The following is a 72,089-nucleotide window of genomic DNA, read 5'->3' on the forward strand; positions in this document are numbered from 1 at the left end:
TTTTACTTGAATAAAAACTGCAATCATCATTTCTTCCTTTTCTTTTGAGGGACTGGGGATTGAACCCAGAGGTGCTCTACCACTGAGCCTACATTCCCAGCCCTTTTTATTTTTTTGAGACAGGTTGCCCAGGCTGATCTTGAACTTGCAATCCTCCTGCCTCAGCAGCCCAAGTAGCTGGGATTACAGGAATGTGTCACCATAGCTGACTGCAAATATGATTTCTTAAAATGAAACTAATCAATCATCCGAGCAAAGGCTTCCAATGCTTGTAGAACAAGCCTTACCTTATTGTTATCATTTTTCCCCAGTGTTGGAGAGCAAACCCAGGGCCTCATATACCCTAGGCAAGCACTCCACCACGGAGCTATATTCCTAGCCCTAACACCTTATTTTAAAAATATATTCTAAACTGAACAGAATATCCACCAACATTGCACTTACTTAGGAGCTCAGAAATAGAAACCACCTGCAAGCAGCTGATCTAGACTTATTTATTTCACATCATTGTGGTCACTTTTACAGCTGTTTGGACTCAATTTTCAATCACGTTACTGTTCACAGAATTCACAGAATTCATTAACAAACTAGTATTTTACATCCAAGGGTTTTCAGTAGCACAGCAAAATAGAAAAGAGGCTCACATGTCGCTTGTGGGTGGAACTCGGGTCTGATTATTTAGATAGATGTTTAGAACATTATTGCTTTATTAGTCCTATTTTTGGAAATAATAAAATTATATCTAGGAAACCCACCCTACCAGGTGCTCTTCCTTCTGCGACTCTTCTGGGTTCACTCCCTGCATACCTGACTTGCGGGTGCCCAACAAACCACCCATGTGTTTTTCTGCTGCTCAGGCAGTTCTGAGGGCCGGCCACGCTGGAGCTGTGGCTCTCTGCACGTGCCATTTTCCTCCCTGATCTTGTGGCTCATGGGCACATTCACAGATGGGCCTCTGTGCAACACCTTATCTTAGACCTAAACAAGAGGGTTTGGTGAATGAGGACTAATTCTCCTACAGAAGCCACTGACCATGCAGGAAAATATATCTGAAGCAACAAGTCTCCCAGTGTGAGGAACCTCCTAAAGAAAACGTCCTGGATGACGACGGTCCCAGATGGCCTCTTGGAACCTGAAGACCTCTCAGGAGACTTCATGGCTGGGTGTTCTGATTTTGTTCCATGTTAGTTTCCATTTGGGGAAAAAGATCTTGGAGGGTTTCCTTGTGGCCCCTGAAGCTCTGTGGAACCAAGGATACTGGGGAAAGGGGACTGGATTCCTCAGGGACACTGGCGCTCCGACCGCATTTGGGGCAGGTTCCCTGAGAGTGGTGGCCGCGTCAGGTTCTGGGGACAGGAGTGGATGCCGAGTGCCGGGTGCAGGCTGCAGGCCAGGGCTTCAGTCCAGCTTCTTGTTGTTGTCTGCGTTATGCACAGAAGTGAAAAAGTCGATGATGAGCTTGGCCGTCTTCCTGGGTCTCTCCATCACCACCGAGTGCCCGCAGTTCTCTAGAAGCTCCACCTGGCAGTTGGCGATCGACTTGGCCAACATGTCTGCCCCAGACACATCGAGGACCTGCAGGAGAGGGAGGGAGAGAGACGGGACACTCTGTGAAGACCATTCCCACGGAGACCTGGCAGGGGTCAGGTTGTTGGGGCGAACGGGAGGACCAAGTCACTTCAGGGTGCCATTGATGGAGCCCTGGTGGAAGTGACCAGCCTGTCTCCTGTTGGATTCTGCAATCTGGTATCAAGAATTAGCTCACGGCCAGTGATACTTTGGTGGAAGGGACACAGTCCCTTCTGGGAGGAGGTTATGGTCTGGTGGGGAGGCAGACAGGTCAAGAGACAAATGCTGAATGATGTGACAGGAGCTCTGCTAGGGGAGGATCCTGGAGGCTGGCAGCCCTGGGGAGGAGCTGAGAAGACCTTATTCTTCCTGAATCCTGGGAGAGCCGGGGGTGGGGGCACGGGTTCTTCACGGAATGAGGAGGAGGGCGAGAAGTCATGGAAAGCACAGGGTCAGCCAGGAGCAAGGTGGCAAGATAAAGCATGCAGAAAGTAGGGAGGGGCAGAAGGAAGGCCACCACTCGAGGCACGTGGGGAAGCAGGGCAAAATCCCCACGTGAGTTCTGGTTTGGGCACTGTTACGCTGGTTGGGAGCCAGGGGCTGGGTCAAGGGGAGTGACTTAAGCAGCCAGCCTTTCAGCTGGAGTAGGGCAGCCCCAACTGTAGGAAGAGGTGAGTGCTCATTACCACGAGCAGGGGGTCCCTCTTTGGAAGAAGCTTCAGGGATCTCCAGGGCTGTGTGACCCAGACCCTGAGGTTGATGAATAAGAGGGAGTGCTTTTCCAGCATGAAAGCCAGCACTTTCCCAGGGCTCTCATTTTCCTCCCGTTACCTTTATGCCAATCTGGTGATCTCCCTCCCAGCGTCCTTACTTGGAGGATCTGCGTTCACTGCCCCTCTCTTAATGGCCTTCACCTGCAACTCATCCCAGACAAGAGGGCCCCTCCTCTCCAACCTTCATGGCAAAAGCAAAGAGGCCACCCAATTTGAGCACTCTTTTCTTTCTCTGTTACTGGGGATTGAACTCAGGGGCACTCTTAACCACCGCAGCCAGCCACATCCCCAGCCCTTTTTTATATTTTATTTAGAGACAGGGTCTCACTGAATTTGCGGAGGGCCTCACTAAGTTGCCAAGACTGGCTTTGAACTTGCGATCCTCCTGCCTCAGCCTCCTGAGCCACTGGGATTAGAGGTGTGCTCCACTATGCCCGGCTACTCTAGCATATTTTTGTTTTCGAGCTTTAGTCTCATCCACCCAGATTATTAAATGAAGTTTTTTGGTTTTTTGTATCAGGGACTGAACTCAGGGGCACTCGACCACTGATCCACATCCTCACTCCTTTTAATGTTTTATTTAGAGGCAGGGTCTCATTGAGTTGCTGAAGGCCTCACTAAGTTGCCAAGGCTGGCTTTGAACTCATGATCCTCCTGCCTCAGCCTCCTGAGTTGTCAGGATTACAGGCAGAAGCCACCACCGTGCCTGGAAATGAAGGTTTTCTACCCACCCAGAAGCAAGGTGGACAGAATGCCTCAGCCAGGGAAGGGAGCACTTCAGAGCACCCAGGGAAAGGATGAGGGAATACAGAGCCCAGGGAGAGGGGAGCAGCCAGCAGAGCTTGGACATATCTGCTGTGGTCACTATTTGGGCAGGAGTGAAGCTCAGTGATATGGAAAAATACTGAGAGGGAATGCAGATGGAGTCAACTGGTGAGAAGACAGGAACTTGCATCCTGCAGAGAAACCAGAAACCACAACTCAAGGGCAAAATCCCCACGTGAGTTCTGGTTTGGGCACTGTTACGCTGGTTGGCATTACAAAACCAGCATTCTCCACTGCCACCCATGTGAAATTGCTCAATGGGCCCTGATGAAATATGCACAATTGCGGAATCAGAGCAGCAATTTCTCGAACAGATTATTCATATAAATGACAAGGAAAAAAAAATCTTGCCTCCATTCTATCCTAGGCCAGGGACAGAACGAGGTGAGCCAAATGAGGTATTCACCAGGGGCATAAAATTTAAATGGGCATCAGAATACTCAGCAATCAAGATGAAAAATATTTTAATGCAGTATTTTATAAAATAAACACAAATGCAAAAAATGCATGATGAACAAAGTATCAAAATTATAAATATGAGCTGGGGGTGGTGGCACATACCTGTAATCCCAGTGGCTCAGGAGGTTAAGGCAGGAGAATTCTGAGTTCAAAGTGAGCCTCAGCAACTTAGCAAGGCCCTGAATAACTCAACGAGACCCTGTCTCTAAATAAAATATAAAAAAGGGAGAAGGATGTAGCTCAGTGGTTAAGCACCACTGGGTTCAATTTCTGGTAAACACCTCCTCCCCTAAAATTACAATTATAGATAAGATCCAACTCTGGAACTTGCATGATACATCTCCGTCATCTCACCCATGTTCTAACCCTGTCATGCATTACAGTGGCCGGTAGATCATAAGCTGCCAGAGAGCAGGGTCCTATCTTGGTCTCTCCTGTATCTCCAGGGCCTATATAGAATCAGATACATAGTAGGTGCTTAATAAATACCTGTTAACTGACTTGAGACGTGTTGGCAGTTAGCTGATGGGTTTGTCCCTCTGCTAGTTCATTCACTCACTTTCTTGCTTGCTCACTCACTGTGTACTCTGGGTCTCCTGCCTACCAGGCACGTGCCAGCAGGGAAAAGAGACATAAAGAGTAATTCCCTTGTCTCTCTCCACAAGGCCTTCCTACTCTGGTGGACTGAATAGGGAGGAGAAGTGCTTAAATTAATGTATAGAAACCATCTCAGGAAGGGCTGCCAGGTTCACTTGTACAGGTTGTCTACTGCCCAAATCCAGGAGTCCCCCTTCGCATAGATGGCAGTGCACCCAGCTTCCCCTCTGGTTGGGCAGTAGAGCTGCAGGTGATAGGGGTCCAAAGAAGAGAGAGGCTGAATTCAGCCTGATGGGGATGTGTGCTATGACACCAACTATTGATGACAGAGTAGAAAAAGAGCCAGAGAGCAAAAAGTCATGAAATAAAGGATCCCTGTCACCTCTGCTGTTTGGTCTCGGTCCTGGGATGGTCCATGAAACGCAAGGGACTTGATCATATTATTTGTGGCAGACCCATAGAATGCTGGGCTCTTTCCCTGGAGCAAAATGGATTTCAGAGTCTGGGAGAAAATTCTGGACCATGAGTGGAGGCAAAGGACATGTGTAATAAATCACGTGTTCTTAGATAACTGGAGAAAGACCACTGCAACACACATTAGCTCATGAGAGCCTCACGAAAACCCCAGCAGTGGAAGAGACACCCTTGATTTGGAGGGGCTGGGTGACCTGCTCAAGGTCACAGGCTAAGGAAGAGCAAAGGCAGGGCTGGAATGGAGACTTGCTGCCCCCAAGGCCAGAGCTCTGGATTCTGTAGGACCACGGGGCACAGCCTCTCCCTGCTGGCCCCCTGAGAGCCCCATCCACCTTTGAGATTCTCACAATGAAGAAAGGCCTTCATTGTTCTGGTTTTGGTCTCTGATCAAGTGACTCCCTTCTGGCTGAGTCTGGATCCCGCTTCTCTAATGAGGCACAAAGCTTCTTTCAGTCCCTTGGCTGCGGCAGAAAGGAGACCCTCCTCCTTTCTCTGTCCCTGTGCTGTGCATCCTTGGCCGCACCTGGCTGCCCTGAGACACCATCCATCCCCTGCCTTCTCGCACGCACCGTGAGCATACAGCTGACTTCTCCTTCCAGTGTTTTCTGCCTGGGCCATCTGTGCACTCGTGGGCCTCTGGGACTGCAGCCTGATTCCTCTCTTTTTTTTCATAGCCCTGACCGGGCTCACAACCATGGTTTTCACGTCAGAGCCTAATGTGGGTTGGATATGTCCCCAAAAGTTCATGGGTTGGAAAGTTTATCCTGTGTCCTCGTTAACAAATTAGTATCACTGCCATGGAGTAAGTTCAGTGTCATGTGAATAATTTTGTTATAGAGGTGACTTAGGTCCACGTGCAGTGTCACACACCTGAGATTCTAGCTACTTGGGAGTCGAAGGCAGGAAGATTGCAAGTTTGAGGCCAGCATGGGCAACTTAGTGAGAGACTCTGTCTCAAAATCAAATAATAGGGCTGGGGATGTGGCTCAGGCGGTAGCGCGCTTGCCTGGCATGCGTGTGGCCCGGGTTCGATCCTCAGCACCACATACAAAGATGTTGTGTCCACCGAAAACTAAAAAATAAATATTAAAAAAATTTAAAAAAATCAAATAATAAATAAAAGTGAGCTGTGTCTAGTATGCGTGCTCTGTTCTACCATGTGATCCCTCTACCATGTTATGAAGCAGCAAGAAGACCCTCCCCAGACACTGAGCAGATGCTGATACCCTGCTTGTGGACTTCCCAGCCTCCAGAATTGAGCCAAATAGACTTTCAGTCTTTATAAACTACTTGGTCTTGGGCAGTTTATTACAGCATCAGAAAACTGACTATAACTTCAATATCCTTTCTTATAATATTCAATAGCACACTGTTGAGCAGATAATATCCCTCTGTCTGCATTGTAGACCTTCTAAAGGCTTCATTTCTCATTGCCTCCTCTTGCTTTGCACATTTTGAAGAACTTTCAGTAAGACATGATTTCTAAATAGCAGTTAGAAAAGGAGCTTCTGGGAGTGTCAATCAGAATCTCTTTGCAGAGCCTGTTAATCAGTTGATTGTGCCCCTCACAAACCTATTGAAGCCCTAACTTCTAGTACCTCAGAATGTGACCCTATTTGGAAACAGAGATATTACAGATGTAATTAATTAAAATGAAGTATATGGGTACAGGGTGGCCCTAATTCAATAGGACTGGTGGGTTTTTGTTTTGTTTTATATCAAGGATTGAACTCAGGGGTGCTTAATCACTGAGCCACATCCCCAGCCCTTTTTTATATTTGATATAGAGACAGGGTCTCACTGAGTTGCTTGGGGGCTCATTAAGTTGCTGAGGCTGGCTTTGAACTCACCATCCTCCTGTCTCAGCCTCCCAAGCCACTGGGTTTACAGGCATGCATGCCCAGCTATTGGTGTTCTTATAAAAAGGGGAAATTTGGACAGAGAGCCAGCCAGCCACACAGACAGAATCCCATGTGAAGATGCAGGTAGAAATGAGGAGAGTGTATGTATAAACCAAGGAATGCCAAAGAGGCCAGAAAGCAGCAGAAGCTAGGGGAACGGCACAAAAAGATTCTCCTTCTGGGCCCACAGAAAGAACCAACATGTTGACACCCTGATCTTGGACTTCTAACCTCTAGAACTGTGAGACAATAAGCTTCTGCTGTTTAAGTCGCTGAGGCTATGGTACTTTGCCCTACCAAACCGACAGAACCACCTACTAAAATTTATTCCCATATTCTCCCCCCACCTTTTTTTGCAGTAGTGGGGATTGGACTCTGGGACTGTAGAGCTCCACCCCCAGCCCAGCCCTTTTTCACTTTATATTTCAAGTCAGGATCTCGCTAAGTTGCTCAGGCTGGGCTCCAACTCCTAGGTTCAAGGGATTCCCTGCTTCAGCCTCCCAAGTGGCTGGGACTAGAGGTGATGAGAGTGAAGAGCGGGGAGGGGGCGAGGGGGTAAGGACATTAGAAAGAATCAGACATTATTATCCTATGTGCATATATAACTATAAGACCAGTGGGATTCTACATCACGTACAACCAGAAGAATGAGGAATTATACTCCATTATATATGACGTATTGAAGTGCATTCTACTGTCATGTATAACTAATTAAAACAGATTTCAAAGATTTTTAAAAAGAGAATGATTTACAGAAAATAGGTAGAGGTTTAATAAGATTTGTTATTAATAATATAAGTATGATATATAAAAAAAGAAATTTTAAATTGCCTTTCATTTTAAAAATCAAATGTCGCTACTCCCGAATCAGAGAACTATGCCCCTTGGCACATGGCATGGCTATCCGCCGCCTCTCCTGATAGCAGAAAATTGCTTTTCCTCAAGGCAAGTCTTCTGCGGGGCCCTATGACATACCTGGTCCTGTTTCCCCCAGATGATCTGTGTCGGGACCTTGATCTTGTCCATGTTCTGATGAAGGGAATATCTGGACTTTTCATTGATGATTTCCAAAAACACTTGTCAAGAACAAAAGGAAAACGGAGTTAAGTGTGAGCCTGGTTACAAACAAACCAAAGGCTGAATGTTCTCTCTGATACGCAGATACTGACTCACAAAAGATGGGCTCTGTGTGTGTGTGTGTGTGGGGGTGTCACCGTATTGGACAGGGTGGAGTGCGGGTGGGGAGGATGGGAATGGGAAAGACAGGAGAATGAATCAGACATGACTTTCCTATGTTCATATATGGATATACAACCAGTGAAACTCCACATCACGTACCACAAGAATGGGACGTTATATTCTATGTGAGTATAATATGTCAAAATACACTCTACTGTTGTGTATAACTAAAAAGACTAAATAAAAAACAATTTAAAAAAAATTGTGTGCCAGGTAGTGCCTGGGCACACTGCAGTACAGACAAGAGATCATCCAGTCCAGGATACCACCTCCTCTCCTCAGGGGTCCAGGAAACGTTCAAAGTTGCAGAGGTTTAAGAAATGAAAGGCAGCCAGTCATGAAGCGTGACTTCCAATACGTTCCAAGCTGAAAGCTGGGGCTACTTACACTTTCTGTAGAAGTTGTTATGAGGGATTCGGACATCAACAAGGCCTTGCAGGATCTGAGGATAAAGAGCCCAAAGTTAGATGGCAAGAAAAGACTCAGAGCCAGGGGTGGTGGCACACAACTGTAATCTCAGCTACTAGGGAGGCTGAGGCAGGAGGATCACAAGTTTAAGGCCATCCTGGGCAACTGAGCGAGACTGTGTCTCAAAATAAAATTAAAATGGGCCTGGGGTTGTGGCTCAGCGGTAGTGCACCCACCTAGCACGGGCAAGGCTCTGGGTTCAATCCTCAGCTCCACATAAAAATAAATAAATAAAATACAGGTATTGTGTCCAACTACAACTAAAAAATAAATATTAAAAAATAAACAAATTAAATTAAATTAAATTAAAAGTGCTGGGGATGCAGCTCCATGGTTGTGTGCTTGCCCAGCACGCACCCTGGGCTCAGTCCCTAGCACTATAAAAGGGGAAGAAAAGCTTCACTACAAAAGGGGAAGAAAATCTAGCAATTTACTGCATTGCCAAAGGCAGGTCCTACAAATTCTCATGATGATACAATGCAGTGGGGAGTGGGATCTTAAAAGGCTTTTCTTTTAAATTAGGGAGGAACTTGGGTAATACTGTGAAGCCCAAGGTCTCCTGCAGGATAGAAAACACAGCTAACATGGCCTGACGGCTGCTTTATCTTGAGAAATTCTCTGCTTAGCTCATGATGCAATGAGGATGAATATAATATCAAGGAATTATTTAGTGATATCCAAATATAAAACAGTTTTTTTAAAATTGAAACATTGGGGATAAAGGGCTTATTAACAATGAAGAAATAATCTATTGAGAAAATTCTGGAGAGGGTCTCATACTGCTCTGTTCATCATTTAGCATCATCTTTGCCCTCCTTGCTGAGGACTGGTAAAGGTGGCAGCAAATGTGGACAGGCCAAATCACCTGTACCTGGCCTGCTGACCCAAAGAAGTGGCCATGGCCAGGTTGGGCACAGTGGCACATGCCTGAAATCCCAGGGGCTCAGGAGGCTGAGGCAGGGGGATCTCGAGTTCAAAACCAGCCTCAGCAACTTAGCAAGGCGCTAAGCAACTCAGGGAGACCCTGTCTCTAAATAAAACATAAAAAAGGACTGGGATGTGGCTCAGTGGTTAAGGGCCCCTGGGTCCAATCCCTGGGAATAATAATAATAATAATAATAATAATAATAATAATAATAATTAGCAGCTATAGCCAGAAGGAACACAGTCCTCCACTTCCTCTGCCTCAGGAGTCATAGGTAGAGTACAGGGTTCACACGAGCAGCTGCTACTCCTCTCATGTATCATGTATTTGGGAACACAGCTAGTCCCTCAAATGTATTCTCTCCAGAGTCCTGTGCACTGACTGAAGCTGGAAAGACCCACTCATGGCTGCTTTGACTAAACCGACCCCTTGGAGCGTGACTAGAATCTGAATGGTTTTTAGAAGTAAAAAGGCCGAGGTGAGACCAATGAAAATTTTTTGCACAATACCGTGCTTGGCATCAGACATTTTCTTTGTTCTGCTATTCATCTTGCACTCCTGCCTCTAACCATCCTGCATCCATCCATCCTTCACCTCTTCTTGCTTGATGGATGAATCCATCCATCCTGCTTCCCTAAATCATATATTCCTGCGTCTATCCCATCCTGGATTCACTAATCCATCCATCTTCCATTCCTGCAGTATCCGCACATCCTGCCACCCATCCAGCCAACGGTTCAGCCACTAATTCATCTATGCGTGCACCTTCAGAGATCATGCACGTATAGATCATGCATGAGCTATGTATCCATCATTCCTATATCCTCCCACCCACGCGTTCTCCATCCCTACATCGTCAAGGCATCCTATGGAAGCATCAGTCAATCCTCTCTATACCCAGGACCTACCTCATGCAAGCACTGTGCTAAGATCTAGGGACAGAACAACCAATTAAGACAAAGTCCCTGATCTTAAGAGCTTAGAGTATATGACACAGACAAGTGAATACAATCACAAGAAGGCACAGTGAGCCGTGTTGGGTATTTCTGCTCTCCTGGGAAGGAAAGATTTTGGAAGTGCCATCATTTATTTTGTCTTAAAATTTTCCCATGGGGCTGGGGATGTGGCTCAAGCGGTAGCGCGCTCGCCTGCCATGCGTGCGGCCCAGGTTCGATCCTCAGCACCACATACCAACAAAGATGTTGTGTCCGCCGAGAACTAAAAAATAAATATTAAAAATTCTCTCTCTCTCTCTCTCTCTCTCTCTCTCTCTCTCTCTCTCCCTCTCCCCCTCTCCTCTCTAAAAAAAAAAAAAAAAAAATTTTCCCATGCCTGACAACTCATAATAGATTTCTTTTTTTAATTGAGAATCTGATTTAGACCCCATTTCCCTTTCCAACGTTATCACAACCCATTCTTTCTCAGCTCCAGCCATCTGCTCTCCTTCCCTGGCCCTGAACTTGTATGCCTTTTCCAATACTGCACAAGGGGTCTCCTCACAGAGGATCATTAGAGCTATCCCTGTCCCTCTGTTTTTAATCAATCCCCCATCTTCATTTCCTTTCTAAAACTCATTTCAATTTGTAATTTTTTGTTTACTTGTAGATGAAGAGATGGAGCAGGGAAGCTGGCGTTCACCACCACAGCCCCACGTAGAGGGCAAGAGTGTCATGCTGAGACCACCTTACCTGCTGGGGCACCTTGAAGCGGACATAGGAGCAGAGCTGGAGCATTTCACTCATCTCTTCTGGGGTAGACGGGATCAAGGGAATCTTCTGCATGGCGGCCGAGTCCTGCAGTTCTTTGAGTCGTTGTACAAACTGATTATCAGTTGAATACTGCAAACCTGTGGGATTTAAACCCAAACAGCTGGACAATACATCTATCTTCTTTTGTTTCAGTAGCAGAGATTGATCCCAGGGGTGCAATACTACAATACTACTGAGTTACATAAACAGCCCCAGTCCTTTTTTTTTTTTTTATTTCTTAATTTTGAGACAAAGTTTTGCTAAGTTGCTTTTTTAAGGCTGGCCTTGAACTTGCAATCCTCTTCCCTCTGCCTCCTAAATTGCTGGGATTACAGGTATGTGCTACAGCGTCCAGCTCATCCAACCCCCATTTTATGTAGGCAACTTTCAATAGCAGCCAAAAGCTAATACATTTCCAGTTTCTTTCACCAGTAGATTTCTTTTCTTTTCTTTTGCTACAAGGATTGAACCCAGGGGCCCCTAACTACTGAGCCACATCCCCAGTTCTTTTTATATTTTATCTAGAGAAGGGTCTCGCTGTGTTGCTTAGGGCCTCACTAAATTGCTGAGGCTGGCTTTGAACATGCTATTATCCTGCCTCAGCCTCCCAAGATTTCTTTTTAACTGGCACTGTCATGTGTGCTCAAAGTCAAAACCATGCGCTGAGCAACAAAGGAAAAAAAAAATCCTTCAAGGTATTTTAAGGCTGGTTATTCACACAAGTCCATGCATCAGGAACACCTGGACGCTCCCCCCCCACCCAAATGCAGGAGACTCAACCTCTTGAAGCAGAATCTTCATTTTAACACTTACATATGACAGAATATGAGAACAAGCCTAGAAGCACCTGGCCTATGCCCTTTGCACACCTGTATCGTTTAGAGGCTATCTGAGGCACCACAGGTTAGAAGGAAAACTCAGGGCTGGAGTGACGGACTGTTCCTTCTTCCCTTGTCCTGGACCCCCTTGGTCCTCTCCCAGAGCATAGGGAGTGTATGAATCTTCTCTTGAGCTGTCCCTGGGTTGGGGCAGAACATAGGCCTTCTGCCCCCAGAAAAGCATTAGGGCACAGCTGAGACTGATTCCCTTTGAGGTTGCCCATTTTTTCCTATAATCCTGAAGCATGACACGAGAGAGTCCACAGTGGCTGGCATTACACAGAAGGGCAACACTTAATCCAGGCATGGTGGCACACGCCTGTGATCCCAGTGGCTCAGGAGGCTGAGGCAGGAGGATCACGAGTTCAAAGCCAGCCTCAGCAAAAGCGAGTGCTAAGCCACTCAGTAAGACCCTGTCTCCCCTGTCTCTAAATAAAATAAAAAATAGGGCTGGGGATGTGGCTCAGTGGTCGAGTGCCCCTGGATTCAATCCCTGTACCAAAAAAAAAAAAAAAAAAAAAAAAAAAGATAATCTTAAAAGATGGTCAGAGATTCACCCCACCCTGGTCCAGTCTCTCACAGGGAAGTTCGGCCTCATGACTCACCAGCAGGGCACACGAGACACAGGCTGCAGACATCCGATGGGTAGTAGGCCGCGTACACTCCAGCCACGTGGCCGCCCATGGAGGTGCCTATCAGGTGGAAGGGTTTTTTGTTCAGCTTAAGGCATTCCACAAACTAGGAAGGGAAACGAGAAGGAGGTGGTTACACAGCTGAGACGATGACAAAGGTAATTCCAGTGCAGAGGTCCCCGTCCAACAGAACATGGCTATGGACAGCTGAGAATGGCTACTGATAAGAGAAGGTCTGACACTCTCCTAGATCCTTTATCGAGACAAGCCTGGTGCCTGGATGGACTTCTCTTTAACCAGGGCAAGTGACCATCTAGGTATAAATCTTCAAGTATACCCCTAATTAATAAGCCAGTAAGCTTTTCCATACAGGTCAAGAGAGTAAATATTTTCTGTGTCGTGGGACATACAGTCGGTTGTTTCTAGTCTTCAGCTCTGCAGCTACACCACAAAAGCAGTCAGAGACAATCCCTAAGCAAAGGAGCTTGGCTGTGTTCCAGTTTAACTTTGTTTACAAAAACTGTGGTCCTAGGCCAGGAGTGGTGGCACACCCCTGTCATCCCAGTGGCTTGGGAGTTTGAGGCAGGAGGAATGCAAGTAAAATCCAGCCTCAGCAACTTAGTGAGGCCCTAAGCAACCTAGTAAGACCATGTCTCTAAATAAAATATAAACAGGGCTGAGGATATTCAGCAGTGGTTGAGTGCCTGAGTTCAATTCCCAGCCAAAAAAAAAAAAAAAAAAAAAAATTGCAGCCCTAACTTAAAACCTGTCCTTTCCAACCAACCATCCACCTATTGTCTAAAAACATATTTTGTACAAGGAACTAGGGTCAGGTGCCAGGATAGAGCAAAGAGCCAAAGAGATAAGGTTCCTGATCTTATTAAAAAAAAAAAAAAAAGTTTAGGGGCTCAGGATGTAGCTCAGTGGCACACAGCTTGCCTAGCATGCATAAGGCCTTGGGTTTGATCCCCAGCACTGCAGATAATAATAATAAGAACAACTACAACACATGGTTTAATAGAGGTGGCATACATTATTAAGTCAATATCCTCATCTGGAGAAAAATACTTAATGTTAACCTGAAACTTATGAGCTACACAATCCTGAAATGGCTCATGAGCCCCTATGACCTTGAGAGCTCAGGGGAAGAGAGCTAGAGACAGATGATAGGCAGAGGTGCTACTGCTGTTATCATGCAGCTGGTGAGCAGAAAAATAGACCTCCAAACAGGGAAATAGAATTGAAGAATTCTTGACTCCTTTTGCCAAGAGCTGAGAAAATGCTCAGAATGTACTTCTTCACAGACACAGTCCACTTAGAGGAGAAGAGCATGTAATTAGCCCAAGCCCTCCACAGCTGATCATGAACCTCATCCACCTGCCATTTGGTTTGCGATCACTTTCAGACAGAATGTTCTAGATACTGGTCAGGAGTCAGTGTGAAATTCTCTTTCCTTCTCCTAAGGGTCGGGCATGGGATGATGTGCAAGACCCAGTCTTGGAAATTTGGGGGGCGCCTCCTGCTTACCTGATGTATCCTCTTGACTTGCCCATCTATGGACAGGTCATCCAGGGAGGAGCGAGTGGTACCCTCGTGTCCTGGCATGTCCACGCAGACCAAGTGCAGGTTCTTTGGCAGGAACTAAGGATACAGAGACCCAGAGAATCAGTGTGTGGTGTGCAAAAGGTGACTGCTCACATTGCTGGGAGGTCCCTCTGTCTTGCCAAGACCTGGACAGCCTTTCTTGGGCCTGTTTTACCCGACTACTATGAATAAGCATGGTCAGTAGCCTCACAGGGAGCAGAGGCCTCCAAGGACTAAGACATAGATGGAAAGGGGCTCAGGGGAGGAGTGGGAAGAGGAGACAGAGCTCAGGCCAGCAGGCTCTCTCCCGCTCTTCCTTGACACTGCTGAGCACAGCCATCTTCCTCCTTTCCTTTTTCTTCCACAGTTCACTCTAGCTGTACAGCCACCGAAGGAAACAGGAAGGATGATCCTCCCAGAGTCCTGCCCATCTTCAGAGCCAAGAAGAGAAATGTTTTCCCAAAAATTATGTCTCGTCACCCTGATGCTGGTTTCAATTTTTTTTTTCTTGGCATTAAGGTCTAATACTTTTTTTTTGGTACTGGGAATTGAACTCAGGAGCACTCAATCACTGAGCCCCATCCCCAGCCCTATTTTGTATTTTATTTAGAGACAGGGTCTCACTGAGTTGCCTAGTGCCTCACTAAGTTGCTGAGGCTGGCTTTGAACTCATGATCCTCCGGCCTCAGCCTCCCAAGCCACAAGGATTACAGATGTGCATCACCGCGCCCAGCTAAGATCTAATTCTTGCGACTATCGTTACCCTAAACCACCTCTTCCATGCAGAGAAGACACCACTTTTAAACAGGAAACTGAGAAACATCAGTTATCAGCAATAAACATCCAGTCACATAGAAGATGTTTATCTGAGGTGGGGACAGGAAGTGGGGCTGTCTTCATGGTGGTGTTTGGAACTAGAAGGTACCATTGACCAAGACACTAGAAGCTATGTGAGCCTTTTCTTCTCAGTCCAAATAATACCTGCGGGGGGGTGGGAGCCTGGGATGCCGCTGCCCTCCCATGACTTCTGCAAGCTCCAGCCTTCACTACCTGTTCACTCTTACCAAATACAGCATGCACCACACCACATACACCTGGGCAAAAAGTGAGCTGGAAAACTATTCCAGGAAGCTGCCAGATCAAGAACATTTCTCTGGCAAGAAAAAAAAAAAAAAAAAAAAAAGCAGAAGTAGAAGAAGTGGGGGAGGGGAGGAAGGAGCAAAACCAGCATGACTGCCGGCAGGGGGAGAGAAAGGAATCCTGGAGTATAAAATAATAAATGGCTGGGCACAGTGGTGCACCCCTATAATCCCAGCGGCTCAGGAGGCTGAGGCAGGAGGATCCGCGAGTTCAAAGCCAGCCTCAGCAAAAGCGAGGCCCTAAGCAACTCAGTGAGACCCTGTCTCTAAATAAAATACAAAATAGGGCTGGGGATGGGGCTCAGTGGTCAAGGGTCCCAGAGTTCAATCCCTAGTGCCCATTAAAAAAAACAAAGGCATAAATGGTTTTTAAAATCCCAGCCTGGGTTAGAAACCTTCCCTAAACAAATATTCACAAGGTTAAAAGCTTTCTAAAGTTTCACAAATAATATTCAACTCAATCAACTTCTTCTGACAAAAGAGTTTGAAGACGGCACTGTGTTGACTTTGAGACTGAACTTGAACTGCGCGGTCTTGGGTTCCCTTTGCTTTCCATCATTGCCCATGATGTCACATGCAAGTGGAAACCTTTTCTGTCTGAGAGAGAAGGCTTTGGAACTGCACCTTGACCACACTGAGCCACATGTCCTTGTGCGCAGAGAATCCGTGGAGCATGAGGATGGACGGCTTGTGCCCCGGTCTGCCCCGGAAGGAGTAACAGAACTGATAGTCTTCATGGTGCACGTAGCGGACCTGCATGCCCAACGTCCTCCGCCAGTACCTAAGGGGAGATAAAGGTAGCATGCTCTGGTAAGTGGCTTCAGGAGGGGGACCGGTCCTCCCTAGATGTCCTGCTTAGTGGTGGGACAAACTTCTCCCAGGTCTTACTGTCTGGGAGACCACCCAGGACTTCAACCTCAATGAGCACTAAGAAGGGAAAAGAGGTGTTTTCTTAAGAAACAGGTCACATTTAATAAACCTCTTGCTAAAATACATTTCTGGAGACTCCAGAGGGCTAACTTCTTTCCTGGGAACCGTGTGCACCCCGTCCTCTGGCTCTGATTCTCACAACATATGGCGGGGGGCTGAAGCTCGGCTTCTGATGGTTACATAAGACTTGGAAGTGGTGCAGTTTGGCCCCATATCAATTTCAATATGAAATTACCATAGAAACAAACTGAACTCTGTACGTGAAGAAGCTCTCCAAGATCAAAAATAATTAATTCAATCAGAGATTCACTTTGTGATATACTTTGCACTAAAAAAGAAGCAAAGTCCTATAAAAGCAAATAACCTTAACCCACTGGTCTTAACATTTGTGTAAAAATAAGGGGAAAGGGAAATAAGGATTTAGAGTCTTATTTACTTGTATCTGCACACAAAAGTGTGGGAACACTAAAAAGGCATCGTTAAGACAAGTAGCTAGAGCGGAGGTAGAGAATGAGGTGAGAAGTAAGTGGAACAGAACAGAGGTGGGAGGGAGACTTTTGTGTTCTTTTTGGTATTTTTCAATGAGTGCATTGCCTACACAAAAGATTAAAAATGCAAGAAAGTTGGCTAGCTTAAAAGCTCTCCTTATCAGGAAGCGAGCATATTTCAAAATTCTAAATCATGGCACCATAATGTGAACTTTTTCATTCATTCATATCCTGGCTCATTCATTTACTAACTATACAATTTTTTTTCTTTTTCTTTTCTTTTCTTTTTTTTTTTTTTGTACCAGGGATCGAACTCAAGGGTGCTTAACCATTGAGGCACATCCTGAGCCTTTTTTTATTTCGAGACAGAGTCTAAGTTGCCTGCAGTCTCACTAAATTGAACCTGTGATCCTCCTTCCTCAACATCCTAAACTGCTGGGATTACAGGCATGTACCACCACACCTGGCTTTAACTGTATGATTTTGAACCTCAATTTCTTCATCAACAACATGGGGAAATGTTGCATTCTGCCAAGGATATAGGAAAGGTTAAAAGAGAAAATTCACTGGTTACAGAAGTGCACGCCTGTAATCCTAGGGGCTTGGGACACAGAGGCAGGAGGATCCCAAGTTCAAAGTTAGCCTCAGCAACTTAGCAAGATTCTGTCCTAAAATAAAAAATAAAAAGGGCTGGGAATGTGGCTCAGTGATTAAGAACCCCCGAGTTCAATCCCTGGTACCAAAAAAAAAAAAAAAAAAAAAAATCCCAATAAGATACACCTTTTGTAGCTCAGTGGTAGAGCACCTTCCTAGCATGTGCAAGGCCTTGGGTTTGATCCTTAGCACCACCAAAACAAAACAGTCCTCATGCCCTTTGACTTAGTGATTGTACTTCCAGAAATGAGAGAGAGATTTTTTTAATATTTATTTTTTTTAGTTTTCGGTGGACACAACATCTTTGTTGGTATGTGGTGCTGAGGATCGAACCCGGGCCGCACGCATGCCAGGAGACCGCGCTACCGCTTGAGCCACATCCCCAGCCCCCATAAATAATTTTTTAACATGTTCAAACAGTGTTATTAAAATTAGAAAAGGAATGGGCTGGGGTTGTGGCTCATGGTAGAGCCCTTGCATGTGTGAGGCACTGGGTTTGATTCTCAGCACCACATATAAATAAAAAAAATAAAGGTCCATTGACAACTAAAAAAAATGTAAAAAAAAAAATTAGAAAAAGAAGTTGGACATGGTGGCACAGGAGACTAAGGTAGGAGGATTGCAAGTCGGAGGCCAGCCTCAGCAACTTAGTGAAGACCCTCTGCAACTTAGTGAGACCCTGTATTAAAAGAAAAAAAAAAAATACAAAAAGTCTAGGGATGTTGCTCAGTGGTTAAAGTGCTCTTGGGTTCAATCTCTAGCATGAAAAAATAAATAAATAAAATAAAGACAGTGGGGAGGGGAAAGGAAACAAAAAAGAAAATAAATAAAATCAGAATGTTAATCAATGTTAATCTTAGTGTCCATTAATAGAAAATGTATTACCTAAATCACTAAATAGCTACACAATGTAGTGTTTTTGTTATTTAAAGAGGTTTAAAGAATATTCAATAATATGGAAAAATATCTATGACATTATTTCAAGTAAAAAGCAGGACCCACTGGGCACAACTAGCTCAGGAGGCTGAGGCAGGACGATCAGGAGTTCAAAGACAGCTTGAGCAACTGTGAGGCACTAAACAACTCAGTGAGACCCTGTCTCTAAATAAAATGCAAAATAGGTCTAGAGATGTGGCTCAGTGGTCGAGTGCCCCTGAGTTCAATCCCCAGTACCAAAAACAAAAAACAAAAAAAACAGGACCCAATTTTTTATACTATGGATTCTGATTCTGATTCTGCTAAAACATTTTGAATTATACGCTGATAAGGTGGGGGGAGAGAGGCAGAAAGAACAACAGAGGAATTAAAGAAAATGATTCGAGGGATTATGGGTTCTTTTGTATTTTCTTGGTTACTTTTTAATAGTCTTCAAATTCTCTAGAACTCTCAAACAGATCAAGGAGGATCTGGGAAGCCCTTCTGGACTAGGCGAGGCCTGAGCAAGCTACTGGATATTCAACAAGCATTTGCTGAAGACTTTGGGAAAGGTGTAAAACCCAGAGGCCAGGGCGCGGCCAGCTAGGCCGACTGAACCCAGGGTGGAGAGAGCCAGGGCTGGCAAGTGAGGACCCCGTCACCAGGTGGAGCTCCCTGGAACTGGAAAACCTGACCTATGGCTCCAGAAACGGGGAGCAGAAGGAACAAATATTTTCATTAACTTAAAATGACACCCTCGATGAAAGAACGGCCAAAGGATTCTAAGCGGTTAGGCCAGCCAAAAAATGATGCAATGGCCCAGAAGGAAAACCCCGTGGCCCAGTTTCTTTGGTTGAATGATAAGAGTAAATTCTGACTCACAAAGTTGGAGATTAGACTTAGCTGCCACTTTACAGAACAGAAACAACCAGAAGAATTAAGTTGGGATGAATAAATGTCTCAAGATCAAGTTCTTTTCCAGATTTAGTAAAGAAGCCAAACTGCTCCTATTTCAGGGACAGAAGTCATTGAAGACTCTATTGATCTAAATCAAGAAGCCCAAGCTGGGCACCAAACTGCTCCTATTTCAGGGACAGAAGTCATTGAAGACTCTATTGATCTAAATCAAGAAGCCCAAGCTGGGCACGGTGGCACACACCTGTCATCCCAGCATTTCAGGAGGCTGAGACAGGAGGATCACGAGTTCAAAGCCAGCCTCAGCAACTTAGCCAGGCCCTAAGTGACTGAGTTGCTTAGGGCCTGGCTAAATTGCTGAGGCTGGCCTTGAACTTGCAATCTTCCTGCTTCAGCCTCCCAAGCCTCTGGGATTACAGGCATGTACCACCATGCCCAGCCATTTGTTTCCATCTTTTGACTATTTTAAAGATTGCTGTTATGAACATTAGCGTATGAATATTGTTTGAGTCCTTACTTTCAGTGCTTTGTGGTATATACCTATGGAGTGGAATTGCTAGATTGTATGTTAATTCTGTTTTCTGTTCTGAGGAAACACTAAACTTATTCACAGTCACTATGCCATTTTACAGTCACACCAGCAATGCATAAAGGTTACAATTTCTGCATATCTTCACACGTTTATTTTTTAAATGTCATGTATATTTTTCCACAATAAAAAGAAAGAAACTCATACTCAATAGCACTTGTTTGGGCTGGCCTTGAATTTACCACCCTCCTGCCTCTGGCTTCTGAGTCGCTGGGATTACCGACGTGCACACGTGCACCAACACAACCAGCTTGCGCCCCTCTACTTTTAAGGGTTAATGTCATTAGATCAGGCCCATGTGGACATCGCCCTGTTTCAAAATCAGCTATATACAACATAACTGTATATAACATAACCACCATGGGAATGGTATGTCATCAGAATCACAGATCCTGGGGGATTAGGGAGGGACATCTTTGAGAAACCAATTTAGTAATTCTGCCAACTAAAGGGGTCAAGATTAAGCTTTGTTTTCCCTGGATATCTAGTTAACACAGTCCACTTACCCCATTGCTACCTTTGTCATACATCAAGAGATAGGGCTGGAGCTGGGCATCCAGGCCTGTAATCTCAGGCCTGTAATCCCATGGTGGCTCAGGAGGCTGAGGCAAGAGGATCACAAGTTCAAAGCCAGCCTCAGCAACTTAGTGAGACCCTAAGCAACTCAGCGAGACCCTGTCTCTAAATAAAATATGAAATACGCTCTTTTAAGGTCTTCAGGGAATAGTCCGAGAAGGGCAATAGCTGGGTCAAATGGTGGTTCCATTCCCAGCTTTCCCAGGAATCTCCATACTGCTTTCCAAATTGGCTGCACCAGTTTGCAGTCCCACCAGCAATGTACAAGAGTACCCTTTTCCCCACATCCTCGCCAGCACTTGTTGCTGTTTGACTTCATAATGGCTGCCAATCTTACTGGAGTGAGATGGTATCTTAGGGTGGTTTTGATTTGCATTTCTCTGACTGCTAGAGATGGTGAGCATTTGTTCATGTACTTGTTGATTGATTGTATGTCCTCCTCTGAGAAGTGTCTGTTCAGGTCCTTGTTGCTGGCCTAAGGGAATTACAACTGATTTGGGGTTACTTATCTTGTATTCATCCAAATTTACCTATTAATTCCAATAAATTGTCTACAGATTTTTTTAGACTTTTTATGCATACCAGCCTGCCACCTGCAAACAGTGTCAGTTTTATTTCTTCATTTCTGACCCTTATCCATTCTTCTCTCTTGTATGTATACAAGCAAATTATTTGCTAAGATTTCTTATCTGTATTGCACTAACAAGTTTCTTTGGAAAAGCAAAAAATTTAGAAAAGAATCTCAAGTCTTTTTCACCCTGGGAAGCCCTGATATTTTCATTATGCAATGAAAGTCAGAACAGCCTCTGACGGAGCAGAAGCTGCTCATCCACCGTAGCTACAGAACCCCCAGTTGTGCTTCTCTGTCAACTCACGGCAAAGCATCTGGCACCTTCTGCAGGAGCAACTACGGTTCATGGTTCCTGACACTATGTAAATGAGGTGGCCTTGCACCAGGGACAATTTAATCCAAAGAGAGCTGATCTTAAAACTGACTTGTGGACTACCAGGGACACCTCTCTCTGTACTCCAAGATCCCAGAGGGAGTCAGGAGCTCATGCTGAGATGAGCTCACCAAGCCCTTGTACTGGGACAGGCAACAGGGCAGGGTAGGGGAGTGGGGGTGTGTGTTCGGGGTGTGGAGCTACCACTGCTGCCTGATGTTCCTGTTTGTCTGGCAATCTTGAAACTTCACCTGACTCACCCAGGTCTGCCAGTTTATTATGGGAGGTTGAGCAGAGGAAGGCCTTTGGGGTAGCTGTGATTGAGGGATTTAAGGGTAAAGTTGTTCATTCTCTGTCACCCACTGCATAAATGTCACCTGTCGTGAGTTTCTTTGGTGGAAACAGGCTGTGCTTTTTGGTACAGCAGTGGAAGCCACTCACAGGACTTCTGACAGCTCTCTGCCATGGCATCCTGGGAGCTATTACTGTCATCATAATCTCCATGTCACAATGCCATCTGGCATGATCTGAAAGGTTTTCCAGGATTTTTTTCCCATCCTTTTCAACCCAGCTGGGCCTTCTCGGCCTGTGTGTTTGAGTACACAAGATAAGAGCATTGTGTTTGTCTCTGGGCCACTGCTCTGAGCTGGGTGACCAGAACGGGCAGGCTTTAAGATCACATGCATTGAGCCAGGTACATGCCTATAATACCAGTGACTTGGGAGGCTAAGGCAGGAGGATTGCGAGTTTGAGGCCAGTCTGACTCAAAATAAAACATAAAAAGGGCTGAAGATGCAGCTTAGTGGTGGATTGCCCCTGGGCTCAATAAAAATAACTTTTGCTATGCAGTATGATTCATTTTTTTTTTTTTTTGAGAGAGAGAGAGAGAGAGAGAGAGAGAGAGAGAGAGAGAGAGAGAATTTTAATATTTATTTGTTAGTTTTCGGCGGACACAACATCTTTGTTTGTATGTGGTGCTAAGGATCGAACCCGGGCTGCACGCATGCCACGCATGCTTGAGCCACATCCCCAGCCCTGCAGTATGATTCATAATAGACAAAACATGGCAACATCCAAAGTGTCCATCAACAACAGTTGGATGGATAATAAAATGTGGTAGAATCATATTGTCTTAGGCTGTTTTCTGTTTTTATAACAAAATACCTGTCATTGGATAATTTTTAAAAGTAAGAGGTTTGTGTTTTTTTTTTTTTGTGTGTGTGTGTGTTTCATGATTCTGGAGGTTGGCAAGTCCAAGAATATGGTGCTGACCTCTGCTCAGCTGCTGGTGAGGGCTTTGTCTGCCTCAACTTAGCAAAAAGCAGAAAGGCAAATGGGCATGTGCAGAAAAGACAAAACATGCGGATCTGCCTTGATTTACAACAACCCACTGTCATGCAATAGCTGATCCAGCTCTGCTAGAACTGCACTAATCCCTCTTAATGACCTAATCACCTCTTAAAGGCTCCACTGCCTCTCAGTGCTGTTATGGTGGGAATCAAACCTCAACATGAATTGTGGAAGACAGAAACCACTGCACAGACATTATTCAGCTATAACAGGAATGAACAAACCTTAAAAATACATGCTAAGTGAAAGAAAGAAAGGCCATATAGTGTATGTCCATAACAGGCAAATCCCAAAGAGACAAAAATTAGTGATTGCCAGGAGATGGGGAAAGAAAGCAACTGAGCGTGACTGCTCACCAGAGTGGGGGTTCCTTTGGGGAGGTGGGAGAGTTCTAGAATTAGATAGTGGCAACCACTGTACAACAACAAAACCACTGAACTATTTACTTCAACATGGTGAATTTTATATTATGCCAATTTGAATTCAACATAAAGATGAAATATTTCCCATGAGTTTATTTTTCCTCTTTAAAAATCAAAATTACTCTGACAGCCTTCTCCTTGAGAGCCTGGGGAGCCTGGGAGTTGAGAGACCAAGGCAGGATGGAGACTGGCCTCCCGAGGTGGGTGGAATTAGCCTTTTATAATCACACCTCTGTGTGCAGCCATATCCATGGTTACAATCTACATCAGTGAGCTGTATTCTCAGCTCCAATTAGATTTAACAAAAAAATGGCATTTGTGTGTGGAAGCCCATGGTGCCTTGGAAGGGCCATGAGATGGGGGCACATCCCTGGCCTCCCCATCTGGGGACCACCCAGAATTCCTGCTACCAGTGCTGTAAGGGCACTGCCACTTAAGTAGCTAAAGGCTTTTGCCCATGCAGAAGAGGATCCTAGATGATCTTCTGAAGAGGTCACCACTCCTCACTCATCCTAAAAGACAGTGAAACAGTAAAAGTTGAAAAGCTGCCTTCTGTTCAATTAGCTTCTTTTCCAGGATCAGAGCCTGGTGGCAGGCGGAAAATTCCACACTCAAACCAAGGGGAGCCAGAAAGAAGGGCCAGTCAACAGCAGGTCTTCTGTGTATAGGAGTTACCAAAGCTCCTCCACCTTCCTCAAGTCCCAGTTAAACCCCAGTGGGCTTACCCGGCACAGAGGAACCGGTGTCCATTTTACCATGGGGGCAAGAGGAGTGGGTTTATTTGATAAATGGACAGGAAGAAAAGAATCATGAGCAGGTTGCTTCCTTTTCAAGTGCTAACCTGATTCCCCCCAAGGACAAAGGCTCTGTGCAGGGCAGCCCCACCTTTCTGGCCTCTTATTCCAGGTACCAAGGAGAAAAGAGGCTCAGAGCCTTTGGCCCACAACAGTATCAGGGCTAGAACTTAACAAGGTTCTCTAATGTCACTGTGTTTATTTTTTTTATACTAACTTTCCACTTATGGTACTTAGGGCAAAGCTTGCAATTTACAGTGGTGATATATATATCACTTTTTTGTTTTGGACCAGGGATTGAACCCAGGAGTACTCTACCACTGAGCTATGTCCTCAGTCCTTTTTCTTTTCTTCTCTTTTTTTTGGTACAGGGGATGGAACCCAGGGGTGCTTAGTCACTGAGCCACATCCCCAGCCCTTTTTATGTTTTCCTTGGAGACAAGGTCTTGCTAAGTTGCTGATTCTGGCCTTGAACTTTGTGATCCTCCTGCCTCAGCCTCCCGAGGCACGGGGATTACAGACTTGTGCCACCATGTCTGGCACATCACTTTTTAAATGAATAAATTTGAGGTTAAAAAAAAAAAAAGATGACTTACTCTAAAGAAAATACAAAAGAAAAGAACAGGTGGTATGCAGATACAGCAAGAAACAAGGTGGAACAAAAATGACAGACATTTTTGAAACTTCTTTCTTTTTTCTGTCACTTTATAATTTAGAGCAACTCTAAGGCATTCTGCCCTACACATGCTTCTCACTGTCACTGGTCCTGGAGTTTCTAATACTGTTTTTTTTTTTTTTTTTTTTAAGTACCAGGGATTGAACTGACTGAGCCACATCGCCAGGACTTTTTTCTTTTTTCTTTTCTTTTAATTTAGAGACAGGGTCTCATTGAGTTGCTTAATGCCTCACTAAAAGTTACTGAGGCTGGCTTTGAACTCACGATCCTTCTGTCTCAGCCTCCCAAGTTGCTGGGATTACAGGCATGCACCACCGCGCCTGGCTGTAGTTCACTTTTCAGTGACATCGCTGCTCCTGCCAGGACACTGCTAGGTCAGAATCCAGAGATGAGAAAACACCAAAGGAGCCCCACAGACATGCACAGTCCTTGCTCATAGCCAGCCAGGGGCTCTGGGATTGTGATGACCTCAAGAGCAAAGTGTTACCAGAAATCTGCAAGAATTTAACCTGATGAAAAGCAACTAGCAACTCTTCCCAACTCTCCCAGAATTCAGGAGGGTGCATGTCTTTCAACTTTTCTTCATGCTTGAAATATTCCAGGATCAGATGGTAAACAATGGGACAGGCAGAGGAGATAACATCATGGTACTCTTGAGAATATCAAGTACATAATCAACTTACCAATAATAGATTCTTATCAGTGCTGAAGGCCACAGGAGAAAGGAGGCTACAAATGCCAAGATGGGGATGGCCAGCGTCCCGCCCGCGATCACAAACATGTTCACCACGTCCAGGTCCATCCTGTTCTTCAAGGTCAGCCAACACCTGCAGCGGCTGGAGAGAGCAATGGTTTTGAAACCTTCTTCGGAGAAGAAAAATGAAAGATCCACAAGAAAGGAACAGATCAGGAGGAAGCAAAGCAGACAAATGCTTCAAACAGACAAGATAACCAAAGGTAACGAGGAATCCTTCAGAGGGTCTTATGTATATTTTTTCTTTTTTTAGGTGCTGGGGATTGAACCCAGGGCTTTGTGCATGCAAGGCAAGCACTCTACCAACTGTAGATCCCCAGTCCAGGTCTTGCATGTTTAGAAAAGGAAAATCAAAACTATAAGGCACTTTGTGGGATAACTGGGAAAATCTGAGTAAGGACTAAGTATTAGATAATATTATTCTATCACTGCTACAATTCTGTCTATGGTACCAGGCATTGAACCCAGGGGTGTGCTACCACTGAACTACATTCCTAGCCTTTTTATTTTGAGACAGGGTCTTGCTAAGTTGCTAAGGCTGGCCTTGAACTTTCAATCTTGCCTCACACTCCCAAGTCACTGGGATTACAGGTGTGCGCCACTGCACGGCTAATGCTATATTTCTTGAGTATGATAAAGAAACCGTGGGGTTGGGGTTATAGCTCAGTGGTAGAATACTTGCCTCACAAATATGAGGCATTGGGTTCAATCCTTAGCACCACATAAAAAATAAGGTATTATGTCTACCTACAATTAAAAAATAAAATATTTAAAAAAAGAAGCTGTGGCTATATATGTGTGAGCAGAATGACCTCATTCTTAGGATGTGCCTGCTGAAGTTTTAAGTGGCATATGATGGTATCTGCTCCTCACTTTCAAAAGTTCAGAAGAGAAAAGGTAATGTAAATATAAGTGGAGAGGGAGGGAAAGAAATAAAGCAAATACAGGGAATGTTAACCACTAGGGAATCTAGGTGGATGATATGGTATTACTCCTTCTACTCTCAACACACTTGAAATTTTAAAAAATAAAAAGAGGAGTTGGGCATTGTGGTGCATGCCTGTAATCCCAGCAGCTCAGGAGGCTGTAGTAGGAGGATCACAAGTTCACAGCCACCCTCAGCAACTTAGTGTGGTCCTAAGCAAATCAGTGAGACCCTGTCTCTAAATAAAATATAAAAGGGGATGTGGCCCAGTGGTTAAGCACCTCTGGGTTTCAATCCCTGGTACCAAAATAATAATAATTTTAATAATAAAAAATAAAAAGCACACAGAACCTTAAATAAATAAATGAATAGACATATAGACATGTGTGCTTGTACACACAGAATATCACTGGATGGGTATAAAAGAAACTGGCAATGGTGGTGACATTTAAGGTGGGGAATACGCAGCTGCATGTCATATAAATATATAACCTATTAAAAAACAAATAATACAAGATAAGAAGTTGGGGGAGCAGGGTGCAGTGGTGTACACCTATAACCCAATGGCTTGGGAGGCTGAGGTAGGAGGATCCTGAGTTCAAAGCCAGCCTCAGCAATTTAGCAAGGCTCTAAGCAACTCAGTGAGACCCTGTCTCTAAATAAAATACAAAATAGGGCTGGGGATGGGGCTCAGTGGTTAAGTGCCCCTGGGTTCATTCCCTGGTACCAAAAAAAAAAAAAAAAAAGACCTTCACCGGGCGCAAATGAAGGCTACCATGTAAGGTCCACAGGGCAAGGACAGTGTCCCCAGCACTGAGACTAAGGCCTGACATGTAACAGGCCCTTTTGAAATTGCAGTTCAAAAAGTCCCTATCTAGTCTTGTCTCATGAACTCACAACATGGTTCAATCTGGCATAGAATGAAAACTATTGCAAGTCCCATTACCTCCCTGACACAGAACACAACTCCTGCAAGGACCTGCAAGCCAGGTGTGATGCTCTGCCATGATACCTAGCTACCTGTGTTAAATCAGAAAGTCCTTAAAAAATGCTGAGGGCCATTGGGAATTCTGACCCAGCTGCCGGAAGTTAATCACACCATGGAACTTTGGACCAGGAATTAGAGCATTTTCTGCGAAAGTCATATATATTCCCCAGAACACACTGCTCCAAGAAAAAGCATTAAGACCCACCAAATCATGGCCTTCCTTATGTTTCCTGTAAAGAGATTTCTCCCGTACACCTCTGTCAAGTGATATTTATTTCAATTTTATAACGAACTCACTGACCTCACAACCATCGAGCCCAAGGTCTGGCAAACGTGTCCCATAAATGATGTCCCATAAACGTGTCCCATAGTATGATGCCTGTGTGGCATCTACTCAGCTTGCCATCAGAGTGAGAGAGCAGTAGTGAACAATGTGTGATCAGTGGGTGTGACTGCGTTCCAATAAAACTTTATTTATATAATTAGGCTGTAGACTGCATTAGGCCTGCAGGCTGTATTCGCCAATCCTTGATAGATCACACCAACCCTGTCAGAGAGGCCAGGTGGTGTTTTATCATATTTTATAGGCTAGGGAAATCGAGACTCCATAAGGTTAAGTAACCTGCCAGAGGTCATCCAGTTGTAGGTTACAAAACAGGTTTTGAACTTGGGCACATTGCCTTTGCAGGGAGGTCTATTTAATTTTTTTCAAATGGCCTTTCTGCCATCTTTGTAATTACTTTGCTGATATTCACTGGGCATGGTGGCACATGCCCAGTGGCTGGGGAGGCTGAGGCAGGAGGATCAAGAGTTCAAGGCCAGCCTCAGCAACTTAGTGAGACCCTGTCTCTAAACAAAATACAAAGTAAGGGAGATGTGGCTCTGTGGCTAAGCTCCCCTGGGTTCAAGCCCCAGTACAAAAAAAAAAAAAAAAAAAAAGGGAACTCACACTCATCACTCCCAATTTCTCCTGAAGATTTGAACTCTATTTTTCAAACAGGTTTGGTCCCACAAGCCTCTCTCATGTCTCTCTTTCATAAACACGAAATTTGTCTTTAACTTTTTAAATCTTTTGTATTACATTGGTATATAACCTATTAAAAAATAAATAATACACAGTAAGAATCAGGGGAAAACAAGCCCATAAGGTAGTGTCCTAATGTCTTCCTTAAGACCCAAGAGACCCAGGTGACAGATACATGGGTAGGTGGGTTAAATGGTCCTTTTCCATCTCACGCACATTCTATCTGGGTCATGATGACAACTGCCTCCTTCCCAGGGTGCAGCACCGACTCTGCTTCTCATTCAGCTACCTCTGGGCTTCTTACTATTTGCAATTTTCCCAGCATGCTTGAATTGTTGGCCTATTTCTTCTGGAGGCAGAGTTCCATGAGGTTGGGGATAATCATCCCTGCCCTTTCTCAGGGCCAGCTATGGCATAGGACACAAAAACTACAAATGGATTAATGGAAAGTAATTACAAAATGGGCTCCATCCTGTTTAATTTGTTTTAGGAACAACCATTCCCAGTGATACTGCAAGACATGATGGTTATTTTGTTTTTGTTTTTTTGATACCAGGGATTGAACCCAGGGGTACCAATCCACTGAATAACCACTGATCCATACCCCCAGCCCCTTTTTACATTTTATTCAGAGACAGGGTCTGGCTGAGTTGCTTATAACCTCACTAAGTTGCAGAGGCTGGCTTTGAACTTGTGATCCTCCTGCCTCAGCCTCCCAAGCCGCTGAGATGACAAGCATGGGCCACCATGCCGGCCCGGCTCTGATGTTTTATTGCTTTCAATAATCACAAAATTGCCAGAGGAGTCACCTGGTAAATTCTGGGTACAAGAGCTGGGAGCATGGCTGGGTGGTAGAGCACTTATTAATTAGCCTGTGCAAAGCTCTGGGTTCAGACCTCAGCACTGCGAACAGAATAAAAAGAACTGCTGGGCATAATTGGAGGCTCTAAGAGGCCTTGCCATCAAGGGGTAAGCAAATTCATCATGAGAGAAAGGGATTTGTACAAATCTGAACATCATGGATCTCATGTGAGCCGATGAATGTGGGAAGTGTCGGCTTCGCCAAGACTCTTCCACATCTCAGAGAGTCTTTAAAAAATGCTGAGGGCCATTGCGAATTCTGACCCCAGAGCTGTAGGATGTTAATATACCACTTACCTTTGGACCAGGAATTAGAGTACTTTAGTCCAAAGCCATATATATATGGACTGAATGACTAAACCGAAGGTAAGATTGGGAAAAGAGAAACCTCCCTGCTTGACAGGTACCTGCTGTGGATGTCACCCTCAGTTCCAAGAGAAGGTCTACCAGGCTCCTTTTCATTCAATAGCAAAATAAAGTCTTGGGTAGCGCATGATCCCTTTAGTAAAGTTTGGGTTTATTACAGAGAACTGCACACTTTGCCTGATGAGGTCAAAGAAAGCCAGGTCCTCACTGAAGAGACCGAAAAGTGCTTCCTGATGGCAGTGATTTCATACAGATAAGGAGCAGGAGATCATGCCTATCTCTGCGACATGCTCCATTTGACAAAGAATTGGACCCAGCATTCCTTTAAAAGAGCAGCTCCTCTGCCTGTGGATATTATTAATAGAACACTTTATTCTATTAATAAATGACAGTGACCCCCAGGGAAGGCTGAAGACAGAAAGGAACCTGATTCCCTGGGATCCAGGAACCACCAATGACAGAAAAATCAGAAAACCAACTATCGCATGTAACACAGTTTGCCAGACTAGGGGTCCTACATAACTGATGGCTTGTGAGATGATTTTAGGGAGTGGGAGAACATTAAGTAATGCTTCAGGGGTACGCTGCCTCCGCTCACACTGACATACATTCTAAGACAGCCACCTCTTTTTTATTTTATTTCATTTTATTTTTTGATTCGAGGGATTGAACCCAGTGGCACTTAACCCCTGAGCCACATCCCTAGATCTTTTTTGATTTTTAGATAAGGGTCTTGGTTCAATTGCTTAGGACCTTGCTAAATTGCTGAGGCCGGCTTTGAACTTGCAATCCTCCTGCCTCAGCCTCCTGAGCTGCTGGGGTGACAGGTGCTTTTCATTTCAGGTCCTATTTAGGTCAAAGACTAACTCTCAGGATGAGGGTGTTACACAGCAATCTGACCCTACAGCCTCTTGGAGGTATTCAGCTAGTTGATAACATTGTTCCCTTTTATTTATTTTTATGGATACTTTCAAGTTATGGTAGGGATGCAAATCAACATTAAGGAGAAATTTAAGCCAGGCACAGTGGCACAGTCCTGTAATCCCAGCACCTTGGGAGGCTGAGGCAGAAGGATCATGAGTTCAAAGCCAGCCTCAGTAACTTAGCAAGGCCCTACACAACTTAGCAAGGCTCTGTCTCAAAATAAAATAATAAAAAGGGCTGGGGATGTGGCTCAGCAGTTAAGTGGCCCTGGATTCAATTCCCAGCACCCCAAAAAAGGAAAAGAAGAACAACAAGAAGAAATTTAAGTAAAAAGAAAAGAAAGAAAAATGTTAACTAGGGAACACATGGATCTAGGAGAACCATGACCTGGTGTATACAAGGCTGCAGTGGAGGGGCAGGTGCACAGGGCCCACTGGGCTGGGGGTTGTTCCAGCCAGCTGTCCCCTACCCGGCTCTTCCACACATCCACTGCAAGACCTTGTTTTCCTTTTATAAAATGAGACTATTCAACCAGATCATCCCTTCTGTTCTTTCCTACTCTTAAAACATTTCTGAAATTATGCCAGACAATTAAAGAGTAGAACCTGGCTTATCCTCTCCAGCATCTTGTCCCCTATATTTTTCGCAGAAGCTAAAATAGTACCTAGCAGACATTTGGTGCTTAAATAATGTTCATGCCTGATTTCATAAATTGAAAAAGAAAAACACTCTTTTTTTCCATGGCTATTGTATAAGGTGAGGCACCCCGGGGCCCCGCAGCACCGTGTGAAGTGAGGTAATGTCAAGCTGGCCATCGTGGGAGGGAAACACGCTGTCACATCCCATGCCAGAGCCTGCCACTCAACCTCCTCTGCCACCTGTTAACATCCAAGCTGGGCATCTGGGGCCTGTAGCTCTGAACACAGGGCCAAAGATTAATTGGACAAGAGTTGTTAGTGGATCCTGATAAAACACAGCATGAGAGAAATGGAGTGATTCTGGGGTTAGAAGTCAGGCATGACATTTCACCGTTCTCTTTCAATGCTCTCAATGAAAACCGGGGATCCTGAGCTACAATCCCTTAATCTTCAGGGTGTAAAGCAAAACCCAAGAATAAACAGAATGTAGAGCGCTTTCTAGAATCTTGCCCTTCTCTATATGTCTCTGTATAGTCCATCAGATTTGACAAACTGAAGTTTTGCTCCCTCCAAAATAGCAATGGTTGTCATGACAACAACAAAAACAATAACCGTGACCATCACCAGAGACCTAAGAGCAACCACCTCCGTCTACTGAGGACTCTGTGCTAGGTCCCAGGAAGAGGTTCACATAATCTTCCCCTTTTAAAGATGGGAAAACTGAGACTTAAAGAAGTTAACAAATGTCCCTAGTCTCCCAGTTGGTAAATGCTATGACCTGAATTTTAACCCTCTCCTGTGGATGTCCCCAGTTCACGCTATTTTTGCCTTTTCAAAGCTTGCTGTAGCAGATATTCATTGTGCTTCAGTTATGCACAAGGCACAGAGTTCAATGTCCTCATGGGCAACATCCACATTTCTTTAGAACTGTTGCAACAGCAACGAACATGTTAATAACTTTACAATTTACCATTCAGCTTACTCCCTGTTCTTGCTGGTATGTTTTAAAAACTATTGGGTGCTGCTTATAATTTTTTTTAATTGTGCAATATAAAAAAAAATTCTCCCCACAATGTTTTCCACTAGAAAAACAGTATGTTCTTGAAATGAGTTTAAGTCCCCAACTGTTAAACAGCACTGCATCTACCCCACACTGATTTCTGGAAGGAGTTCTTGGAAAGAAAACGAATTTCTCAAAACTATCACTGAAGATCAACAGCTAAAAAAGACGCAGTGAACATTCTCTTGTGTGGAAGCCCCAGAATCCATGGAACAGAATAACTGGAGAAACGGGTTGTTCTATTTCCTTGTCATATATTGTTATGGGCCAGGCTATATGAGCAATGACCAAACAGACTTCATTTTGCCCTGAGATGCCACATCATGTAAGACATGCTTCTCCCAGGGAAAGCCCCACCTCTGTACCCATCAATAGTTGCTTAGCATCGCATGTTTGGCAACACAAAATGACAGTTCTTATACAAATGTAAAAGTGTTCTCTCTTTGGTTCCCGTTTTTCTTGGGCAATGTACCCTGTCCGAGATTGATTGTCTAGATGTTAGTAACCATTCTTTAACGTGTACACAACTAGGGATGTTGGGCTTGCTCTCTTTTCTGCTTATGATTTTAGATCTTATGACATTTGTTTATGGTTTTGAATCATAGCAACAGTCACTTATGCTTTAATATGGTTTTGGACTATAAAAGGTGTACTCAAACCCCGGGAAGGGGTCAATGGGTGTAGACTTGCAGCCTACCCCCTGAACCACCAGCTGGTGGATCCAGACTGCCGGTTGGTGAATAAAGCTTCCATCTCCCACTTTAAGATCGACTCGGTGATTTATCGAAATCTTGCCTTAACAATATATCTTCTCCATCATAGAGGAAAATCACAGTGAAATTTCCAAACAAGTAGGTTAGTTTGCACCAGTTATGAATGCAAGAGTGACAAAGCCCCCAGGATTACTGTCCACAGGTGCTCACCTCTGCCTTCTTCGTGACCTCATTGTCTCCCCCTCACTCTGGCTGAACCATTTCTCCTGTAATTTGCTGCCCCAGCAACTCCACTGCTGAAGCAAGCCAAGGCTGAGCATCCCTGGCCAGGGTACCACATGCTCTCCTCACTCTCTCCCTTGGATATTCCCACAATGCTCTCCTTAATTCCTCCTCACTTCCATCCTCCAGCTCTCTCCTCTGCAAGATAAGAGCTCCTTCCACACTTTTCCAAATGCCTGCTTTACCACACCAATGATCCCATGGCCCTGCAATGCTCCAGGCACGTCTCTCCTGGCTCCTCCTGACTCACGGGCCTCCGCACCCCCATCAGCCTTGCCTCCTAGATGCCAAGGCATCGTCTACTCTTCCCATCACTTCCTCTCACCACTCCAGCTATGCAATAGCGGAGAGGTGCTGTCTCTTGTCTTGAAGTCAACTTGTCTGAATCTAGATAAACTGTCATTTAAGTTAAAATTAATCAAATTCAATTAAATCTGAAATTCAGCTCTCATGTCAGATGGAGGACTTCCTAGGAATCTGACAACTCCCCCAGCAGCGCGTAGGGGCCAGACCCCCATTTCTATAAAAACTATTATTTTCCACCTCGAGTTCCTCCACTACCAACTCCAGGAGGAATCCCCTCATCCACACCAGGGATTGGGCTGCACTGGTCCAAAGTCTACCAGATAAAATGTGCAGCACCCCTTAGGGTCCCAGCCCCACTGCCCAGTTCTGACTTCCCCATTCTGCCTGCACCAACTAACCAATTCCTTATCTTATGCCAGGTCCACACGGCCTCCTTCCAATGGAGTGCCCTGCCATCCTGGCTACCTGGTGAACTTTTTTTGTGCATCCAGGGCCAGTTCCAGTACCATATTCCACAGGAAAGCACAGTGGTTCCAGAAGCCTAGGCCTTCTAGAATTCTTTCACATCAGAGCTCTGCTCCAGGTACAGTTTTGGAGAACTGTTTATAGGGGAGGGGTGGATGCTGAAGCTTTGAAAGCCTCCAGGAATCCAATCCCCTCCCATCAGACTTAAAGAACCACCCACATAGGTGACCTGTGTAGAGGGGAGGGAGCTCAGAAGCAGCCTAGCCTCAGGAAGGGCTACTTTGTTGTCTATGGTGTTAAAAATCCATATTTTCCAGGTGCAGTGGCATACTCCTGTAATCCTGGTGGCTGGGGAGGCTGAGGCAGAAGGATTGCAAGTTTGAGGCCAGCCTCAGCAATTATGAGGCCCTGAGCAACTCAGCGAGACCCTGTCTCTAAATAAAATATAAAAGAGTTGGGGATGCTGCTCAGTGGGAAGTACAGCTGGATTCAATCCCCAGTTCAAAAAATAAAAATAAAATTAAAAGATCCATACTTACTCTGCAAAGAGCACAGCTTTCTTTCCCAACTGCTACCGGCTTTGACAGGAGCTGAAAATGAGATTCTGGAATCACAAGAAATAAGATGACAAAGCATTAAATCATCTTAGGGAATATGAATGGAGCGCTCAGAGCGGCCAAATGGTTGGCTGAATAGAGCAAAGCTGCTGGGCCTAGCCAGCACATGGGAGTGCAAACATCCTGTGGCTTTATAGTCTGCCCTAGGTTCAGGTTACCTCCCCAATTAGGCAAAAGTGCACTGAGGGCGGGGCATCTCTGATAAGGAGCCAGGCCTAGGAAGGGTTACAGGTCAAAGAGGAAAGCAGGTGAAGGTCAAGCAGGGAAGGACCACAGGACAGCCTGGTTCCCTGGGTGGGAAACACAACAATGAGAAAACCAGATGTACTTGGCTCTAGGCCTACAAACTTAACAAAGAACCTCGGATAAAGATACCGAAATCTCCTTCCCTTTCTGGACCCCAGCTTCCCTAAACATTGCCTTCAGGAAGTTATGGAGGAAGGGTGAGGACCAAAGGTCAATAGGGCTATTGGAGGGACAGCACGCACAGGGCTGGCCACAAGCACAGAGGAACTGGCAAAGGCTCTGTAACAGGAGTGTGAGGCCACAGGTAAGGGAAAATAAAGCCACAGGATCTGGGGACTGTTTCAGATAGGTGAGTGTTTAACCATGAAACGTCTAGAAGAAATCATGAGAACTCTGTCCTAAAATATCTCCAAGGGGAAGGCCTTTCCAAGAGAGGTATAAAAACCAGAAGCCATGGGGGGGCTGCGGGTGTGGCTCAGTGGTAGAGGGCTTGCCTCATGTGTGTGAGGCACTGGGCTCAATGCCCAGCACTGCATATAAATAATAAATGAATAAAATAAAGGTCCATCAACACTAAACAAAACAAAACAAAAAACAGAAGCCATGACAAAACATCACTATTTACAAAATAATTTTTGCACTATTATCATTATCATTACAAAAGAGTAAGAAGCTGATGACATAAAAATGTTTGTTTTATGGTACTAAGAATTGAGCCCAAGGACTCCCACATGAGATTCTGGGAATCATAAGAAATAAAATGTCAAAGCATTGAATCACTGAGGCCAAACTCTGCCAAGTGCTCTACCACTGAGCTACATGCTCAGCCCTTCTCATTTCATTTTGAGACAGGGTCTCAGTTGCTCAGGCTGACCTCAAACTTGCAATTTAAATTGTGCATTACTGCAATCGGCTAAAACTGGTTTTTAAACATCTACTCAAAAGTGATATCATCAACAGGATTAAAATATGTCAACACATATCAAAGGTAACAAACTTCCTTAATGTATAAAAGGGTCCTACAAATCAACAAGAAAAAAATCCATTAAAGAAAAGATGAGCAAATAATCTGCATAAATAACATACCAGAAAGGAAACTGCAATGACTCTTAAACATAGAAGGTGCTCAATCTCATTTAAAAGGAGACAGGCAAATCACATCTACAGGTTTGTGGTGGTCTTTATTCAACAATGCACAAAAAGTTTAGAAACAGACTGTGTATCTGAGGCCATTGTAGAACTAGATGCTCTCATATCATGTACATATTACACTCCCAGCCAGGTGTAGTGGCACATGCCTGTAAACCCAGTAGCTTGGGAGGCTGAGGCAAAAGGATCGAGAGTTCAAAGCCAGCCTCAGCAACTTAGCAAGGCCTTAAGCACTGTCTCAAAGTAAAATTTAAAAGGGCTGAGGATGTGACTCAGTGGTTAAGCACCCCTGGGTTCAATTCCTGATACTAAAAAAAAAAAGTACACACCCATCAACAAAGTCCAAATATGTGGCCCTGGGAAATTCACCTGCCTTTGACCTAGTAATATTTTTTCTTCTAAGAATTTACCTATATTTATATCTGAACATGTGTAAGAATACATTTGTACAAGGTTATTCATTACAGTTTCATTTATACCATAATAAAAAATAATAAATTCATATGTCCATTTACAGGGAACCTGGTAAGTAAACAATGGTATAGCTTTACAAAAAAAAAATTACATACAGGCATTAAATACAAATAGAAACTAAATATAAGGCAGTTCAATTTTCCCCATAGGTAATGACCTCCAAGATACATTATTAATTCAAAAAAGTGATGAACAGAAGACAGTAGATAGAATAACACCATTTGTGTTTAAAAAAAAGAGATTGTATATGTTATGATTACATATGTATGAAATGATTCTACATGGATACACACACACACAAAAAAAAAACTGGGACTAGTAGCTGGCTCTGGTGGGAGGGAATGGGATTCTGGAGGCAGAGATGAGAGTAAAATTTTTCACTGATATTCTTTTTGTAAATTTTGAATTGCTACTGTACACAGGTATGAAGGGTTTTTTCCTATTTAATTAAAAAATACAATATGAACTCAAATAAAATGGTCTATCTTGAAGCCAGGTATGGAGGTGCACACCTGTAATCCTAGCTACTTAGGAGAATGAAGCAGGAGGATTGCAAATCAACCTGGACAACTTAGTGAGACTTTGTTTCAAAATAAGGTTAAAAAGGGCTGGGGATGTAGCTTAGTGGTACTGCACTTGCCTAGCATTGGGTTCAATCTCCAATACTATTAAAAAAAACAACAACTCTATTCTGTATTGTTCAACACAGTAGCCATTATACATGTGGCTATTTAAATTCATTAAAACTAAATGAAATTTAAAGTTCAGCTCCTCAGCAATATCAGCCACATGTCAAATGCTCAATAGCCACACGTGGCTTGTGGCTACCATATTGGAAAATGAAAATCCAGAACATTTTAATTATCACAGAGAGTCCTACTGGCTAGACATGAACTTTCTTTTCTTTGGTACTAAGTAAGGATTGAACCCAGGGACACTTAACCATGGAGCCACATCCTCAGCCCCCCCCCCCTTTTTCTTTGTATTTTATTTAGAGACAAGGTCTCGCTGAGTTACTCAGGGCCTCATTAAGTTGCTCAGGCTGGCTTTGAACTCGCGATGCGATCCCCCTGCCCCAGCCTCTCGAACCACTGGGATTACAGGTGTGCGCCACTGAACCCAGCCCAGTCCTCAACTTTATATTCATTCAAAAGGCCCATGAGAGGCAGTTATCAAGCCTTAATAATTTCTCATAAGAAGAAATACAAACTTGAATGTGTTACAGTGAAAATTCATCATATCTGAACATGAGCTGGGTGGCCTGAGGCTCGGGACAGACTCTCCTGTCCTATGCCACTGTCCAGAGGTTAAGTCTGCCTGGCAGGAACTTTAGTCTTTAAGGATCAAAGTCCAGCACTCTAAGATAGCAAATGATAAGAATTTTCTCTTTTGGAACCACATGGCCTGGAATTACACAACCATAAACAGCCATAGATTCCTATCTTCTTTATGGTAGAGAGGGACTGAGGAAAGGGATCACTGTCCTGCTTCACAAAGCACCAGCAACAGGTCCCTTGGGGTCCTTGCTCAAGAACCAGCTGGCAACTTCTGCCACTAGGGCAGCACTGGGCAAGAGAAGAAGCCCAGCCAGGTTGGGCCTGTGGGTGGAGGATCAGAGAGCACCAGCAAGTCCTGCTACCCAGTCCTCTGGGAGAAGTCTCAGCCAGAGGGGAGAAAAGGCAGATCAACCAGGGGCTCATTTGAAAGGCAGGAGGCTGGTTTATCCTGTGGCCCAGCTTCTAGAAAGTTGTTTTGGAGCCAGGAAGGGTGGCACACATCTGTAATCACAGCAACCTGGGAGGCTGAGGCAGGAGGATCATGAGTCACAGCCAGTCTCCACAACTGAGCAAGGTGCTAAGCAACTCACTGAGACTCTTCTCTCTAATAAAAATACAAAAAAAAAAGTGCTGGGGATGTGGCTCGGTGGTAAATGCCATGGGTTTAATTCTTGGGACAAAAAAAAAAAAAAAAAAAAGACTTATTGGCCACAAAGTAAGACAATAAACCATACTACACTGGCCTGGCCGAGCACCTCAAAAAGTCAGACTCTTGGGCCAAGATGTGTGGGCTGTAACAGTCTGAAAGAATCACCTGCTTGAAATCTTGTCTTCAAGAAGACAGCTGAAATGCAAGCCAACCTGTTGCTGGTTAAAACAGAAGCCAAAGCCACTTGGCCCTTTATCTCCAAGGACCCTAAAGTCTTCAGGCTCTAGGGGAGCCCACAAGAGCCTTCACCCCCCCCCAAAGTAAAGAAACAGCATCATGTAAGAAACTATTTTCCTCATGACTAAAAGGAATTAAAATAGCCCTGGATATGCATGGATTAGAGCAGAGGCCTAAACTAGAACCTGGGCACCCACAGACATTTTCCCATTGACGCAACCTACTCTCCCAAATAAAAGGAAAGACTAGGAGATGAGGAGTCTTCACTACAGATGGAGCTGGCCTGCAGCCTTTTCTAGCTTTGGAAGCAAAGCTGGTGTTAAAGGAAATCAGGGCTCTGTTAATATACAATGGCAAGGTTCAGGGGCAAGATTTCTGGCTTCCTGCAAAAAATCTAGCATTGGGGGCCCTTTGGGAGTTGGTCCCCACGTTCCTTCAAGCCAGAATCTCCCCCAAGGAGGCTGTCTCAGTTACCCAGGAAAATGGTTAAGAGTGCAACACCCTTTTGTTTGGAACTGTATCAAAATGAATAAAATCAAAAGCAAAATTGCCATTTTAGCAGGGTGTGGTGGTGCACGCCTGTAATCCCAGGAGCTTGAGAAGCTGAGGCAGGAGGATTGTGAGTTCGAAGCCAGCCTCAGCAAAAGTGAAGCACTAAGCAACTCAGGGAGACCCTGTCTCTAAATAAAATACAAAATAGGGCTGGGGATGTGGCTCAGTGGTGGAGTGCCCCTGAGTTTGATCCCAGGTACCCCTTCCTCCCCAGAAAAATCACCATTTTAATAGCAAAACTAAACCAAGATCAGGTGGTAATTATCACCCGTGCTAATTGTCAGGACAGAGAATAGCCTCATGTAGATTAGCTCACTCTATGAAAAATCCTCCCCACTTCAATTTGGCTATGGTGGCCCTACCAGAGAGAGGTCACTTTTACAAACTTATCTCATGGCTTCATTGATCTCTTACGGGTCTGTCAGGTTTCTGTTTTCTGAGTCCCTGTCTCTTCCCTTCCTTAATGGTCGACAGGCCTCACACTGCTAGGTCCTCTCACGGCCTTGACATGTCCTTCAGGTGACATTTTAGCATCCCCTGTTTTGCGCAGAATCCTGTCTCTTATAAGAGTCATGATCTCACTTTTCACTGTGTGTCTTCCATTTACAAAACATTCTATGACCTGGGGAAACAGATGCCCCTGGGGTCTGCCTGGAAGGTCCCATGGTGGAGAACAGACAGAGTGGAGCGGAACATAGGACACAGATCCATTAGTAACATCTCCCTAGCGTGAAAACCTGTTTCCGCCTACAACCTGGAAACCCAGGGAATAGGTACTAGACACACTGTTGATCTGACCCCCTTGTGAATGCCCTGGATGGACTTTCTGTTTTCCTCCACTGTCCCCACTCTCTTTTGGTGGGGGAGGGTGGTGTACCGGGGATTGAATTCAGGAGCAACTCAACCACTGAGCCACACCGCAGCCCTATTTTGTATTTTATTTAGAGATAGGGTCTCACTGAGTTGCTTAGGACCTTGCTAAGTTGCTGAGACTGGCTTTGAACTCGCGATCCTCCTGTCTCAGCCTCCCAAACTGCTGGATTACGGTGTGTGCCACCTAGCCTGGCTGTCCCCACTCTCTCTACCAGTAAGACACCCTCTCCCTACCCCATCTACTCCTTTAAAACTCTTCTAACAGAGCAATTGGCTCCCTTAGCCTTTCCTGGGTGCCTGGCAACCAGCCCCTCACCCTCCTGCCCAGGGTGTTTGCACATCTTGTGACATCTGTGGCTTGTCCCTTGGGGTGGGAACACTGGTTGTGCCCTTCACAGGATGCCAGCTCCTCCAAGTCAAGTCCAACCACATCATTGGATCTGTCTCAGTCCTTAGCATCCACAGTGTTTTGCCCTTGGTGGCATTTGATAAATACCAAAAACCAGGATGGAAAGTCAAAATACCACCAGCTGCTCAGAGTGAGAGGAAACAAGCCATAAATCAACACGCTGCAGGGCCAGCGTCAACGTGGGCTGCTCTGTTCTTACAGCCACTGACACAATGAACATTCATCAGAGCAGCATGGTTCGAGACGCCAGTCCTGATGGGGATCTGGGACCCAGAGAGGTTAAGCAAGCTCCCCAACATCACACACCTTTCTCTTCCCCTGACCCAACTCACCAGTGGTCCTCCAATGGCCCTCAGCATGAGGTGCAAGGCCAATGATTTGGTGCCTGTCCATCTTTCAAGTCCCATCTCCCCCCACCTCTTTCTTGGATAGATCTGCAACCCCAAACACACTATGCCCTTCTGCACTAGTGCACGGACTCTAGTGCACGGGCTCTCCTCTCCCGGCACACAGATTTCCCTCTCACCTAGCAAGCTCCGCGCATCTGCCAGTCCTGGTTGTTAACATGGCACTACCATCTGCAAATGCTTCTCGGAGGATTCAGTTTTGCACTTCAATAACCTGGGTTCATTCTCTGCTGTGCCACAGACCAGCCATGGGACCTTGAACCTCTTGGAACATCAGTGTGGGGACAAAATGAGACAAAGAGATGGTACAAGGAACCAGTTCAGAGTGGTGACTGGCACATTCTGAGCTCCCCCTGCTCAGCTGGGGAGATCCCACCTGCCTCCATGGAAGTCAGGCAGCCCTGTCACACCGCAGTCCCCTGCCCTACACTGCTCAGGGACTGTCCAGATGCTTGAGAGCTCTGTGGGCAGCATCTGTGCCACTGTCTCTATAATCAGGAGTCTCACCTATCAAACGCAGTCCCCAGATGTCATTATACACAGGGCTGGCATCCAAGTCTGGGTACATCATTCCATGCCAACAGTCAAACAGCCAAAGTTTCTGGAAACTGCCTCAGACAAAGGCTGCTGTTACTTTAGGTGATGACTTAAGATGAGCATCCCAGCCCGCAGCAGCGTCAGGACCTTGGCCCGCACCCTCCGGAGCCGTCTGTTCCCCTGAGTCAGCAGTTTGCTGGGCACAGCTCCAGAGTGCCAGTGGAGCCCAGGACAGACCCAGTGCATTCAGCCACAGGCGGCGATGGCCACCTGGGCTCTGGGACAGGGAAGGTTGGACTGGTCCAGAGGGCTTCTCAGGGATTGATCTGGGGGAACACCTTCATCTACATTCAAGGTCAGAAAGAATGCTGTGGAAAACACATGTGGCACAGGTTTTTCTACTTGGCACAACTGACCACGGGGGCCAGTAATTGTTATGGGGCATTCCTGTGCATTGTAGGACATTCAGCGGCATAACTGGCCACAAGTTATGATAATCAAAAATGTCTCCAGCAGGCACGGTAGTGCATGCCTGTAATCCCAGCAGCTCCGGAGGCTGAGGCAGGAGGATTGTGAGTTCAAACCCAGCCTCAGCAACTTAGTAAGGCCCTAAGCAACTCAGCAAGACCTTGTCTCTAGAAAATATAATAGGGCTGGGGATGTGGCTCAGTGTTTAAGTGCCCCTGGGTTCAATCCCTGGTACCAAAAACAAACAAACAAAAGTCTCCAGACCTCCAGCCACTAATTCTTTTAGAGGAAACAAAATTGCTCCACTCTGACCTAGTCTCATCATTGTGATAAATGTGACGGACATTGTAACCACTCACACCATCTACCCCAAAAGACCGTCTTACAGTCCACAGGGATTTTTGTTTAAGTTCACCATCTTAAGGCAGTTCTTCTCAACCCATTTGAATCCCCTGGGGAGAGCTTTCACAAAATTCTGATCTTTGGGCCTCAGGAGGCTGAGGCAGGAGGATTGTGAATTCAAAGCCAGCCTCAGCAACTTAGCAAGGCCCTAAGCAACTCAGCGAGACCCTGTCTCTAAATAAAATATAAAAAAGGGCTGGGGATGTGGCTCACTGGTTAAGTGCCCCTGAGTTCAATCCCTGGTACCAAAAAAAAAAAAAAAAAAAAAGAATGGAACTTAACTCCATTATCCAGCAGTTTGCCCATGGGCTTACTGAATACAAAATATGATTACTTCTGCTTGGCCTGAACTCCCTTGCCTGCCTCCTAAGTAGGGTCTATGTGAGCCGTTTATTAATGATTTAATAGAGCTCTTGTGATTCAAAGTAGTGGTCAACTACCGCTGCTCTTCATAATAGCTGGCTGGTGTTTATTGACTGTCTACCACACACTGGGCCCTATGCATTATTTTAGCTAAGGATTACTACTACCTTCTGAAGCAGGTACTGTTTCCAAAAGCTGAGGCTCAGAGAAGTTAGGTAACTTGTCCAGGGACACATAGCTATAGCAAGTGGTAAAAGGGAGATATGGGCGCAGCCTGCCTGATTTTGTGGTGGAAATCCTTTGTGTTATAAACAAAAGCAAATATGCAAGGTTACAATGGTAGACACCAGGCAAAATAATTTTCTCTGAGATCAGACTGAAACTCACTGAGGGAGGTTGGTGATGCAGGGTTCATAATCCTGGGTCTATTTTTACTTTTTACTTTGGGACCCACTGCACCTGCTGTGGTCCTCCCCCTACCCTTCTCTCTCACCCTCTTTCTGTCCTGGGGCTTGACCAGGTAGGTGGAGAGAGGGGCCTTGGGGAGCACTTCTGATCTTGCTAACACAACTGCACCCAAGAGGACAAGACAGTTGCACACAGCAGAACTTTCCAAGTGCCACCATGGGAATGGGAGGCAGGAAAAGCTTTTAGTTGGGGACAAGAGAAATCAGGGAAGTGTTCCTGGAGGGATATGCAGAGCTGCTGAGCAGCACCCTAGAGGGCAGTAAGAGTTAGCATCAGAGATTTCTGGAAGGACCTAGGCAAAGGCGGCCCGGGGAGAAGAGTGTTCCCCTCTTGGGCCTCAGCAGAGGAAGCCAGGAGGGAGGAAATGGTCTCCAGGAGCCTAGGCAAAGGGACCAGAGCAGCAGGGGTGCCCAGGAAGCAACCCATGAACCATCTCAGAAACATGTTTGCATTCCAGCCCTGGCACTTTCCAGTTGTGTGGCCTCAAGCAAGTCCCTTCTCTTCTCTGGGCCTCGATGTCCTGGAGGAGGGCATTGAAGACCCCTTGGTGGTCTGAAAAATGAGCTAATTAACTAATTTATTTATTTAAGTAGTACTGGGGATCAGACCCAGGGCCTCAACCGACTAGGCAAGTGCTCTACCACTGAGCTCCATCCCCAGCCCCAGAACCTAATTTTTGAAAATAAATTGGTGCTAAGAACACAAATTATTTCTAATTTCCTATGTTATAAAAATACTGATAATGTACAAAGCCCTGGGTTCAATCCTCAGCATGCAAAATAAATAAATAAATAAATAAACAAATAAATAAACAGGGGAACGTGGCACACGCCTGAAATCCCAGCAGCTCAGGGGGCTGAAGCAGGAGGATCACAAGTTCAAAGTCAGCCTCAGCAAAGACAAGGCCCTGAGCAACCCAGGGAGACCCTGTCTTAAAAAAACAAAACAAAACAAAACAAAACATAAAAGGGCTGAGGGGGATGGGGTTGTGGCTCAATGGCAGAGTGCTCCCCTAGTATGTGTGAGGCACTAGGTTCGACCCTTAGCACCACCTACAAAAATAAATAAAGACATGATATAATAAACAAGTACTGAGTGCAGGTAATAATCCCCTTTAAAAGATTACAGGCATCTACAACTACAAAAAAAAAAAAAAAGAAAGAAAGAAAAAAGAAAAAGAATCTAAAAAAAGTTTTTAAAAAGTGGGGACTGGGAACGTGGCTCAGCGATGAAGCACCCCTGGGTTCAATCCCTGGTACCAAAAAACTAAAAAATATAAATGAATAATAAAGAGCAAAATGCTGAGAAGATTGATTAGTTAATACTGGGTAAAAAGTCTAGTGGTTCAGAGTGGGGAACTGAGGTCACTCACTGTGTCCTAGGAAAAGACTACCTCTGGAAGCTTCCTATACCTCCCCTGCCAAGTGGGCCTAAAAGTGGCACCCACCTCAAGGGGCTCTTGAAGGGAGTAAGGGCTATAATCTTTTAAAGGGGATTACCACCTGGCACTCAGTACTTGTTTATTCTATGTTAGCTATTATTAATTATAGCAATTTTTATTTTCCTTTTTTTTGGGGGGGGGTGGGTACCGGGGATTGAATTCAGGGGTGTTCTACCACTGAGTTACCCGCCCAGTTCTTTTGTGTGGGTCTGTGAGGCAGCCTCCCTAAGTTGCCCAGGCTGGCTTACATCCTCCTGCCTCAGCCTCTGGAGCCGCTGGGATGACAGGTTGGGCCATTGCACCCGCTAATTATAAACTATTTTTAACTGGCAAGCCAGGTGCAGCCAGCCATGAGGGATTTCTGGGCAGGTAAGAAGGTGACACAAATGCTGGCCTCCAGGTCTCTGCTTGGGCAGGACCTTCCTCTTACTTCCTCTTCTCAGCTTCCAGGGCATCAAAACAGGTTCAAAAGACGTGTCCCCCGGACGCCAAGCCTCTGGCTCCTCCGCTACCCTCTTCCTTCCCCATGCCTCCCGGTCAATTGGCCTCCCCAGGCGGCTGCAGGCTGGGGACACAAATCCTGCACGTGCTCTGCCCTGCAGCCGGCATTACACAACCCGCACCCGGGAAGCCCGGGTCCGCGCAGGCGGGGTGTCAGGGATGCCGGCGGGCACCGGGCTGTCGGGGTGGGTGGACCAGCACCCCGCGAGTGGGTCTCCGGGAGGACCCGGGGCAAGGGCGCAAGGGCGAGGGAGTTGGGGCGGGCGGGGGTGAGGGTGGCCGACAGGCTGCAGCGGAGAGGTGTTCAAGGAGAGCGATGTCGGGGGTATGGATGGACACGGGGGCGACGCGGGGGAGGTGACATGGAACCTGTAGTCTGGGAGGGCGACTTGTGACCTTTCTCCAGGCAGGGGAGGCAACAGGAGCGCAGGACCCCAACCTTGCAGGCACCGGGGTGTCCGGGCTGCTGCGGGCGCGGGAGGTGGGAGGCGGAGAGGCAGGAAGGTGCGGGACCCACCCCGACCTCGCCCTGTCCCCGGGCTTCGGGAGGGTGGCAGCTCGGCCCGGAAGCCTGGTGATGGAGAGGCACCCGGGTTCGGGAGTCTCGGGCCCTTCCAAACACCAAGGAGGAGGACAGATGCCACCGCGGGAAGACGGACCAGAAAGGGAGCTGCGGGTCCAGGACCCATTTGCACCCACCGCGTCGCAGGAAGGGGGCAGCCTGGACTCGGAAAGTGGGGGCAGATCACGAGCCACCGGGGCGCCCCCAGCCCTTTCCTGGGCGCTCCCCCCACACACACACACACTCCGCTCCGCTCACCTGACCGGCCTCACCCGCCTGGTCCCGCCGCCCGGCCCGGCCCGGCCCTCGGTCCCCAGACCCCGGCTCAGCTCGGCCCCGCCGCGCACGCTCCCGAGCCGCTCTCACTCCCGCCCTCCCGGCTCGATTCCTTAAAGGTGCAGCGCCTCGGCCCTTGTTCGCCGACAGAAAAGCCGGCCCCGCCTCCAACAGCGCTCCGCTCTGGCCGCCACTTTCGGTCTAGGGGATTCCCGGGCGCTAACTCCGGCTTCTCCGCGTCCCCGGCTCAAAACGTTAAACCCAGAGAACAAGTTAATATCCAGCACAACCCGACCCCAACAGCCTTTATGCAAAGACCTAAAGCCAGGGTTGCTGCACAAGCACCTACTATGTTCTGGATCTCAGAACTGATCATTACTCTCCCAAAGGGTGCACAGTGGGGCGGGGTGTAGTCGGAAGGCATTGCAACCCCAGGAAGCAGGATTCCACAAAGTGAGGCCAGAAATCGAGGGGCCGTGTTTATTGAACATCTACCATGTACCTGTTGCTACTGAGCGCTGCATTCACCGAAGAGACTCAGCCAGGATCTCTGTCCAGAGAGGGCTCCAGGAGAAAGAAAGGGACTGATATGGGTTCACAGGCCAACAGAGTAACGCTACATGAGTTGTCCTATGTCATCCTCTGAAGCAGACACTGGTACTGGCTTCCTTTCTCAGAAGAAACCCAGGCTCGCGCGTACAGCGAGGGCTTGCCCAGGGGCTCTGCCTGGAAAGGACAGAACAGGGAATTCCAATCCAGGACAGCCTGACTCCAAAGCTGGGAAGCATCCGGAAAGGCCTTTAGACAACCGCTGGTTAAATCCCCATTATGGTCTTTTCTTTTAGGGACATTTAAATCTCATCTCAGTCTGGCTGCTCCCTTCTTTTTAACCACATCTTAATTTAATGTCACTTCCACCAGGAAGTCTTCTCTAAGGCCATATTGGGCTCATATTGCACGGTGGGGTTTCTTCCATCAAAGCATTCATTCAGTTAACAAGGAGTAGTGAGCTCCTGCTGTGTGACCTCACCTGGGTCTTCTGGCTGTGCTGAGCCTTGCCTCCCACTTGAGAGGGAGGCTCTTGACCACTTAAATCCACCACAAGGGAACCTTCCAGACCTGTGCCCTCCAAGCCCTCCAGACAGGTGGGGTATATCCTGGCTGAGTTGAGCATGTCCCATTAAGAATGTGCCATGGGCAGGAAGCCTCAGAGACACAGCAGAGGGGCATCTCTGAGGCCACTGGTGAAGGAACACCCATGCCTGAAAGAAAGCTCACTCTATCAGGGCTTCTGAAATTTATGCTGGCTTTGGGCCAATCTATCTGGTTTGGGCTGGAGCATCTTTCTCCAAGTTCTTGGCCGCCTCTTCACTCACACCTCAAGTTTCAATTCCCAGTCCCCATGATAATTTATTCCTCAAAGTCTGCTTCCTTAGTCCTGCCTCTTGATTTTATCTCTCCTCACTGCTAAACTTGCACCTTTCCAAGCCAGTTATCTGTCACAGAGAGGCAACGAGAAATAAAACTGAGCTGCCCTTTCTTCTCCCTGGGCCAAGTATTGGTCCTGCAATTGTGGCGTTATGGTTTAGACATGAGGCATTTCCCCAAAAGCTCATGAATGAGTCGATGAAAGTAAGTTTAGAGGGGAAATGATTGGGTTATGAGAGCCTTAATCTAATCAGTGCATTAATCCACTAATGTGGATTAATTGGGTTCTGCAGGTAGGGTATGGCTGAAGGAGCCATATTTTGTTGCTGGTGAGCAGACCTCTCTCTTTGCTTCCTGATTGTCTTGTTCTGAGCTGCTTTCCTCCACCACAACCTTCCACCATGATGTTCTGCCTCACTTCGGGCCCAGAGAAATGGAGTCAGCTATCTATGGATTCAGACCTCTCAAGCCATGAGTGCCAAATAATTGATAATTGATAATTGTTCTTGTCAGGTCTTTTGTTCACATCATCAAAAAATATGACCAAAACTTGTGGGCTCTGGGAATATTCATCAGGTGAATAAATGAATAAAGGAATTACATTAACAAATGACTTTCCAGGAGGTCCCAGCCTGAAAGCTGCTTAGGGCCTCGATAAGTTGCTGAGGCTGGCATTGAACTCACGATCCTCCTGCCTCAGCCTCCAGAGCTGCTGGGATTACAGGCATGCGCCACAGCACAGGGCAGTTCATTCTTTCTTGTAACTCACAGTCTGTGGACGCTCCCTACCCCCAGGACTCCGAGGGCCTGCAATTTCTTTATCCAGATGAGGTTTTTCCCTGTCACAGTTTTATTATTTAGACATACTTAGGTGATCTCCAGGGATGAATCATATTCTGGGTGACTCTTCTTCACCCAGTGGATGACAAGAAAGAAGTTTTAATTAGCTCCAGTTTCACAGTGTAACCAAGGAGGCAGGAGGAGATGGGGAATTCACCTCCAGCCCTCTCTGAGTCCGTGACTCCCATGAGACAGGTGGGAGGCTAGGGATTCTTCCCAGGTGCCCCTTCCTTTCTGGGTGGCAGATAAGAGAGAGAAACTCCTTATCAGCAGACAAGTCCCAACCCAGCCTTGGCAGAGTTCTGAAGCCTTCTCCTATCAGCCACTGGGAAGCAGAATGCCTAGGCTGCATCCTGCCCAAGTCTGCAGGTATCTCCCAAATTCAACAGCACATCAGCCAGACCTGAATGGTGCCTACAGGGGCCACTGTCTAATGTGCACTTGTTACTAACCCACTTTACAGACAGAAGCACTGAAGTGCAGAGGGTTGATGATCTCATAGCCAGCACGTGGTGGAGCTAGCCATCAGAGGTATTCATTCACTTGTTCTTTTATTCATTCACTCATCAAACATGACCCACTATGTGTTTGTTACTGTCTGTGTGAACAAAGACACATTTCTTGCCTCCAAAGACTTAGAGTTTATCTTTTTTGGTGCGGGGAGCACCAGGGATTGAACCCATGGACGCTTAGCCACTGAAACATGTCCCCAGCCCTGTTTTACATTTTATTTAGAGACAGGTTCTCCCTAAATTGCTTAGGGTCTGGCTAAGTTGCTGAGGCTGGCTTTGAACTCATGATCCTCCTGCCTCAGCCTCCTGAGCTGCTGGGATTGTAGGCATGTGCCATTGTACCTGACTTAGAGTCTGTTTATAAGAAGAAAACATGAGATACTATTTGGTCAGGGAGTCCCACGCAGACTGTGATGGAATCACACAAAGGCCGTATCAGCATATGAAAATGTGGGCAAGAGAAAAAACGGATAGCACAAGACACCGTGTATACACAGATGCCGCTGGACAACACCTCCAGGCTTAGAAGCCATTTGCATGATCCATTCCCCAAGCAGACCCCACAGGACAACTCTAAGCCAGCCAGGGAGCCCTCTGCCCAATCTGCAGCTCAGATGCCACCACCTTGCAGCAGCCTTGTCCAGGCAAAATTAATTGTTCCATCACACACAGCCCTGCAGCCCATGGTACATATGGGCATTTGTTCACTTGGGTGGCTCTTGACTCTACCAGGCTGTGACCTTTCCCACCTCCATCACCCCAGGGAACAGGATGACGGTGAGTGGCAGGGAACAGGCAAATATCAGTTAGCTTTTCCTGTGTGGTTCACCGTGTGCTCCATGCTTTATGTCCATCATCTCATTGAAGCCACCCAATAACAACTCTCCAAGGTGGAACTCTTAGTCTCCACTTGACAAATGAGGAAATTTTTGTGGCTCAGAGAGGTTAAATAAATCTACCTTAGGTCTCATAGCTCATCAGGGATACTGCTGATACCCAAACAAAGTTGTATATATCTGAACAAAAAAAATCCATGTTCTAGCCAGGCATCTTGGCGCACGCCTGTAATCCCAGTGGCTCAGGAAGCTGTGGCAGGAGGATCATGAGTTCAAAGCCAGCCTCAGCTACGGTGAGGCGCTAAGCAACGCAGGGAGACTGTGTCTCTAAATAAAATACAAAATAGGGCTGGGGATGTGGCCCAGTGGTTGAGTGCCCCTGAGTTCAATCCCCAGTACCCTCCCACCCAAATTTATATTCTAATCACTAAACTTCCTGCTTTCATGACAAGTAACGGAATTAAATGTGTAAGCTATAACAAAGTGGGACCTTAAAAGAGTTTGTACCCAGAAATCTATGAATTATTAACACTTTAGGCCCCCCAAAATCTCTCTCCAAATGACTCAAAATATTGCTTCTTCATTTATTTGTGAATTAAATATTTATCAAGCATCCATTTGTGCCTAGGACTCAAGCTATGGAAGATAAAATTTGACTCCTTCCTGCAAGGAGAGCAAACTAAATTATAGGATGACTTACATACACATGAAAAAAAAAACATCAATGCAAGAGTCAAGTAATAAGAATATATCCTGTTGGGCGAGGTGGTGCACGCCTATAATCCAGCAGCTTTGGAGGATGAGGTAGGAGGATCACAAGTTCAAAGCCAGCCTGGGCAACTTCGTGAGACACGAGTTCAAAGCCAGCTCTAAGCAACTCAGTGAGATGCTGAGGGATGGGGATGTGGCTCAGGGGTTAAGCACCCACCCCTGGGTTTAATCTTAGTTCCAAAAAAAGAATATATCACAAGTCAACATATGTCAAAGTGAAGTATATGATCTCAGAAAGACTAAATAATAAGGAACTTGGGATTCTTGCTGTATGGATGCACTTGTTGAAAATGCCAGTTGCGCCCAGCCCTGGGCCTGAGAGTGTCCTGGATGGGAAGGACAAAGCAGACTTTGAGGGAGTAGTACTCAGATAAGCTCAGATTTTCCAAGTACCTGCGTGGAAGTTGGAAGGTGATGGAAATTTTCCAGATAACCTGGACCATTAAGGAGAAGCAAAGGAGACTAAGATGCAGAAGGGTTGGCACTCAAACTCTAGACAGAAAAAGGTCAATTGAAACCCAGATTTGGATCGAGATGAATAAAAAGGGATTTGAGCATATGGTATGTTAACAGGCAGCAGAAGGAAAGGAAGACTCCCACTTTCCTATTTTACTTCATCTTCTTAGAACATCACGCAGAGAGAACTTCAGCTCCAGATAGGAAGAAAGGTGGGGAAAGAGCACTCAGCAATTTATACTGATCCAAGTTACCAGAGCAAGAGAAATTACCAGAGTACCAAAAGCATCTCAGAATTGTACATAGTGTTGTGTTTTGTTTGGACCAGGGATTGAACCCAGGGGCTCTTGACCACGGAGCCACATCCCTGCCCTTTTTAATATTTTATTTAGAGACAGGGTCTCACCAAGTTGCTTAGGGTCTCTCACTGTGGCTGAGGCTGGCTTTGAACTCGCCATCCTCCTGCCTCGGCCTCCTGAGCCTCTGGGATGTGCACAGTGATCTTTGAGAATGATGTAATGATGAGTGAGGCTCCCATTTCAAATAGGGGAGATAGACTGATGCACAGATCCAGAAACCAGGAGGTATGGTGTCTATTCCCAGCAAAGTTCTGCACCTGATTAATTTTTAAAAAATATTTATTTTTTAGTTGTAGGTGGACACAATACCTTTATTTATTTTTATGTGGTGCTAAGGATCGAATCTAGTGCCTCACGCATGCTAGGCAAGCGCTCTACTTCTGAGCCACAGCCCTCTGCACCTGATTATTAAACTCAAGCACAAGAGGTGAGTACCCAGAGCTGGTGTTGGTTCCCTGTGAATAATTACGCCACAGAATACTTTATCACAGTGACTTCCATGAGTAGATCTTGGAAGCTTGATATCACATTCAGAGCTTTGACTGTAATAGGCTTTGGACAAAGCGTTTTATGATCTGTTTCTGGACAAAATGAAGACATCTAATCTGCTAAATATCACAGTTTGGTGGATTCATAGAAGGCTAAAAACAGTGACTCAATTTTATTTAAACCAACAAATTCAGGCTAGAAGCAGTTTTCTAATGGATGCCCCAATTCTCTGTCCCTAAAATTAAAAAAAAATTAGTTGTAGATGTACACAATACTTTTCTTTCTTTCTTTTATTTATTTTATGTGGTGCTGAGGATCGAACCCAGTGCCCCACATATGCTAGGCAATCTCTCTGCCACTGAGCCACAACCCCAGCCCCTGTCCCTGAAATAATAATAATTAAAAAAGAATATAGATCTGGATGTCTCCTAAATTTTATTTAATTCATTTATTTGGTGCTGGGGATTTAACCCAGGGTCTTGTGCATGCTAAGGACATCCTCAACCACTGAGCTCTATTCCCAACCCCTTCATCAAATTTTAAACCAAACAAAGCTCAGAAGAAAACCAGGGTTCAGTTGGGCATAGTGGCAATCCCAGCAGCTTGGGAGGCTGAAGCAGGGAGGACCATGAGTTCAAAGCCAGCCTCAGCAAATTAGTGAGGTCCTAAGCAACTCAGTGAGATCCTGTCTCCAAATAAAATACAAAATAGGGCTGGGGATGTGGCTCAGTGGCCAAGTGCCCCTGAGTTCAATCCCCGGTATCAAAAAAAAAAAAAAAAAAAAGAAAAGAAAGAAAGAAAAGGGAGTTCCAAAGTGTTTCAGTCATTTGGAATATGCTAAAAACCTTCTGGTGACATTTAACAGTCTCACCTTTAAGCTTTTAAAATTCAAATTGCATCTCAGCATATGGTGGACCAGATGAACCCTTTTCCAAACACCTCTATCCTGGATAAAACAGGTTTTGCCATGTGTTATTAGACTGAAAGCATGTCAAAATTAGAATAGGGCCCAGTGAGCAACAAATAAATGGGAAATGCAGGGTTGTCCTGAGAATGATGTAATGATTAACAGCGTCAGGAGACTAAACCTTGGCCAGCTGTAACTTGAAGGAGCTGAACCTGAGAGCCCCATATTTAGTCAAAACCTGCAAATAAGCTATGGTGGTCTCAGGTGGACAGCCTTCCTTCAAGCCAAGCATGTACAAAGAAGGGTGCTCTGTAAGGAGGAACCCAGGATTCCCATAGATCATGATGAACCACATCCGATTTTACTGAAAGATGTCACACACAGCGGAAAAGATGAGTTGCATGAGCTCACTACACAAAGTCCCAAAGCAGGAACATTCTACTACCCATATTTAACAAGGCCCAAGTTATCTTCGTTCCCTTCCCTAACTCCAATCCCTCCTTGCTAATTTATTGTTGTCCAGTATTTTATTTCATCCTTCTTCCAAACCCACAAATTTTATGTTAATGTCATTGTTATTAGTGTGCACTGACAATTTTGCTTCAATTTATTGTACTTACCAAGTCCCTACTGCTTTCATTTGCATGTCTTCTTAATGGGATCATTCCAAAAGGCACTCCTAAAACACAGGAATTTGAACAGGTTGAACGGAGAGGTGAGGGGAAATGATACACCTAGCAAACACTATGCCAAAGAAAGCCAGTATAGCCATATTAAATTCTACTTATTTATTTACTTATTGGTTCCAAGGATTGAACTCAGGGGCACTTAACCACTGAGCCACATCCCTAGCCCTGTTTTGTGTTTTATTTAGGGACAGGGTCTCACTGAGTTGCTTAGTGCCTTGCTTTTGTTGAGGCTGGCTTTGAACTGGAGATCCTCCTGCCTCAGTCTCCTGAGCTGCTGGGATTACAGGTGTGCACCACTGTACCCAGCAACCATATTAATTTTAGATAACACAGGTTAACAAAAAATATTGTTAAAGATGGACAGGATCACTACCTAATGATAAAAAGTTCAATTCCCCAGCAAAAGATGTCAGTTTGAAACTAGAGAAAATATGCATTCTAGAATTATTAAGGAAATTGATGAAATTTTGAAGTGGTCCTAGAAGCAAGTTGTACTAAACTTTCAAGCAATTGATCGTTCTGTTCCATACCTCTTCTGGTATGGAATATATCACAACTCACTCTATTGATGTCTGAACAAACTTGATATTAAAACAAGACCAGGGCTGGGGTTGTGGCTCAGTGATAGAGTGCTCACCTACCACGTGTGAAGCACTGGGTTCAAAATAAATTTAAAAAAAGAAGTATTTATTCTTCCAAAAAAAAAAAGACAAGATCAATATCACCAAAAACACAGAAAAATCCCAAGTTAATATGATTACATGACCTGTGTAACTCTACATCATGTACAACCAGAAGTATGAGAAGTTATACTTTATTTATGTAGGATTTGTCAAAATGCATTCTACTGTCATGTATAACTAATTAGAACAAATAAAAAATAAAATAAATAAAATGGAAAAAATTATAAGTTAAATATTAGTAAATACATTCTATCAAAATATAAAAAGAATGATACATCATAAATAAAGTTGGGTTTATCCCAGGAATGCCAGTATAATTTAACATTAGAAAATACATATTCCTGTAGTAACCACATTAATATATTAAAGAGCTATAAGACAATCTCAATAGTTGGAAAAATATTTTTTGATAAAATTCAACAACCTTCATGGTAATAACTCAAGGCAAACTAAAAACAGAAGAGAACTCCCTTATCCGGATAAAAGGCATCTACCAAAAACCTAAAATAGCCAGGTGCAGTGGTGCCGACCTGTAATCCCAGCTGCTCGTGAGGCTGCTTTAAGAGTAGATTGTTCCTATGTGGCAACTCTAAAGTCTGAAAAAATTTCAAGGTGGATCATGAGTTCCAAGCCAGCCTCAGAAAAGGAGGCACTAAGTAACTCAGTGAGACCCTGTCTCTAAATAAAATACAAAATAGGGCTGGGAATGTGGCTCAGTGATTAAATACCCCTGATTTCAATCCCTGGTCCAAAAAAAAAAAAAAACAAAAACCTAAAATAAATATTTTGAACAAATATAATGGAAATAAAATGAAAAGTTACATTGCTTCCAGTGTCGTCAGAAACAGGACAATAGTCATCAAAATTTCAACTGGGGTTTTCTAAGAAGTTAAGGAGCTTATTCTACCATTCAAATGGGAAAGCAAAGTAAAGAAAAGTCAAAACTAAACTAAAAGAGGGAAAACTAAAAAGACGATGTCAAGACTTATCATAAAAGAAGAATCATTAGGATAGTGTGGTGCTTAGGTAGCCAAAGACAAAAACACGAAACACCACAGACATCACTGAAACAGACTCAGGTGCACAGGGGAATGATTTATCTCAGAGATGACATTTCAGACACTGGGAAAGGAGGGAAAATCTAGTAAAAAGTACTAGGACAACTGAGGATCCACATAGAAATGCAAAGGGTATAACCATTCTCTCACCTACCCACCCAAACAACCCAAATCAAGATGGATTGCAGACTTTAATTTAAAAATGTTTAGCCTTGGGCTGGGGTTGTGGCTCACTGGTAGAGCGCTTGCCTAGCATGTGTGAGGCACTGGGTTTGATCCTCAGCACCACATGAAAATAAAATAAAGATACTGTGTCCACCTATAACTAAAAAATACATATTGAAAAAATGTTTAGCTTTTTGCTTTTACCCTGGGTTACATGAAGACACAACAACAAAGCGCCATCTTGGAATCAGAGGCTGGGCCCTCACCAGGTACAGAACCTCCTGACGTCTTGGCTTTTGACTTCCCAGCCTGTGGAACTACAGTCTGCTTTAAGAGTAGATTGTTCCCATGTGGCAACTCTAAAGGCTGAAAAAGTTTCAAGGCTAAAACAAAATCCAAATCACTCAGAAGGTCCCCGACTAATTTATGAATCGTGATAGTCGTAATAACCTTAACAACCAAAGGAAAAGTTGGTGATTCTGCTAAATGTTGTGGTTGAAAATAATCTAGTTATTGATGGTTTGGGTGCCGTTGAGGGAACCTGGGCTTGTCACCTCATCTTTGAAGATTTCATATCTGAGAAGTTAGACACAATCACTGATGAGGAGAATGGCAGGCTGGATCTGGCTGAGGGACTCACAGACAGAACACAGCTGGGTGGCCAAATCTGTTCCACCAAAGCTATGGACGATACAACTGCTCCAGTACTGGAAGCAGGGGCTGGTACCAGACAACCTGTTGACAATGACATGAATTCCTGAGCTAACAGGGAAGATTTCCATGAAATTTTACTTATTTTTTACAATTAATTCTTTTTTTTTTGTACCAGAGATTGAACCCAGGGGCACTTAACCACTAAGCCCACATGCCCAGACCTTTTTACTTCTTATTTTATGACAGGGTCTCAGTTGCTGAGGCTGGCCCCGAACTTGTGAATCCTGCTGCCTCAGCCTCCCAAGCCACTAGGATTACAGGCGTATGCCACCACACAATTAATTCTCAGTATAATTGAAAACATGGGTCAATGGATATATTATTATGACTGGATTTATTATTTTGTTTTACCTTGTTTAACTACTGAATTTTGTATTGTTGAGTACATACAATTTTTGCTTTGGTTAAATTATAAAAATATTACTCAAATATTAGAAAATAGCTGATATGATAAAAATCTTATGTATTTGACCGTATTTTTGTTTAGTAACTTTAGCAAAATATTGTCACATAAACTTGTGTCTGCTTGTCTAGAAAAAGGGTTAAGAAAAGGTACCCCTGTTTGACATGGGTAAAGACAGAGATCTAAATTCGCTGGCCCAGGGTCATTTAACCAGAAATTCTGTTCTAGAACCTGCATCTTCTTATTGTAAGTTTAGTGTTCAGACCAAAACTGGAGAAATTATGGACATCTTATTTATAGCAGTTATTCAATGTAAGTGTGTATGAAAGTTTTTTGTTGTTGTTGTTGTTTTGTTTTTTAACTTTTAGAAGACAACAAGGAAACCATCTTCAGGATCTAGAGGGCATCTCTGTCAACACCTGGCAAGATTGGAGCTTTTCTCATCAAGTGGGTGTGAAATGGAAACTCTGTGTTCTTAACCCTTGTGCCCACGACTTCGGATCAGGTGGAGCAACTTTCCATTTGTTCATTTGCCATTTGTGTTTCTGCGTTGGTGGAATATCTGCTCCTGTCATTTCCCCATTTCTCTCTCTCTCTCTCTCTCTCTCTCTCTCTCTCTCTCTCTCTTTTGATACTGGGTATTGAGCCCACAGGTACTTAACCACTGAGCTGTATCCCAGCCCTTTTTATTATTTATTTTAAGATAGGGTTTCACTAAGTTGCTTAGAGTCTTGCTAAGTTGCTGAGGCTGTACTCAAACTTTCAGTCCTCCTGCCTCAGCCTCCTGAGTCACTGGGATTACACTGTGTGGAACATTGCTCCTGGCTTTCTTATTGTCTTCATGGTCAGTAGTTAAATATGCAGCAAATCTCTTTTCCCAGTTGGTGTTTGACACACTAATGTTAATATAGTCAATTATCCTTGATGTTTAGTGCTTTTTATGGATTGAGACTAGGGGAAATGGTGGACCAAGGAAACAGGGTTTAGATGCTGAATTTGTAGTAACGGGGCTGAGTGGCAGAAGAACAGCAAGCAGCTGCGAAAGGGAAACAGTTCCAAGGATTTGAATCACTTGAACACGTCTCAGGAGAAATCTGTGGACTCCAGTTTTATAAAGCCTCCCTCTGCCGATAGCTGTTCATCTCTCCAAACCTCAGTTTTCATCTGTAAATAGGGGATGATAATGGCATCCACCTCACAGGGCTGCTGAGATCAAGCTAGGCAATTGGGGAGTGGGGGACTGGGGATTAAACCCAGGGGTGCTTAACCACTGAGCCACATCCCCAGCCCTTTTTAATATTTTGAGACAGGGTCTCACCGAGTTGCTTAGGGCCTCACTAAGTTATTGAAACTGGCTTTGAACTTGTGATCCTCCTATCTCAGCCTCCTGAGCCACTGGGATTACAGGCACATGCCACGGCGTCCGGCTGAACGGTATATTTACAGATTGGCAGAGGCACGGTGCACGACCTGAGCTGCTCAGCATCCTCGCTGTTCCTACAGCAGGCATTTACAGGGCTCACTCGGTCCTCCAAGGATCTGAAAACTCCCTCAATGATTAAATTTTGGTTGTAGAAGAGATTGCAATGACCTCCAATGTAGGTAAAGAATCAGTGGGTGAAACCTACCAGCAGGTGCACACACCTGTGTGTAAACTCAGGGCAGAGTTGTTCTTGCTGAGAAAACACAAGATTCCCAAGGCTTCTTGCTGGATGCCTCACAAGCTTCATTTCAGTCTCTATATCACCCATGGCATTGAATCTGGACCTCTCCCCCTTAGCTGTCCTTGGTGTCTGGTGTCTCTCCCGGGGCTCTTAAAGCATCCTGCCATATTGCCACTTATACATGAACATCTTGATATAACTTTCAGAGATGCTGGCTACCTTATGCCAATTAAGTCATGATGCTTTCTAACCCACCTAATTCATCACATGGATAACACATCCTCATTTTTTTCCCCCATCTCCTCTCTTCGCTGAGTTGCTAAGGTCATGCAGGGTTACATATTCATAAGGATGGGTCACAGTCTGGTCACCCTTCAGATGGTGGTCCTGGTGCATGGATTGAGGTTCTGGGGATAAGGAGTTCTGGAGACCCATAGGGCCAGGAGCAAGCACAATCAAGATTGGTAGCTGGGTGCAGTGTTGCATGCCTGTCATCCTAGCAGCTTGGGAGGCTGAGGCAGGAGCATCTCGAGTTCAAAGCCAGCCTCAGCAATGGTGAGGCGCTAAGCAACTCAGTGAGACCCTGTCTCTAAGTAAAATACAAAATAGGGCTGGGGGTGTGGCTGGCTCAGTGGTTGAGTGCCCCTGGGTTCAATCCCGGGTACCCTCGCCACAAAAAAAGTAGATCGATTTTGTATTCTCAGAGATCCCAATGTGGCTGTGGCTGGGAACAGTCCAAATAGTCAGTGGGATGGCTGAGCTAGAAAAAGAAGGAAGTAAAGGAGAATCGACTGGCATGCCGTCTGCTCCTTCGTGTCGATTCTCAAGTGGGTTGTTCTCATTTAAAGACTCAGGGTGGGCAGGTGGCCACTGGCAGCTAGTGAACGTTTCTTCCTGGATTGCTCTGGGCCTCGCATTGTGCTTTTGGGACATCATCCCATTTCTTTCCACCTTCATGACAGCTGACAGCCGTTGGGTGTGAGTGTGACTACTTCCACCCCTGAACAATGAAGAAACTTCGAGGTTAGGTAACTTGCTCAAGGTCACCCAGCCAGCCGCTGGTGGAGGAAGACGTTGTCCCTAAATCCATGCTCTGAGCCACTCTGTCACTTGGAGCTCGATGAGCACCTCCTAGGGCTTTGTGCTGCCATGGAGACTCTCCTGAAGCAGCAAGCAATGGCATGCGCAGTGTGGGGGAAGCTCAGGAAATCGCTCCCGAGAGTCTCTTCCTTCAGGACTGCACCTCATTTAGGGACGGAGGCTCCCCACCACTGTGGCTCCATTGCATACAGCCTGGCTGGAGATGAGTGGGTATCCATGGCAACACATCTTCCACTAACTTGTGATTCCATAGGAGTCTGCTTCTGGCCTCTGGGAATTAATTTCAAATATAGTTTCAGGACTTTATCCACACCACATTTACACAGGGCCCGGTAAGGCAGGGAAGAGTAATGCAGGGGGTGGGGGACACAGATTTGCACTGTGACAAGCTGGACTCTGCCCCTGACCGAGTGGACATTTCTTTTCTGGGTTTTTTTTTTTTTTTTTTTTTGTGGAGTGGGGGGTACCGGGGTTGAACTCAGAGGCACTCAACCACTGAGCCACATCCCCAGCCCTTTTTTGTATTTTATTTAGAGACAGGGTCTCTAAATAAAATAAAAGTCTCTTAAGCAACTGAGTTGCTTAAGGCCTCACTAAGTTGCTGAGACTGGCTTTGAACTTGTGATCCTCCTGCCTCTGAGCTGCTGGGATTATAGGGTTGAACCACCACACCCAGCTCCAAGTAGACTATTCTGGCAAGTGATTTACCTTCTTTGGGTCCAAGTTTACACTCCTATAAAACAGAGGTAACTCCTATAAAATAGAGGTATAAATAATTTGCTCCAGGTGTTATTCAATTATTAAATTTAGGGGCTGGGGATGTGGCTCAAGCGGTAGCGCGCTCGCCTGGCATGCGTACGACCCGGGTTCGATCCTCAGCACCACATACCAACAAAGATGTTGTGTCCGCCGAAAACTAAAATTAAATATCAATTATTAAATTTCCCAGTACCAACAATAAAATTAAAAAGGAAGAAAAAAGAAAGATAAAAATCTTAAAATACACATTAGTAATGATTATTCCTCTTTTACCTACCCTTTCCCCTCCTGTTCCCTCTTCATGTCCCCTGTTCCCAACACTAGGGTGACCAATCCCTGCTGGTTTGCTTGGGACTTGTTCTGATTGGCCACTGAAAGCCTAAACCTGAAGTTAGGTAACTTGCTCAAAGTTACCTAACTTTTGGTACACCTGGGAACACCCTCCTCGCTGCTCCTAGTTTGGGCAAACTAGATTGGTTGGTTGTCTCCCCCAGAGAAGTTGTAATAGTCAAGATCAAATGGAGGCCCATGAGGCTCAAGATGGTTTAAGCCCAAGATTTACACTGACAACTTAAAATTGTGACAGTTTCAAAGCCATCGGTTACAGAATGATAACTCAGAGCTACAGAAAACTCAGTGAAACCCAAGGTGAGCCCCATCAATTAAACTAATTTTGAGTCTTCAATGGCAGAAATTGTCTTATTAATTTTTTTAAAAAAATATTTTTTAGTTTTAGTTGGACACAATATCTTTATTTAATTTTTATGTGGTGCTGAGGATGCATGCTAGGTGAGTGCTCTACCACTGAGCCACAACTCCAGCCCCTCTTATTCATTTTAATACCCCCCCCCCTTTGTATATTTTCTGTTGCTATCACAGATTATCCAAGACTTGAGTAATCTATAAAGAAAAGAGGTTTATCTTGACTCACAATTCAGGAGGCTGGAAAGTCCAGGATCAGGCAGTGTGTTGGGTGAGGGCCTGGTGCTGCTCCAGCTCATGGAAGAGCAATGGAAAGGAAGCAGGTGCATTGAAAGGTCCAGAACAAATTGGTGGCCTTGATTTAATAACCTGTTTTTGTTAGAACAGGTCCCTAAAGAGGGAGTAATGCCTTTTCTCAAAGGCCCGCTACCTCCATTATAATCAGAATCAATTTCAACATGTGTTGGGGGCAGGGGGCAAACCACCTTCAAATCTTAGCGCCCTCCACCCTTAGGAGGGTGAATTGTTCAATGAATAAATATCAAATCTAAAAACCCATCTTGCAAAATGATCCCAAGTCCCACACCAGGAGCTGCTTGTTCCAACAATCTAGGGCTGACTTCTTAAGAACACTCGTCATGATTGACACTGGCTTGCATCCAAATCCAGTTGGGGGACAACTTTGCAGCAGGCTCTGCCTCTGGTGGGGGAATCCCTCCCGGGGGTGTGGGAGAATGCCTGGAGAATTACTCACGAGTCACTGTTAAGGAGTAACACCTTCTGGTCAGACCTGCTCTCCTCACCCGGCCTTGGAGACTGGTGTGGTTTCTTTTTGTTGTTGTTGTTACTGGAAATTGAACTCGGGGGCACTCAACCACCAAGCCACCTCCCCAGCCCTATTATGTATTTTATTTAGAGACAGGGTCTCACTGAGTTGCTTAGGGCCTCCCCGTTGCTGAGGCTGGCTTTGAACTTGAGATCCTCCTGCCTCACGGGTGTAGTTTTCAGCAGATTGATAGACTCAACGTCTCCTGCACGATGACTCAGGATGGGGGTCTGCTCCCAGGAAACCCCACACAATCCCTGGAGCCCCTTTTCCCAGCCAGGATTTTCTCATCCCTCAGATGCCTCAAAAATGCAAAAGTCATCAGAATCGAAACAGCGTCCCTTACCCTAACACAGAAGGAAACCAGGAGGTTATGAAGGAAGCTTCTCATGCACCACTGCTGATGGCAGCTATCACAGACGACTCTGCCAGAACCCCAACTTGCACAAAGGACATCGCCTTGCCCAAAAATACTTCTGCAAGGTTGTCTGCCTGGCAACATGTCTGCTTGACCTCAGACGTGGTGCCACTTTTGTTAGTGGCCTTGTGGCCAAGGATTAGTGTTTCAGAATATCTTCTGTAATCCCCTCATTTTACCTTGAAAAACTTCCCCTTGCCTCAGCCTCTTTGGTTTACTATAGCACACGATTTCCCAGTGCAGGACTCTGCTAGTCCTAAAACAAACATTGTTATTTTTTTTAAGAATCTCTCTCCCATTGTGATTTAGGTTGACTAAGCAGGGAAGTTCCAGAATATAGGGAGAAATCCCCATCTGCTGGGAATCTGGGGGGGGCGGGTGGGGCATGCATTGTTCTCAGTGTTCTGAGATGGAATGGTGGCCTGGCAGCTCCTGTTAACCTGCAGAGGAGAAATGGTTAGGAGGCTAACCCGGTGACCAGGCTGTGCTGTCAAACATCCTGGCTCTGCCTCTTACTGTGAGATCTGGGGCAGGTGACTTACCCTCTCTGAGACTTAGTTTCCTCATCTGTAAAACAGAGAGGATAATAATTCTCAGGCTTAGCTGGGCACAGTGGCAAATGCCTGTAATCCCAGTGGCTCGGGAGGCTGAGGCAGGAGGCTCCCGTATTCAAAGCCAGACTTAGCAATGGTGAGGCACTAAGCAATGCAGTGAGAACCTGTCTCTAAATAAAATTCAAAATAGAGCTGGGGGTGTGGCTAAGTGGTTGAGTGCCCCTGAGTTCAATCCCTGGTACCAAAAAAAAAATATATATATATATATATATAGTACTCAGGCTTAAAGGACCTAGTGCATCTAAAAGAATATGGGATGTGGTGCCTAATATGACTCAGTCATCATTATTGTTCTATAATGTGGTGATCCATCAGAAGCACACCACACGGCATTGTTCCTAGGGGAAAATATCCCCCAAGTCATCAAACAGAGTGTCAAATACAAGCACTCATTAACTGTCAGCTAGTTTAATTAACAGCTTTCAAGTCTGAATCAGCTTCCTGTGACTCAGAGTCACCCAGATGCTCTGGCAAGGGCAGAAGATGCTTACTTAAGAAATTCCTGCCCGGTGTGGTAGAGCACACCTATAATCCCAGCGGCTTGGGAGACCGAAGCAGGAGGATCACAAGTTCAAACCCAGCCTCAAAAACTTAGAGAGGTCCTAAGCAACTTAATGAGACCCTGTCTAAAAATGAAAAACAAAAAATGGGTAGGGGATATGACTCAGTGGTTGAACACCCCGGGGTTCAATCCCTGGTACCCCATCATAAAACAAGATTTTCTTCAAGATACATCTTATAAGCAGTGTTACTGCCCTAAATACATCCCTTGAATCCAATCATGAGGAACCTCAGACAAAGTCAGATGGAGTTAGATTCAGCTAAATCAATGGTGTGTACAGTCCAAAAATGTCAAAGTCATGAAAGATCAAAGAGATAAAAGAGAAATGTTCCAATTAATAGAGAGCCAGAGTCTGCTAAATCAATGTGCAATCTTGGATTGGATCCTGGACCAGAAATAAAAAAAAAAATTGATAAGACATGATTAAAACAGTTGGCAAATCTGGAATAAGATTTATAGCTTTGGTAATAATTTTAAATCATGGCTCAATCTTCTGGTTTGGATCACTGTCTAGTGGTTATGTAAAAAAAAAAAAAAATGTACTTGTTCTTGAGAAATACAGCCTGAAGTGTTTACAGGTAAAGAGACACAATGTCTACAACTTACTCCGGAATGAGAAAAACACGCAGAGCAAACTAGTGACAAAGCAAGGTGGCGAATGTCCCCTGGAATCTGGGTAAGGGGGTATATAAGAGTTTTTTGTACTATTTTTTCCCATTTTTATGCACACCTTAGATTATTTCAAAATAAAAATTTAAAAAGTAAAGTGAAGCTAAGAAACGACTAGACTCTTAGGAGAATAAGAAACTGACCTGCGCTGGGCCACCAGACAGCGGCTGTAAGGAGCGCCCCCCGACTCTAGGCCGCGTCTCCTCACTGCGCCCTCTTGTGGTCAGCCTGATACGAACAGGCTGCTTTAAGATCGCCACGGAAAGTGGTGCGTCCTGCGCGTGCGTGCGTGCAAAGGCAGGTAGGCAGTGGATCCAGAGTGGTGCAGCCAATGGAAAGAGATGGGGCGGGGGCTCCAGTGACATCGTTTGACCTGCCCGCGCCCTTTTGACCTAGCTGTCTCATGAAGGGTCAGAAGTGCTGTAGCGCTGTATTCGGGGACAAGAAAGGCCAGCCTCGCTCCAAGGAGAGGAGCGGCACTCCTCATCAGCCAGAAGAGAGCGCTGTCTCTCCCGCTTCCTGCTCTGATTGGCCGCAGCAAGCTTGGACACTGGCTGAGGTGCCACAGATCTGCAGATCCCCGGGGACAGGATCAAGGTCAAGTGCAAGGGCAGGATTGGATGGTGTCTTTAAAAATGTAAATACTCTATTCGTCATGGATTTTTTTTTCTGCATTGATTTTTTTTCTACAAAATTAGATTATTGATCTTGATTGAGTTGTTTGACACTCCCTTAAGTTTGCTGCTTGAGGTCAGTGTTCTAGTTCTGTCCTGGCAGATCTAAGGATTCATTCATTCATTGCAACAATACCACCTCAGAGCTTGTAGTTGGTCCAATAAGGTCTGAAGTTATATGCACCCCAAAGCCTGGGAAAATAAATTAGTTCTGAAAACCCAACCAATGCCCCTGTCTTCGAGGTCATTTCACAGCCATCAGCCAGACTGACATATTTATCTCCAAGTCTCAATGTCTTCATCTGTAAGATGAGGATAGCACAGTTAATTCTGAAGACAGACGATCCACCTGACTGAGTTCCCCTAAAGACCACTGTGCTGAATCTGCCCTTTCATTATCAACTCACTAAATATTCACAGCTCCAATATAAGAGGCTTTATTATCCTCATCTTAAAGGTGAGGAAGTGGGCACAGAGAGATTTGTGATTTTTCCAAGGTTGAACACTCAGTAAGTGGAAGTGAGTAGAGTTTAACTTCCAACGTTATCAATATAGAGTGAGCCCTCCTGTCCTGGGCTCACGTTTGGCCATGTTGAAGACAGTTTTGTTTGTCCAACTAGGCAACTAGAGAGTAGAGACCTAGGATGCTGCTAAATATGCACAGATGATACACAGAACAACCCCCTACAACAGAGAATGATCTGGCCCTGTGTTAGTCAGTTTTCCATTATTATATATATATATTATAACAAATCCCTTAGATAATCAACTTATAAGAAAGAAAAGGTTTATTTTATCTTATAATTTATCTTATAGCTCATGGTCAGTTGACTTATTTATTTATTTATTTATTTTTGAGCCTGTGGTGAAGCAGCACCTCATGGTAGAAGCATGTAGTGGAACAAAGCTGCTCATCTCCTCACTGAGGTGCAAAGAAGAGAGAGGAAGTGATGGATCCTACAGTTCCTTTTGAGGGCACAGCCCCAGTGACCACAGTCTCCCACCAGACCCCACCTCCTAAAGTTTCCACCACCTACTAATAGCTGCAAGCTAAGGACTAAGCTTTAACACGTGGACCTTTGAGGACATTCCAGATCCAAGCTGTAGCAGGACCCAAGATGTCAGTAGGGCCGACCGTGAGAAGTCTGCTCTATGCTCCACTCCTGAATCAGGGAGTTAGGGCCAGAATTGGCACTGAGAGCTCCATAAAAGAAGGCACTATTGTGGCTGTTGTCACTGTTGCCTTTTGTGGTGGGTGTGGCAGGTTCCCTCTCCTTACTCAGGGAAGCTGAGTTCCTCTGGCTCAGCACCTATGTGCTGGTGGAGAACTTGGGCTCATTTTGTTTTCCAGTATGGGGATTGAACCCAGGGGTGTTCCACCACTAAGCTACACCCCAGGTCTTTTTATATTTTGAGACAAGATCTCACTAAATTGCCCAGGATGGCCTTGAACCTGCAATCCTCCTGTCTCCACCTCTCTAATAGCTGGGATTACAGGTGTGTACCACCATGCCAGCAAGAACCTGGGTTCTGAAGTCAGAGAATCACATCTTGTATTCAACAATGACTTAGTGAGCACCCGCACCATGTCCAACCTGTCCTGGTCAGCAAGACACATCGAGGTGTCCCTACACCTTCCCCCAACCCAGCCTCCTCGCAGGGAGACAAGACATTAGGAGGAAACACACACACACACACACACACACACACACACACACATACACACACACACACACTGACACATTATGAGCTGAGGGTGCCAGGGAGGCTCCTGAGGGAACAACTTGAAGCCAATACCTGGAAGCAGAAGACACATACAGCACTGCAGGTAGGGGATAGCTAAGCAAAGGCCCTGATGTGGGAACTGAAAGCTGGGCAGTGTGAAGGGAGGCACTGGGAAAGGAAGTGGGGAAGGAGTAGAGCCCATGGCCTTGACAATGTGGGTAGGTAGAGGCCCCATCAAGGAGCTCAGTCTTTCTATAATAAGAGCCTCTGAAGAATTTTAACTGGAGCAGAGACACATTCAGGCCTGCCCTTCAGAGAATGTTCCTATTGAGGTTCAGGCATAGTCCCATATAAAAGATGCTGTGTGAGGCTGAAACCCAGAGCCTGTTTCATGAACTGAAAACCATCATACAAAGGTGAAGTTGTCCCAATTACACAACCTTAAATAATGCGCCTTCCTCACCCCAATGCCACAAGCTGGTTGTGAAACGTGACCATGGAGCAATCTGCATGCATTATGAGATTATTGCTGGGGCTCATTCATCATTAGACAGAGGGCAGCACCCGTCACTGGAAACACCTGTTTGGATCACATGGCCCATCCCTGCTAGTAGTGAGGACTTTCCTGTTTCTTTGCTGCTTTTGAATGATTCAGCCTGTGACACTTTTGCTCCTCCTGGACTCTGTATCTTCCTCAGATTCCAAGGTACCCTGTCCACCAGGGCCTGTGCAAATGGCTGTGGCTGCTGGTGATGTTTGGGGTCATGTGTCTTAACTCTCAGCCCTCATTTCTGCCCATTCACCTAACATGCATAAGACTTACCAACAAGAACAAGAGCTGGAGGCTTTGAGGTCATCTGATTAACCCTGCACAGTCAAACATATTTCCCAAGGTGGATGTTGCTCAAAATATTCAAAGCTATCTTGAAGAAAAAAGTACAATAGGACTGGTGATGTGTCTCAGGGGTAGAGCACTCGCTAGCATGTGTGAGGTCCTGGGTTAACCTCCACTAGCCCTGTGGGGGGGGAAAGGGAAGTAGAAGGACAATAAATTTGGAACATCCTGTCTCAACTCATTTAAGCAACTTTTTTAAAATTACAGGTCATCTCAGAACATTTAATGCACTAAAAGGCATTGTAAGTCTCTTGAAAGGAGCGATACATATTTATCCTTTATTCCATGAGCATCCTGCACACTAGTGTTTGAAAGTACATGCAGCAGGAAATGTCATGCACAGCCACTAAATGACAGAAGTAAGGAGAGCCTAGAATGGTCTGTGAGGGTCAGGCCAGTGTCTAACTTTCCTCCCAGGTTCTCAGCTGTCGGGGAACCCCGGGTCCCAGCACTAGGACCCAACTTCAGAGCAGGAGGAAGGGCTCCTCTCTCCCTGGGCCCCCAGGACTACCCTGTTCAAAACTTTCTCTCAGTCTTTCTATAATAAGAGCCTCTGAAGAATTTTAACTGGAGCAGAGACACATTTAGGCCTCCACCTTCTCAGTGACTCCTGAGAGCAGGAACTTCCTTTGACTCTGTGGCACCCAGTGTTTGCATGGGCATAGTTAGTATGAAAAGCTAGTGTGAAAAGCATTTGGCCTTTGCTTCTTTCTCTTCAATGACTAAAGTACATGTGTTTGTTTAAAGAAAAAAAATATATATATATCAAGCAATACACATGCACATAGGACGTATGGTTATGATCAAAAGTGGAATCCTCCTGCTTCAGTCTGCCAAGCCACTAGGATTACAGGTATATGCCAGGGCATGATGGGGTACACCTGTAATCCCAGAGACTCAGGAGGCTGAGGCAGGAGGATCCTAAGTTCAAAGACAGTCTTAGCAACTTAGGGAGACCTAAGCAGCTTAGCGAAATCCTGTCTCAAAATAAAATATAAAAAGGGCTGGGGATGTGGCTCAGTGATTAAGTGCCCCTGAGTTCAACCCTCAGTACCAAAATAAAGAAGTGGAAGTCCCTTGTTCAGCCCCTTGACCACAGTGTGGGTGGTTCTGGGAAATGAATCTTTGGAGCATGAAAACTCCTGTCTGAGTCAGAGGCACTGGGTTTGAATCCCAGCTCTACCTTGCATGAGCTTTGTGTCCTTGGTCCTGGGCAAGTATCGAGGGACCTGAATCTGCCTGGATGTAGCTCTTCTACCAAATTGGAGTCAGTTAAATTCGGACTCAGGATTTTCTCCCAGAATCCAGGCACTTAAAAAAAAAAGCCTATTTTTATGCAATGAATGGTGTCCATCTCTTCAGACTGTTCATTTCAGACAGCATTGATATACAGAAACCACTATTTAGAGATTTAAATTTTTTTTTCAAATGACTATTCAAATTACCAAAGTTAAAAATGCAGAAAAACCAATCAGTTGACTCTCTATATCCTACAGGCTAGCCTGACTATTATTTCTTTTTTGTGTTGAGGACTGAACCTGGGACTTCACACATGCTGGGTAAGTGCTGTACCACTGAGCTACATCCCACCCAGGGTTTTAATTTATTTATTTGTACCAGGGATAAACCCAGGGGCACTAAACCACTGAGCACATCTCCAGTCCTTTTTATTTTGAAACAGGGCCTTCCTAAATTGCAGAGGCTGGCCTCAAATTTGCAATTCTCCTGCCTCAGCCTGCAGAGCTGCTGGGATGACAGGTACATGCCACCATGCTGGGCTGGGTTGGTGTATTTTTGATGCTGGACACTGAAAGTTTTTCCAGGACTCTTAAAAATTACCACATATTAAAATTCAGCTTACAAAAGTTCAGATACTTTTTATCGTTCCAGCTAGGATTTCCAGATAAAATACACATTGCTCAATTAAATTTAAATGATCTAAAATTCAAATCTCTCTACTATTCTGTATTTTCATTTGCTAAATCTGGCAACCCTAAATCCAGAAATTTAAATGGTTACTTTTAAGGGGTTTGGAACTGATTTACACACATTCTAAATAAACTTCTTTTACAAATTAAACATGTCTTACCTTACTTCCTCTTCGAAGTTCTTCAATTGTCTCATCCAGCAACCACAACAAAGAGCCACTTTTAAAAAATGCTTCTTAGTCTAATAGTCTCATAAAACATGGCTTAGTCCAAAGTCTTTAAAGGATGTGTCTCAAATGGTACATAAACTTTGCAAGATTTTATCTTAGTCACAAATCTAATCAATTGATCCACCTAGTTGCACATTTTATCTTGGAGTTGCAACATTGTCCATTTAGCAGGCCAGAAATCTCTCAGCTGTTACAAGTTCATAAAATTCCACACATGAGCAGATTCCATCTTTTTTTTGGGGGGGGTACTGGGGATTGACCCCATCGGTGCTTAACCATTGAGCCACATCCACAGCCTTCATATATATATATATATATATATTAGAGACAGAGTCTCACTGAATTGCTTAGGGCCTCACTAAGTTGCTGAGGCTGGCTTTGAACTCAGGATCCTCCTGCCTCAGCCTCCTGAGCCACTGGGATTACAGGCGTGTGCGCACCACGCCTGCCTCAGATTCCATTTTTAAATATGAAAAATTTGTGCTGCTGCTGAATCTCTTGAGCATTTCTACATGTCATTCTACATCTTCCTCTGGCTGGAAGAGACCCATTCATGGAGGGAGACACCAGAGACTCAACCAGGCCTGACTCTGAGATTGCAGACACGAGGCAAATTCATCTTACTGAGTTCAAGAAACCATCATTTCCTCTCATGTACTGTTCAGGGTTATCTCTCAGAATTCCTGGGTGCATGTGGCTGGAATGCTAACGGATAGATTCGGGTGATACGCCTGCATTTTCCCCCTGGGACTCCAGCCACAGCCCCATGACTTAATTCAGAGGGGTGGCCCAGGGATCCCAAGGCTAGCTTTGAGTTATTTCACTCCCTCCACTTTTCTTGCAGAATTGTCTTTGCCAAAGTCCAAAAATACAGACAGATTGAACTTCATGTTTCTTTTGCTTTACAGATTGTCATATTTTCCTGCCCAGATGACTAAAAAAGTCATTTTATTTGGGCTATGCCATGGCTTTGGCAAGTTACTGAACTTCTTTGTGCCTCCTTTCCCCATGTGCAAAGTGAGGCTCATGTAGCGCCACCTTCCTGGGATGATTAAATTAGCTCATGCACATAAGTGGTTGGACAGTGCTTTTTGTGTAGGCATGATCAATAAGTGCCAATGGTGTCTACAATTACTAAATGAAAGGGAGTTATAATGGCAGGTGATGGTCCAAGGGGCCACAGCTGAAGGATATAGAAATTGTACCCCATCCCCTCCCTGGGCCCCGGCCAAGACAGTGTATGACCCGGGAAGAGCGAGGAAGAGAGAGCCCAAAACTTCGATCCTTACAATAAATCATTTCCCAGTGACAAAACAAACCCTGGAAAAGAGATAACCATCAATCTGAAAATAGGAGTCCCTGGGAAGAGGGATCCTTTCCTAAGAAAACTCTCTCCCAGTGACAGTGAAACTACGCATCAATCTTGTTCCAGGGACAATACAATGACCCCTGGAGGGCAACAGGAGCACTGGACCCTGAACGCCGAACCCTCCATCCATGCCCTGTAAAAACACTGCCCAATAAAAACCATGCCAAGTGAAAACAAGTTCCAGATGTTTGCAACTTTTTGAGCACACCCTGTTAAAGCCTTCAAGGACTAAGTCACCTCCCAATGCAACCTACATAAACCCATACCCCTCCTGTAATCGGGGGCCATTTTCTACCCAGAAAGTGAGCCCCTCCAATGCCTGATTCCACTGCAGAATAAAAGGCATAGCTGATCCATGAAGTCTGCTCCCACCACGGGTATTTGTGCTTTTCATTATGGTGCTGAAACCGGTTTGGTTATTTTAGCTTACAACAGCTACCACTGATACCCCAACTCCTGGCCAGGGAGCTGCTAATCTATTAACATGTGCTATTTCATTTACTCTCCAGAGAACTCAGTGGGGTGGGTACTATAACTGCTTCCCTTATAGCTGGGGGAACTGAGGCACAGAGAGGAAGGACCTGCCCAAGGTCACCCAGACAGTAAATGGTTGAGCCTACATTTAACCTGGATCAAAGCCAGTGCCCTATTCTTAGCCCCCTCAGTCTTCCTTGGAGTGGCCCTGGTCAGTTTTCAAGAGTGTGGGGAACAGGTGAGCTCCAGGCAGCTCCCCTCAGTCAACCTAGGGCAAGTCTTCCCACCACCAGTGCTTCCAACCTGCCTGGACTGAGCCATGCACTCCAGGGAGAGACAAGCCTCTCTCCTCTCATTTTCTCTCTGTATGTCTCTCTGTGCTGGGGATGGAGCCCAGGGCCTAAGCTACCCCCCAGTCTCCAGCACATCTCCTCTTCCTTCCCAAAGCAGGAGGGGCCTCAGTCACCTCACCGCGGAGTCACTGAAAAGTTATTTCGCAACTCAGGCTGAATTCAGGAGAGGGCTGGCCTTCCAAACTGATAGCTCAATAGAATCTAGCATCCTCACTCTTGGGCTTAGATTACACACACACACACACACACACACACACAAACGCACGTGCATACACAAACATGACTTCTGTGTAGCTGTGATGCTAATCAGTACTGGTCTCTTTCTGTTAAACTTATTTATGTTCCCCAAGTGTATGAACCTCCGAAGATGCAAAACTTAGGAAAACACTTGGCAAGGCTGGTGTCCTCCAAACTCACATACTGGCAAGGGACAGCCGTCTTCAGTTTGTGTCATGTGCTCCTAATTATCATGATTATTGTCTTTGAGCAAAGATAGTTAGATACGGCTAAACGCTTGGCATCCCAAACAATGCCAATTGGATAATTATAAAGATTGGACATCGGTCTCCTGGGGAATATATTTATAAACAAGTATATTTGACTTTATTTTAAAACCATTTTATTTTTTCTTAAAAGACAAAATTAAATGGGGATTTATTTATTTGATTTAATATTTTATAATTGGGTAAAAGTCACCTGTTATTGGTCAGTTATATATGAAGAATTGTGTTATCCTTGACGTTGAGGTGGGAATTTCAACGTATTTTTGGAAAAGAAAATAGTGAAAGCCTGATTGATTTAAAGCTTAAAGGTGAAACAAAAAAAATGCTTATCTACTTTTTACATAAAGAAAGAAAATTAAGATCTCTTAGTCTTTCTGTTTGATTCATGTTTCAGGTGTGACGTTATTGGGCTAGTTTTCAAATGGACTCAGGAAACAATGTATAAAATCTTTGTTTTATTTTTTATCCTTTTTTTTTTTTTTGTACTGGGGATTGAACCTGGGGCACTTAACCACTGAGCCACATCCCCAGCCCTTTTAAATATTTTATTTAGAGACAGGGTCTTGCTGAGTTGCATTTAGGGCCTCACTAAGTTGCTGAGACTGGCTTTGAACTCACGATCTTCCTGCCTCAGC

General features: G+C 45.1%; 1 protein-coding gene across 4 annotated transcripts; it reads right to left on the reverse strand.

The window, feature by feature from the left end:
* Positions 1-445: 445 nt before the first annotated feature.
* Abhd6 (abhydrolase domain containing 6, acylglycerol lipase) lies at positions 446-45,749 on the reverse strand. Of its 4 annotated transcripts, none has more exons than XM_026402024.2 (10): positions 45,661-45,749; positions 34,310-34,374; positions 25,148-25,300; positions 15,836-15,992; positions 14,016-14,129; positions 12,462-12,594; positions 10,919-11,076; positions 8,225-8,279; positions 7,574-7,674; positions 447-1,575 (listed from the first exon to the last, which is right to left on the reverse strand). In XM_026402024.2, exons 3-10 carry the CDS (start codon positions 25,264-25,266, stop codon positions 1,399-1,401), a joined length of 1,014 nt encoding a protein of 337 aa, XP_026257809.1. In that variant the 5' UTR covers positions 25,267-25,300; positions 34,310-34,374; positions 45,661-45,749; the 3' UTR covers positions 447-1,398. The 4 variants fall into 4 exon arrangements, with proteins under 4 accessions (XP_077651763.1, XP_026257809.1, XP_026257810.1 ...); XM_026402025.2 differs by having other exon boundaries at positions 34,310-34,360; positions 45,661-45,738; XM_077795637.1 differs by lacking the exon at positions 34,310-34,374 and having other exon boundaries at positions 446-1,575.
* Positions 45,750-72,089: the final 26,340 nt, after the last annotated feature.

This window comes from Urocitellus parryii, chromosome 3 (genome assembly GCF_045843805.1).
Source record: "Urocitellus parryii isolate mUroPar1 chromosome 3, mUroPar1.hap1, whole genome shotgun sequence".
NCBI lineage: Eukaryota > Metazoa > Chordata > Mammalia > Rodentia > Sciuridae > Urocitellus > Urocitellus parryii.

Coding starts and splice junctions, on each gene's coding strand:
- Abhd6 (XM_077795637.1), bottom strand. CDS start 25,266: ATGGACCTGGACGTGGTGAACATGTTTGTGATCGCGGGCGGGACGCTG. Junction 12,595..14,015: donor AAGTCAAGAGGATACATCAG/GTAAGCAGGAGG, acceptor TTCCCTTCCTAG/TTTGTGGAATGCCTTAAGCT. Junction 1,576..7,573: donor TCTGGGGGAAACAGGACCAG/GTATGTCATAGG, acceptor CCTCTCCTGCAG/GTCCTCGATGTGTCTGGGGC.